Genomic DNA, 72,089 nt, shown 5'->3' on the forward strand with positions numbered 1-72,089 from the left:
CAGCTTGTGTCCATGATAACTCCAATTGACCCTCGTCACTGCAAATAATTACAACTTTACTTTCCTGAACTTGTCTTTCTGAAGTAAGTCAACATCTGACCTATTATTCTCTTTAGGTCTCTGTATTGCATATGATATCCAAGCTGTTCAATAGAGTACAATTTTCTAATTCTGAGCAGTTACTAGCTTTAAGGTTTTTCATTTTTTTATAATCTTTTACCTGATAATTAGCTGTTAGTGTACCAAGGCTACCAGTAGAGCTCGGCCATCATCAGCTTCACTTTCTGCAAATATGTTTAATTTGAATGCATTCTAACACAACCTTCAATCTTCCCTGGCAAGCTCAGTGGCTTTCTTTTACCTCTTATTGACTCCTCTAACTGAAGATGCTGATGTCCAAACCAAAAGTATAAATAACATTTTTTTAAATGTATTTCATCTGTCTATTGTAATTATGGGAGAATGAGAAAAATGCCAGTGCTTCACTTACATGCCTGTGGGGAATTTGTGTTTTGATATCTATAAAGCCCAGCAAGTACGTTAGGATGAGCTTAACAGGAGAAGTACTCTTTTTGAGCACACTCTTTTGGAATGTACGAGAAGAAAGAAAGCAGGACAGGAAGCTGAGCATCTAGTTTTCCATATACAAATATCTACATCTTTAAGACTTGGTACACTGCAGTACTGCCTCCACATGAGCAGTGTACTACTTATAGAACCTCATCATTTGCTACTGCAATGCCATGACCAACTTGCAATATAGACAGTGACACTCAGTCCTTTTCAGGCTTAACTTTTCTCCCTCCATTTCATTGGGAACTACCACAAATATGCCCATTAGTGTTTTAACCTTGAATAGAAAGCAGATAATTATTTGATTGTATGTCAATTGGTTCTGTAACTGATTATTCACCATCAGCAGAAATCCTTATCCTCATCTACAAACATCTCTAAGGTCTAAACATTGTAATCCTTCGCAATCTTATTCGGTTTGTATTTTCTGCAAATGGTTTTCCAACTCTGGTCTCAACATTCTCCTGTTCACTTTGGCTTAAACTCACTTGAAACATATTCAGGAATGTGCTTCCTCAATAGCCTGTGCCTGACTATTGCATTTCCCTCTTCAAAATTTTTCTCTATGATCTTGCATTTGGACACTAGCCTTCTAGGAACAGAAGAAACCATTCAGCCCCTCACACTTGTTCCACATTCAGTCAGATTATAGTTGATCTGTATTTCAACTCTATCTACCTGTGTTGGTATGCCTGTGATTCTATGCCTGCTAATATCCTTTCCCATCAATAATCTGGCAACCTGTTTCGAAATGTTTAAATTATCTAGTGTCAACAGCTTTTTGGGACAATTGATTATCTGTGAAGAAATACTCCTTAACTTCAACCCTATGCAGGATGGGTTGTGCCCCTTTCTCTTGATGACTCCACCAAAGGAAATTATTTTCCCTCCATCTATCTTAATCAGATCATAGAATGTAAGGAACAAAACAAAGAGTAGGCTATTTGGCCTCTTGCTTGCTAAGTCCTGGCTGATCTGTTTCCTCAGCCACCTACCTACCTACCTGCACTAACTTCCTAGCATTCAAAAATTTGTCAATCCTAGACTTCTATCTATATCTAATGCAATGACTAAGCCTCGACAGTTCTTTTGGATACAGCATTCCAAAGATTTACTATCCTCTGTGTAAAGAAATTTCATCATATCTGTCCTGAATGGCCAACTCTTTATCGTCTCTGGTGCTTAACACCCCAGTCATTTCTATATCCACCTTTTCAATAATTGTGTATGTTTCAATAAGATTTTCTCTCATTCCGTTAAACCCTGGAAGGTATAAGCCCAGTCTGTTTAATCCTCTTCATACCAGGAATCAATCTGGTAAACCTTCACAGGACTCCCCCTATTGCAAGTATATCCCTCCTTAGACAGGGAGACCAGACCTACAGTCTCACTGGGGCCTTCTATAATTGCAATAGGACATCTTCACTCTCATACTCAAATCTTCTTACAATAAAGGCCAATTCCTTGTTTGAATTCCTAATTGCTTGCCTACCTGCATGTTAATGTTCAGTGATTCATGTACTAAAATACCCAGGTGTCTTTGAACACCAACATCTTTTAATCTCTCACCATTTAAAATGTATTCCAATTTTCCATTTTTTCCATTTGCCATGTCCTTGTCCATTCACTTAGCCTTTCTATATCCCTTGAAGCCTCTCTGCATTCCCCTCAAATCCACATTAGCACCCAGATTCATATCATCAGTAAAGCTGGATATGTTAAAGTTGATCTCCTCAACCAAGTCAATGGTATGGATTGTGAACCTTTAGACTCCTACACTGTTCCTTGTGGCACCCATAGTCATTGCCTCCCAACTCAAAAATCACCCCCTTTATATTTCCTTTCTACTTTCTGTCTGTCAGTAAATCCTCAGGAAGGCAGAGTTGAATCAGATCAGCCATGTTCTTATTAAATGACAGAGTAGGGTTGAGGATCTGAGTAACCTACTTCTGCTCTTAATTCATATATTCAGTCCACAGCAGTTTCTTACCTTCAATTTCATATGCTCTAATTTTATTTAAAAGCTCTTGCATGGCACCTGATCAGACTTTTCGAAAGTTGAAATACACAACATCCACTGGTTCTCTATTGGTCAGAACCTCAAAAGACTCTTAACATATTTGTGAAACATGATTTTCCATTCTTAAATCCATGTTGACTCTACCCAATCCTAATATTACTTTCTAAATACCCTACTGCTAATTCCTTAATGATGATAGAATCTTAAAATGCTTGCAGAACAGGAGGTGGCCATTTAGCCTAACATGTCTGTGCAGGCTCGCTACCAGAACAACTCACTAATTCCACCCCTGGCACTTTGTCCATGGTCTGGAAATTCTTCCTCACCATATATTTATCTAGTTACCTCTTGAAGGTTACAGTGGAACCTTCCTCGACCACATCTTCAAACATTGTATTCCAGATTCCAATTACATTCTACTTTAAAGCATTTATCCCTGTATCACTCCTAATTCTTTTCTCCTTTAAAGTGTAATGGATATACTGCTACCTCTTTCTTGTTTTAAAGCAGCTTGTCTACTAGAACTACCAGCAAAGGTGGTTAGCTGGAAATGGTGTTAAAAGAAGAAATGAGAAGAAAAACACCAGAGAGGAAAGCCACCCAATGCAGATGCAGAGCCAGGGTTGAGACCATTTAGTTAGTAATAACATTCTTAACATCGTTTGAGGTGTTGAAGAGATATAATATGAAGAAAAAATTATTACAAAAATTAGAACACAAAAATATAAAATAACCAGATTGCAACTAATGCCTAAAATCAGTGTTTTTAAGACTCTAACATTTTCAATTAAAACTACTCAGGCACTGACTTTCCAAAAGGTTAAAACATCAAAGTCAGAGTTTTAAAAAAGTGTTGTGCTCTAGCAGGGTCACCTCCTTCATATGTATTCTCATTCTCATGTAATACCAGAACATCCATAGGTAGAGGCTCATGAATAACACTGCGAACTAAAAATCTTCCAGTTAAAATAAAGGCATCCTTGGCTGTTTGTGTTTCTGAGGTCGTAACCAGCCTAGATGGGTTTAACATGACTAGCCTACAGCTCCTGTATGATGGCAGGTCATTAGCATCTCTATGTAGTAGTGTTCCCAAGTACTTTTGCCAATCTCCAGTCATCTTCCTATACATTCTTGTACTTCTAGTTCTTGTAGCCATCTTGTGATTGGAAGAAAAGTTCTAGTTGGTCTACAAATGCCTCTGCATAGAGCTGCTCATTATCACTTGAGGAAGTCTGATATGGTCATATAAGAACCTTACTGATGATTTTATCTTCTCCAGCTGTTCTATCTTCACAGTGCCCTCTGCTATCCCATTACTCTGTGGGGAAAGTGAGGTGATGTTGTTTCGAGATCAAACTGCCAGTCCTTGTGGGATCTGTCTGTTGTGAACTGCAGCCCATTATCTCAGCACCACAGGGATGCCATAATTGGCAAATTGAGCTTGAAAATGACTGAAGATGATTTCTCCAACAAGGCTAAATCCCAACAGTTTGGAAAAATAATTAATTGTTACAAAATATATTTTCTATCAAGTTGAAACAGATTTGCCTGATGTTTGCCCACGGTCTGTCTGTGATCTGAGTGTGAAGCATTTGGATGGTTTCTTTCTAAGGATCTGCAGGTCTCCTTTTTCATCCCTGAATTCAACGGCAATTCAGGTGGCACGGTAGCATAATAATTAGCACAATGCTTTACAGCGCCAGCGACCCGGGTTCAAATCCAGCCACTGTCTGTAAGGAGTTTGTACATTCTTCCCGTGTCTGTGTGGGTTTCCTCCAGGTGCTCCGGTTTCCTCCCACATTCCAAAGACGTACAGGTTAGGAAGTTATGGGCATGCTATGTTGGTGCCAGAAGTGTGGCGACACTTGTGGGCTGCCCCCCAAAATCACTACGCAAAAGATGTATTTCGCTGTGTGTTTCAATGTACATGTGACTAATAAAGATCTTATCTTATTCCTTTGCATTCCTAATTTATTCATTCGCTTCCCCTGTGTTGCTATTTGCTCCCAGATGCAAGGAGTGAAAATGTTGTTCCTTAGAAGTTTGGAAACAATTGCCCTCTTGCCTCTGAAGATCAAATCACAATCAGTACCGTTCATTTCTCATGTGGAAATAATAGTCTGATAATAGCTTCAATGTCTGTGTCATTTTCCATCCTGTCTGAATCACTCGCATCAGGCATTGCACTGTTTCAACTTGTTGAGGAGTTTTCTCAGTCTCCTGCATCACTGGCAAAGGGATTGACATATGTCTTGCCATGTTGACCATCTCAGATTCATTCTTAACCTGACTTTGGATATCTCCATAGATTGGCATGTTTGTGTGCACTCACACATGTGGTCACCATTTATTTGGGTTTTTCAAATCTGTAGTTACCTGCTAACAATATTACTTCCACTAAGAAGGTTTAAAAGGATTCTCCTTGGTCCTGGTTGTGTGTAAAGAACTAGTAACTACTTTATTTGTTGTAAATGTGTTTGCAATGCATTTAATGCATTCTCCAGGTTCTCATTTGAGGGCTTTATGGTGTGGTACAATTCACTCTCTTGGTGGCCACAGATACAATAGCAATAAAGCAAAAATTTTCAGATGCTGGAAATCTGAAATGAAAACAAAATGCTGGATTCAGGCCAAGTAGCATCTGTGGGGAGAGAAACTTGCTTGTTTTCTCACTTCTCCCGAATCTGACAAAAGCTATCAAGTTTTAAGTTGCAGAGAGGGAACAGGTGGAGAGAACAAAGGGAATGTCTGACAGAATAGAGACTGAGACAACCAATTAACACAAAGGGTGTTGGTGTCGTCTGAGAAAGGGAGATGATGGTTTGTTGATCATCACTGAACTGTCCGGAGGAGGTATTAGTGGAGAGAACTGAACGAGAACAGAGGAGAAATAGTGCTGAAAACATGAGATAAGAAACAGAGCAGATGCTGGAAATACTTGGGGAAACAAAAGACTGCAGATGCTGGAATCTGGATGAAAAACACGATGATGCTGCAGGAACTCAGCAGGCCAGGCAGCATCTGTGGAGAAAAGCAGGCGGTCAATATTTCGGGTCAGGACTGAAGATAGGAAAAGAGGAGAGGTGGGGTGGGCACAAGGTGGTGATAGGTAGATGCAGGTAAGAGATAAGTGATAGGCAGGTGTGGGGGAGCACGGGAGAGCAGATCCACTGAGGGATGGGTCAAGGGTAAGGAGAGAGAGGAAAAAAAGTAGAAAAAAAAAGCAGGCTAGGAAAGGGAAGAAGAGAAAAAACATGGTGTGGGGAAGGGGAGTGGGGATTGCTTATGGTGGGAGAATTCAATGTTCATGCCGTTAGATCATCTTCCATCTGGAAGACCAAACGCAGACTAGGTGACTGTTTCGCAGAACATCTGCGATCTGTCTGTAACCGCAATCTGCATCTCCCCATTGCCAGTCACTTCAACTCCCCCTCTCACACGGTAACAGATATGTCAGTCCTTGACCACCTCCACTGCCAGGAGAATTCCAAGCGCAAACTGGAGGAACAGCATCTCATCTTCCATCTTGGAACCTTGCAGCCTAATGGCATGAATATTGAATTCTCCCACTTGAAGTAATCCCCCCACTGCCCCCCCCCCCCCCCAAACCATGCTGATTCTTGTATTCCCTTTCCTAACCTCTCTCCCTTTTTTTTCTACCCCTTTTTTTTTTCTCTCTTTACCTGGTAGATCCCCTGGTAGATCTGCTCTCCCCTCCTCCCCTGCACCTACCTATCACTGTCTCTTATCTGCATCTACCTATCACCATTCTGTGCCCACCCCGCCTTCCCTCTTTTGTCCACCTATCACTGGTCAGCTTTTCCCTCCTATATATTGGGCTTCCCCTTTTCCTAAATTCAGCCCTGAAGAAGGGTCCTGACCCAAAACATTGACCACCTACTTTTCTCCAGAGATGCTGCCTGGCCTGCTGAGCTCCTCCAGCATCAGTGTTTTTGCTGGAAATATTTAGCAGATCAGATAGCTGTGAAGAGAGAAAAAGTGAGTAAACATTACATGTTGGTAACCTTGTATCAGAACTGCCCAGAAATGTTGGTTATCTGAAAATGTTGAATTTAATATCGAGAGCTGCAACATTCTTCCTTTCATCTATCACATCCAACTCAATGTACAGTGTTAACTCTGCCTTCCACCATCTCTATTCTTTAGAGGTCTGGAAATCTAATGGTTTCAACTGCTTAACTTGTTCCTTCAAACATCCCCTCAATAGAATTACACAGTTCACTGTGTCTCATATTGGATATGAGACACAGTGAACTGTGTAATTCTATTGAGAGAAATAACTCATTTGGAGAGATCATGTCTGGTGTTTGTATTCTGACTCAGGCACGGCATCTGAACTTCATAGTCTCATCAACCAGCACTCCTCATACGAAGTTCCATTATCTCTAAGATAATGGATAATATCTGGTAACTCAAACTAATAGTGAGGGTACTTTATTAAATAAAAACTTAGGGTGTTCTTCTGGATACAGACAGCATCTATAATGTTCCATACTAAACAATGTGTAACACAAATGGAAGAACTGAATCAGTCAGATATGATATAATTCTTAAAACGATTACAAACAACATTACATGTGTCTCGTATGTTAGACACTGCACAATATAAATAAAAACTCAAATGCCTTGACATCATGCTGGTTGCAGGGCTGTGCTCTAGAAATATCTGCATTTAAAACAAAACATTCCAGTTACAAGACTGACATTGACCCAACAAGCTGGAAAATTGCCAATTACAGCTCCATCAGCCAACTCACAAGAAATAAAGGCAGGAAGCCATACGGCCAGCCTGTACTCTGACCTTCAGTAAGACCACAGCTGAACCATTTCCACTCTTCCCCACCCTCACCTGGCTCCACCTGCCAGCTCTTGCTCCACCCTTTCCCTCCATCTTTTTATACTGGCCATCTCCCCTCTCTTTCAGTCCAGATGAAGGGTTTTGACCCGCAATGTCGACTGTCCATTTCCCTCCATAGATGCTGCCTAATCTGCTGAGTTCTTCCAGTGTTTTGTGTGTTGCTCCATGTTCTAGCATCTGCAGTCTCTTGTGTCTCTATGCCTCATCTGCTTCCTGCCCAATCACTGATCCCTTCAGCATCCACTAATCTCTCAATCTCAGTCTTGACACACTCAACAACTGAGAATTCAGTCCTCTCAGACAGAATTGCAAAAATTTACAACCCATTGTGTGAAGAAATTACCTCTCATCACAACCTTAAATGACCAAACTGTGGCACAGCTAGAAGAGCCACTGCCCCATAGTGCCAGAGACCAGGGTTCAACCCTGACCTCCAGTGCTATCTGTGTGCAGTTTGTACATTCCCTCTGTGAATGTGTGGGTTTCCTCTGGGTACTCTGGTTTCCTTCCACATCCTACAGACATGCAGTTTGGTAGGTTAATTGGCCACTGTAAATTGCCCCGCTCGTGTAGGTGAGTGGTAGAATCTGGGGGGAGTTGATGGGAATCTCGGGAGAATCAGTTACAGGGAAACTTACTGGGGAAATGGGATTGCTCTGTTCACTAGTATAGGTTCAATGGGCTGAAATGGCATCTTCTATGTTACAAGGAAATATGGAAATTGTTGGAAAAGTGAGCTTGTGCTCTCTGGTAGGAAGAATAGAAAAAGAAAATATTATTGAGAATATAGGGAGAATAAAAAGTGGGATTAATGTAGGATGAGTGTAAGTGGGTGGTTATTGGTCAGCGTGGGCTCAGTGGGCCAAAGGGCCTGTTTCCGTGGTGTATATCTGTCATTCTCTATCCTATCCTGATGATCCACCTCAGTGATAGTCTCATGACTAAGAAGAAAACGCCTCTCAGCATCTACTCTGTTAATCTCTCCCTAAATTTTGTAAGTCCTAATGAGATCACCTTTCAGTTTTCTATATTCCACAGGCAATAGACCAAGCCTATTCTCCCCCACTAGGAGACCAAATCCACACACTGTGCTCCAAATGTGGTCTCAAAGATTTCCTTCCATTTGTTTCTAAGCTCCTTGCAGTAAAGGCAGCATTCTATTTGCCTTTCTAATTGCTTGCTACACATGCACTTACCTTAAGTAGCACTGCAGATCTTTCTGAGTGCAAACATGTACCAGTTTTTCAAGTTAATATTTTATTTTCCTATTCTTCCTACCAGAGAACAGAAGTGCGCATTTCCAAGTCTCCATTTTGACTTATGACATAGAAAAGGCAATTCAGCCCATTGAATCTATGCTTAGCTCACAGAGCAATCCCATTCCCCCACTAAGTTTCCCCTAACTGATTATCCCCATATTCTCATCAACTCATCCCAAATTTTACCGCTTACCTTCACACTCAGGGCAATTTACAGTGGCCAATTAAACTACCAACCTGCATGTCTTTAGGAAGTGGGAGGAAACCGGACCACCCAGAGGAAACCCACATGGTCACACAGGGAATGTTCAGCTTGTCACCGAGCACTCTAACAAACTTCTACAGATGGACTGTTGAAAGTATCCTGACTGGTCGCATTATGGTCTGGTACGGCAATTCGAATGTACAGGAATGTAAGAAGCTGCAAAGAGAAGTGGCCTCAGCCCAATACATCACAGGTACATCTCTCCCCACCATCGGTAGTATCTACAGGAGCTGCCGCCTCAAGAAGGCAACATCCATCATCAAAGATCCCCACCATCTGGACCATGCCATCTTTTCGCAGTTACAATTGGGCAGGAGGTACAGAAGTCCCACACCACCAGGTTCAAGACAGCTACTTCCCTTCAACCATTTGGTTCTTGAACCAACCGGCACTACTATAATCACTACAGTTTAGCAGAACTATGACTGCTTTGATCACTTTGAACTAAAATGGATTTCTTTTTTGTTCTGTGTTCTTGTAAATATCGTGTAGAGTTTGTTTTTCTTGTGAATGCTGCTTATATGCCTGTGATGCTACTGCAAGCAAGTTTTTCACTGCACCTATGCATACTTGTGCATATGACAATAAACTCGACTTTAACGTGTAAATGCCACACAGCCAGAACCAGACATCAGGATTGAACCTGGGTCTTTGGCGCTGTGAGGCAGCAGCTCCAGTTGCTGCATGACTACACCACCCACAATTATACTCCATCTGCCATTTTCTTATCCTGTCTGTGTCCTTTTGCAGTTTGTGTCCTCTTCACAACTTTACCTTCCTACCTTGCTATATCTGATCAAATGTATGTGCTCATTCTCACTGCTCCTCAGCCACTACCTCCTCATTAACTATTACCTAATATTAAAACCTGACAGCAAGTTCTAATGAGTAACAGTAAGCCCTGACCTTCTGTATGCTTTGGAAACATGGACAACCTACAGAAGGCATCTGAAAGTACTTGACAAAATACCACTGAAGAAGTCTTCTCCAAATTTTCTAAATCCATTGGCAGGATAAGTGAACCAATATCAAAGTCCTCTCCTTGTTGATATCCCCAGCACTGAGTCTCTAATTGCACACATTGACTCCAATATGTATGCCACAGTATCCGCATCTTGGGCACCAAATTCCTGAAATAGGCCCCACAGACTTTTGGAAGCTTTTGGCCCATGACTGATCAAAATGGAAAAGTAATATTTTGAGATGGCATTTCGAACCTCGAGTCTCTTTGTTGGGAGAATATTGGGAACGCACCAAAAAATGGTACAAGTGCATCTCTCACTTCCTTCAACCACTTCCTGCCCCTTCTGTGGGAGAGTCTGGAGATCTCACATAGGACTTTCCACAGATGTTGCTTGACTAGCTGAGCTCTTCCAGCATTTCTATTTTAGCTTCAGATCCCAGCACCTGCAGTTTTAATTATCTGACGTAGGACTCCTCAGCCATCAGAACTGACGTGGAAACACGCAAGCCGTAACCTCGAGGTTCGCTACAAAGAATAGTTTTTTTCCACCACCGTCTCACATGCCCTCCTCGCTGCCTTCCAGTGGTCGTACACCTGTTTACAACTGTTCAATCCCTGTTAATTCCGATGAGTCTACTTCCTCTCTCCTTATCTACTGCATGCTTCTAGCAATTTCAGATTTTTTTCTTGCAGACTTCGAACATCCGCTGTGCATGTTGCTCTGATCCCCCATTGCAGTCCCAGCTTTGCCCCAAGCCGCACTGCCCGCTCACCCCGCCGGCTGCCTCACTCTCTAGCGGAGGGTGCGGTGCTAACCTCATCTTGTCATCTCAGGAGTTTGTAGCAAACTCGTGTAACGTGCGGGGTACGTCGGGCTCTGATTGGCGCCGCGCCGGGATTCCTGCTCCACCATTGGTGGGAGTGGAAGAAAGGGCTCGGCCTGTGATTGGTGGCGGCGCTGCGGCTGCGGGAAGGTCGCGGGATCGGCTGCGCTGCGCTGCTCCGCTCCGCTCTCGTCTGGACCCTGCGCGCTGTGCTTCCCTCGCTCTTCCCCTGGGCGCAGCTTGTTCCTGATCTCTAGCGGCGTTCTGCACGGCGGTGACCTTCACTCTGATAGCCAGCATGATTCCTGACAAGACACCCGTTGGAGAAGACATCTATCATGGTGCTGCTGAAGTTGCTGAAGGAGCTCATGTGCCGAATTTTCAGAAGTACAAGGAACTTTACTTGCATTCCGTGCAGAATCCGGAAGGTATAATTTACATGTGTTGTGCACTCTTTGCACTTTTACACCGAATTATAAGCAATGTTTGCACAACCTTTTATTGTGTTTTGGGAGTGTTGAATTCCCTTTCCTAGGAGGCCTGTTTTCTCGGGCCTTTATGTGTTTTTGTCTGTAGAGCATTCATGTGAATAGTTTCTATGCAGTGGGTCTGTTAATTATCGTTTCCGGGTCTTTCTCGACTTGTGCATTGAGTCATGATGTTAACATCTGCTGCAGAAGTGAAGTCATGTTTCAAAGAAATCCATGTTCTGAAATAGCAAACTTTCCACATCTGAGAAGCTTGACATATCAACTCAAAAATGCAAGTTAGGAAAAAGAACTGTTTACAACATAAACACTTGTTCACTTTAGCGAGAAAGCTTGTCAAAATCCATGCTGCTTATATGTAAGAAACCTTGTTTTAATTCTATATGCAGAATTCTGGGGGAAAATTGCAAAAGAATTCTACTGGAAAACGCCCCAAACTGGCAGTTTCCTGGACTATAACTTTGATGTTACAAAAGGAAAAGTTTACATCAAATTGATGGAAGGTGCTACCACGAATATATGCTACAATCTCTTGGACAGAAACGTTTATGACAAAAAGCTGGGGGATAAAATTGCATTTTACTGGTAAGTAATGAGCTACAACAAGTTAAGAAATCGAAATAAACACAATTAGTGATCCAGTTAATGGTAGAATGGCTTACTTCTCCTAATTTTCTATGTTTCTATTTTAACTGTTATCTTCAACTAAAGAAGCTTACAGCACAGGAAGATCTATTGGCTCGTCTTGTATGTGGTGGCGCCCAAACAACTCAAAACTAATCCCACTGCCACTCTAACCCCATAAAATGTGTTTCCTCTGCTTCAAAGATTATTCTAATTTTTATTTAAGATATAATGTTGTCTGCAGTAAACAGTGTGAATATATTCCTCAAACATATCTCCATTCTATGTTAATTTTAAAGTAAGTTAGTGACAAGGGATCAACTACAGGTAGCATTTTTCTTCTACTCAACGTATCTGTTTTGAAAACCCCTGGTAGAGCTCTTAGTTTGTCTAATACTATATTTTCTCTTTCCTGATGTGCTTTTGCTGTAAGTTACTAAAACTCTGCAATATTTTTATTTTCAGTATAGCAAAATTCATGTATTAGCAAGAAGATTAAATTGAACAATAATGTGTTTAATATTTAGAAGTCAAAATTTAAACTTTGTGTCACATGCTGAATTAATTCTTGCTGAACGTAAACATATGGAGAGCATTCATTACGTCTGATCTAAATATAATGTTCTCAACTGGACTTGCTGCATTTTGTTTATATTGTTTACTAAAATGCTGTTGAGTTTTTACATTTGTGTTAGCTGTTAACAGGGAAGCTGCTTGTACTTGTGGATTTGTATATGTACAGAATGTAGACAGTGTGATGTAAGTTCAAAATGAATAAGCCATTTGATAATTTTGCATTAGGATTTTTAAAAGAAAATCAAGATTTAAAAAATAGAAAAAGGTATGGTTTTGAATGTGTAGGACACCAAATTGATTTCCTTGTTCCATCATGTCATGATTTTTTAAAATCATTTTTACACTCTGGAAAATCCCAGCAATTTGCTGAAATATATTATGATCACCTGATATCATGCTTAAGCTTTTGATTTTTAAACCTTGCACCAGTTTGCCATAGGAAGTAATATTTGATGCTTTATTTTAAACTCCTGCTCTGATTACTCAGTGGTTTCTTGCACCCTCTTGTTTTATTGAAGTACAGCCCTCATCTTTACCCCTTTTAAGTTGAAGGGTTGCAAATTTGAACAGATATGAAAGACTCAAATGAAAGTTTAAGATTTCCTGCTAGATCTGTCAAGGTTGCTTCCTGCTCCACGATGATCCTGGGATGCAGGTATGGTCCTGCAACTTCTCTCATCTGCAAACAATCTTCCACCATCTCCTACGGCCTTTGCCTCCAACAACTACAGGGACAATCAACTACATTGTAAGTAAAACTGAGACCAACAAAAATTGACATAATCTGGTCAGCTGCCTGTATTTCTTCCTTCCATTGAATAAACCACACACCCAACCAAGTTCTGCCTTTGCACCCTTTAGATTCTCTCATCTTTCCCAAGTTCATCTTGCCCAATAAATCCATGTACTGGTCCCTTGAAATATTTTCACTAAATTGCTGATATTGCACCTTCCCTTCCTGGCCATTACGTTAGTTATGAGTATGAGCAGGGAGAACAGTTGACACTTTCTCCCTTTCCTTCAATTCTGCCATCCACATACATCAGAGAGAATGTTGGATCCTTATGTGTTTGCAAATCATTGCCTCATCTGCAGCCTCCCTTCCCTCTTGAGTCTTTCACTGTGTTGCTGTTTCTTCAATTCACGGCCAACTATTCCAGAACAACTTGTTTGTATATCTCTAATCGTGCTTTCGTCCTACTGGCTTTTTTTCAAAGTTGCTAATGATGTATTGGGCTGATTACATCTGTTGCTGACCTTGACTTACAAAAGAAAATGATTTGCCCTTAACAGTCCTCTCTGGGAGTTTGTAGAGAAAACTGGAACAATTCTCAGTGCCTTAGGGTTTATGTTTCATTAGGAACATCACCTGGGGTGATCAAAACTGCCCTGCCCATAAAAGGAGTAAAAATTTAACAGTAAGATTGTTGCACCCAAGTCTTAGATGGAACTGCCAAAGGTTTAAAATTGTTTTTTTAGAAATAACTATTTAAACATCATTCCAAAATACCAATTTATAAAGAAAACCCAGATTTAAATTTGTTTTAAAAAAAACTTTTTATACGCATTTTCAACTCTAGGTTTCTTTAACACTATTTCAACACTTAAAGCTTTAAAACACTTTAGAATACTTTAAAATAAAATCATTCTTGAAAAGGTTTGCAGTTTTAATCTAATAGCTTCTGAAAGTCTTTAAATTACAAATTTAGAGTTGTCACGAACCAGCAACAAAAGAAACACACTGAGCATGATTCAGTGTTAAAACCTATTTTATTAATAACTACTTATGATAAGAAAAATAAAAGTAAAGATGTTAGAATGTTAGAAGTAAAAATGTTAAACCTTGAACATTAACCCCAAAAACTAAATTCTTCGTGTGTGTGTGGCAAAGTCCCAAACTCCAAGTCCAGGAATGGTTCTTAAAGTTCAGTTCAGCAAGCCATAAGGTGAAACATGAGCAAAGGCTTCTTCGACAACCACCGTTGTCTGAGGATAAGATGTAGATGTAGAGAACATAGAGAGAGTAATTACGAAATCCAAATGTTCCACGATGGAACCCAAACGACACCTCAGTGTTTACTCGGTAGTGACTTCCTCACCCCGAAAAGCATCTGAATCATGGCTGTCCACACAAATACCTGTTTCCCTCTGCAGGTTAACGACAAAGTGAACTCCACCAGATTACTTCCAATTTCCATATGTGGATTGTAGTAACAGACACAGTTATTGTTTCTCATCCATCGATAGAGAAACTAGCAGGCTGCTGTCTCTCTCTCCTTTCTCTCTCTCTCTCTCTCCTCTGACTGACTTCAGCTGACTTCTTCAACAACGTCATTATGTCCTTTATCTTTGGTTGACGTAAGCACGTCACACACACACACACACACACACACACACACACACACACACACACACACACACACACACACACACACACACAACTAACTTTATCTTAAAGGGACATTCACCAAGTCCGTAACAGAGTTCTCTAGCCAGTCATTCCCTTCTTTCGACATGTGAATGATCCTTGTGCATGTTCGGACCTGGTGCAAAATTCTCTGCTGCATTGGTACTGAGAGTGTTAGGCTCCCTTAATGAATGTGAGGACTTAAGTGTCGTAACACAGCCTGCTGCCTACCAGTGAGTCGCTCATTGCAGCTTCCAGATTTATGCATTCCTCACATATGTTCAAATAACTTAAAAATGCCATTAATTCATGGGGTACTGATGGTGAATGCTGGTGGTTTTGTTGTCATTGTCCCACAAGATCAGGACCAAGCTATGACTGTGACAATGATGGTCTATACCATCTTGACCTGCTTGTGTCCTTTCAGTTGTTGCTCACACTATCTTTCAATGTATCTTCACTGTTTAGCTGAATGGGAGTGGCAGCCAGGAGGCATCCCCACTCATTCCATTCCTATCTATCCAGTCTTGCCCATGGAATTAGCTGCTTCAAGAAATTCCCAAAGTTATGTTTGGTTATTGCATACTGAAGAGCTTGTAAAATTTATGCAGATGAAAATTTCTTCTCCCATGATCCTCGAAGAAATAGATGTGGATCACCTGCACAGTGAAATTTTAGCATTTGCTGTTGAGCAAGGTAGAATTTTTTAGCCCAGTGTCCAACATCTGCTCAGTCAGCTCCTGATCTATTAATTGTTTTTCCAAAATTAACAGACACAGGATCTGTGAGACACCTGCATTACCAGCGATACCACTGTGCTGCCCTATTATGTGTGGTGCTAGAACAAATTAAGTCCAAATCCAAAATCCTTGATGGCAAGTGCTGAATGCCATTTATTACTACTAGATTTCCCAGCACATTTGACATCCCCAGCAATTAACATCCAAGCCAAAAATATGCCTGCAATTGGAGAGCCACAAGGGAACATGCCAGATTGAAGAAAGGTCCTTGTGGGCTGGGTATTGGTTTATTATTGTCACTTGTACTGAGGTACAGTGGAAAAACTTGTCTTGCATACCGATCGTACAGGTCAGCTCATTACACAGTGCAGTTACATTGGGTTAGTACAGAGGGTAGAGGGGAAGATAGGACAGTACAGCACAGGAACAGGCTCTTCGGTCCACGATATCTGCATCAAATACGATGCTGAATTAAACTAAATCTCTTCTGACTGTACATGATCTATATCCCTCCATTCTCTGCATGTTCATGTGTCTATTAAATACCATTATTGCATCTAAAAGAGAAAGTTGCCTTGAACTCAAAAATGCCCTTTGGGTATCTTTTCTAAATTTATCCTGCCTGCCTTGGCCCTTTTATTTGCATCGTGTGGGCTAGCTCTCTTTTGCATTTAAAACACTGTCATAGTCTGTTATGAAGGAGATGCAGTGGCTTGGGGGTTTGTAATGGAACACCAGGCAAACATGACACCAGTTTTAATCAGTCAAAGTTGAGTTTATTGTCATATGTATGCACATTTGCAATGAAAAACTTAATTGCAGCAACATCATAGGCACATCGACACATGTAAGTGGCATTCACAAGAAAAACATAAACTCTACACAATTTTTACAAGAAAGAACACCATTAGAACAAAACAAAAAGTCCATTTTAGTGCAAAATGGTCATAGTGTTGCTAAACTGTAGTGATTAGGGTTGTGCTGGTTGGTTCAAGAACAAGTGGTTGAAGGGAAGTAGCTGTTCTTAGGAATCTATGCCGAGGTGTATGGGCTAAGCTATTGCCTTTCACTGGTTTTGCTTTTTCAAACAATCTTGTACAGCTGAATTATGTTGTTAGGAACTCTTTATGACATTCCGTCATAATTATTACTGAATAACCCCCGTCCTAAAGAATAATTCTCCATTTGTGGAATGTTATATTTCTACATTCCAGTTTTAAAAAAAATCACTGATTTTTTAAAAAATATATTTTTTAATTGAATGGTTTAAAGTCCAATCCTGTGTAAATGTCTTCACCAGGCTGTAGAGATTGCCTATAGGTGACACCAGATTGGAATCATTGTAGGTAGAAGTGAAATTGACACCACGTCAATTGCTGCATCTTTGTGGGCAGCTTTCTTCAGGACAGCAATAAGCTCTGTCACTTTGCCACTGAGTTCAAAATCCCTGTCTGCTATTGGAATCGTAGATTAGTTCCTACAGTCTACAAGTTTGTTGTGTCTAATTTTAGACACTGGCCCAATTTTGCACAGCCATAAGAAGATTAGAAAGTTTTCAGATGCAATGCATATTTTGTTTCCATAGTCAAGCAATTATGATTGCACTCTGAACTTTATTCCCGATTGCCAGCAATGCATGTCACAAACAATTTTCTCATGAAGGTTAGACTGCATTTGATTATTGAAGACCCACTCAAAAACTTGAGCAGTGTTCTAATCTTGTGCTTTAGTGTAAGAATACTGCAAGGTACCAGACTGATGGATCATATCCTAAACCAAGGCTCTGCAGCTTGTTCCAGTGAATGTTAAACACACTGTTTGAAGAACAACAGAATCCTGATATACGAGCCAGTGTTTCATCCTCAACCAATACCATGAAAGGAGGAGATAAACCGGGAATCCATCCTATTTTGTTTTCTGAGAACAAAATACATTTTGGACTTTCCACATATAATTGCAATAACTTTACAGAGTAACAATATTGATTTTGGGAATCTGGAGCATCTAGGAACTGTAATAAGGAAAGTTTATTAGTTATTTTCTAAGCTCTGTAACTCTCAAGTTGAATTGATGAACTTCTCTAGTAGGCTTATGGTTGTGTCGTGACTCTTCTACTCCCAGGGGCTAGTTTCAATTCTTGTAGATTTGAAGTATTGAGTATTAATTTAGATTTGTGCTTCAGTACTGTGCAGATGTGGGGCTGCATTGTTGGAGGTGCTGGCCTTTTGCTAAGATGTTCAACTGATAAAACTGAGATGAACAGAAATGCATGGGCCAGTCAGCACCGATTGTAAGAAGTTCAAGTAACAATTGGCTTCTCAAGCCTGCTCTGCTGTATAGTAAGATCAGTTGTGGAGAAAACCAGGATTATCTTAAAATTGGACCAGCAGTACCACCCCATTTTGAACCTCTTTCAAGCTGTTAACAGTTGATGCCAATTTTGTTCTTTTTTGCTGATTTATCAAAGAAATTTACCTTTGTATGATCCTGCAAAAATTATTACATTGTGCCTTGAGTAGTGAAACACTGGGGAATTAGCAGTCCGATATTGCATATTACAGTATAGATACTAACATTTCATAAGGAATAAAAAAAACAAAACTGTTGGAAACACTCACCAAGTCAGGCAGCATCCATAGAGAGAAACAGTTAACATTTCAATTTGAATCCCTTTGTCAGAACTAGAAAAGAGGGAAAAACAAGTTGTGGTGAGGGTGGAAGAAGAACAAAGAGGACAAAAGCAATATCTCGGTTATGGTGAAGTCAAGGTTGCCGTGGGATGAAGTGATGATGAAGTAATCTGGCTGATAAATTAATGAGGGCAGTTGAAAAGAGAGTGGGAAAGAGGGCATAAAGAATAGAATGTAAAAGCTGTGAAATGTAAATTATAGAGTTGTAGGAAATGCAGAGCAGGTCAGGTCAGGGAGTCATTATTACATATGGATGACCTACAACAGAACCAACCAGCTCTGATACAAACCAAGAAAGTGACTCATCTGAAATTGTTGAATTTGGAATGTTGCAACATGCCTGGATGGAAGATGAAGTGTTGTTTCTCAAGCTTGTGTTGAGCATCGCTCTAACAGTGGTATTGGTTTATTATTGTCACTTGTACTTAAGTACAGTGGAAAAACTTGTCTTGCATACTGTTTGTACAGGTCAATTCATTACACAGTGCATTGAGGTAGTACAGAGTGCATTGAGATAGTACAGGGTAAAAACAATAACAGAATACAAAGTAAAGTGTCACAGCTACAAGAAAGTGCATTGCCGGTAGACAATAAGATGCAAGGTCAAACAAGGTAGGTTGTGAGGTCAAGAGTCCATCTCATCGTATAATAGTCTTATTGCTGTGGGATATAAGCTGTCCTTGAGGTACGTGCCCTCAGGCTCCTATATCTTCTGTCGGATGGGATGGGAGGGGAGAGGAGAGAAGAGAGAATGACCTGGGTGGGTGGGGTCTTTGATTATGTTGCTGCCGCACCAAGGCAGCAAGAGGTATAGACAGAGTCCATAGAGGGGAGGCTGGTTTCCATGACATGCTGGGCTGTGTCCACAACTGTCTGCAGTTTCTTGCGGTTCTGGGCAGCTCAGTTGCCATACCAAGCCGTGATGCATCCAGATAGGATGCTTTCTATGGTGCATCGATAAAAGTTGGTGAGAGTCAAAGGGGACATGCCAAATTTCTTTAGCCTCCTGAGGAAGTAGAGGCGCTGGTGAGCTTTCTTGGCCGTGGCGCCTGTGGTTGGGCCTGGACTGGCTATTGGTGATGTTCACTCCTAGGGACTTGAAGCTCTTGACCTCAGCACCATTGATGTGGACAGGTGCATGTACACCACCCCCTTTCCTGAAGTCAGAGACCAGCTCTTTTGTTTTGCTGACATTGAGGGAAAAGTTGTTGTCATGACATCATGTCACTAAGCTCTCTATCTCCTTCCTGTACTCCAACTCATCATTATTTGAGATACGATCTACTACGGTGGTATCATCTGCAAACTTGTAGATGGAGTTAGAGCAGAGTCTGGCCACGCAGTCATGAGTATATAGGGAGTAGAGTAGAGGACTGAGGATGTAGTCTGTGGGGCACTAGTGTTGAGAATAATTGTGCTGGAGGTGTTGCTGCCTATCCTCACTGATTGCAGTTTGTTGGTCAGAAAGTCAAGAATCCAGTTGCAGAGAGAGGTATTGGAGGTCTCAGTTTCGTGATGAGTTTGCTTGGAATTATAGTATTGAAGGCGGAGCTGTAGTCAGTAAACAGTCGTCTAATGTAGGTGGTTTTACTGTCCAGATATTCCAGAGATGAGTTTAGGGCCAGGGAGATGGCGTCCACTGTAGACCTGTTTCGACGGTAGGTGAATTGCAGAGGGTCGAGGTTGTCTAGGAGGCTGGAGTTAATTTGTGCCATGATCAGCCTCTTGAAGCATTTCACGATGGTGGATGTCAGAGCCGCCGGTTGGTGGTCATTAAGGCACATTACCTTGTTACCAGTGCAGGAGGACACAGTTGTCAATTTGTGAGTGGGAAAGAGATTTAACGTGACAGGCAATTCGAAGATCAGGATGATTTCTGCTGATTGAACGTAGATGCTCCATTAAGCTACATTTGGTTTCTCTGCTGTAGAGAAGATCATGTCATGAGCACCAAATGTAATATGCTAGATCGGAAAAAGTGCAGGTGAATTGCTTCACCTGGAAAGACTGTCTGAGTCATTGGATGGTGAGAAGGGAAGAGTTTGAAAAGATAAGTGTTGTCCCTTCAATGGTTGCATGAAAAAATACCATGAGAAGGGAGTGGATGGTGGAGACCGTAGAGAGGACCAGGTGGTCACAAAAAGAACGGTCCTTCCAGAATGCTGATAGTGAAGGGAGGGAAGACATGCATGGTGGTGGAAATTGCAAAAACAACCCCTCACCTCACCTTATCAGAGAGATTTCCTTTGTCCTACCCAACCCAGCCCCACCCACCATCCTCTCTGCAACTTGAAAGTAACCTGTTTTCTCTCTTTCCCACTTCTGATGAAGGATCTTCAGCCTGAAATGTTAACTGTTTCAAGTTGCACAGATGCTGCCCGACCTGCTGAGTGTTTCCAGCCTCTTCTATTTTTATTTCAGATTTTCAGCATTGACAGATTTTTAATTGGGCGGCATGGTAGCGTAGCGGTTAGCGCGATGCTATTACAGCACCAGTGATTGGGGTTTGATTCCTGTCGCTCTCTGTAAGGAGTTTGTATGCTCTCCCGTGTCTGCGTGGGTTTCCTCCGGGTGCTCCGGTTTCCTCCCACATTGCAAAGACGTGCGGGTAGGTTAATTTGGGTTTAAACTGGGCGGCGCGGACTCATTGGGCTGGAAGGGCCTTTTACCACACTGTAAATAAAATTTAAAAAAATAAAATTAAAAAAAAAATAATTTCACAATTTCTGTCTTTTTTATATAACTGTTGTATCAGTTGAGTAACTTCTGTGCAGAAGAAAGAAGTGGTAGCAACAGGAAGTTCTATTTTTTGTAATCCTTCTGGTATAACTTAGAGCCTGATGTTGCTGATATTATTTGTAAGAAAGATTGAAAGAGTTTGCAAATACTTATTATAGATAGTTTGTCACAATGTGTATATCTTTGAAGTGTAGGTTCTGTTGTAATGTAGGAAATGCAGCAGCCAATTCTGTATACAGCAAGCTCCCAAAAAAAGCGATCATAACCATCTTTTTTGGTTTATCCTAGAATAACTTTTGGCTATGATGCTGAGGAAAATATCCCTGCTCTTAAGTGGTATGGTAGCATCTTGTCCCCACCTGTACAAGCATGTGACTTGATGATATAGTAACTCATTCAGTATTCCCTTGATGTGACAGTCTAGATATTTGTGCTCAAGTCTCTAGAGTGGGAATTCAATTCATAATCTTTTTAACTCTAAGGATGTAACAACTAACTAATATGTTATAAAAAATATAAGTTAAAGGGTCATACAGCACAGAAATGGCCCTTTGGCCTAATGAGACCGCACCAACCATCAAGCACCCATTTATACCAGTGCTACACTAATCCCACTTTTAATTTCTCCACATTCCTATAAACACTCCCCAGATTCTACCACCCACCTATACATTAGGGGAAATTTACAGTGGCCAACCAACCTGTACATTTTTAGGATGTGGGAGGAAACCAATGTGGTCAGGGAGAACAGGCAAACTCCACACAGACAGCACTTGAAGTCAGGATTGAACCTGGGCCACTGGAGCTGTGAGGCAGTAGCTTTATTAGCTATGTCACTGTGCTGTCTCTTTGAAAGGTACTGAACTGACTGTAACAGTGATCCAGAATCTGCTGACAAACCAGCAGTGGGTGAGGAATCCATAGATCATTAATGTACAAATTGGCCTAGAGATTGTAACAATTTTGAAATGTGTATTCTGAATTGCCACAAGTCATTAGCTGAATTTAGTTGCTCATTGTGGCAAGCTGTGTGGAAACAGAATTTTGTCCCCGCCTTCCCCATGATTTTCATGAACTTGCTGCATCTCCATGTTATTTGTCCATTAAATTCAACAGGAAGTTAAACCTTGCAACTTGAAAGCTAATTACATAGCTAGCTGTCATACTTTGCTTTAGAAGTGCCCATACTTTAAAAATAATATGCAGAGAGCATTGTGCTTCATTAGTTATGCTTGTAATATAATTTTATATTGCAATATCAAATCTTGAAGTAAAAGCTCACATTAGCCAAATTATATTGCTGTTTGGGTATTTTGAGTGCCCAGAAATCCCATTTTTCCTTTCTAAATAAGTTATTGAATTGCCTTTAAAACATGGGTATTATTGCTTTGGAAAAACTTTACTCAATGTTTAGAACCTCTAGTAGAATGTTTGTTTCTTAATAGATTTGTATTGTAAGCATGCAGATGGATGAATATAAAGACAAATTTCGAGACTGTCTCATGATTTATTTTGATACTGTAAAGGGGAAATTATCGTGTATCAACAAAAAAGTGTCAAAGTAATTGAAAAGCAGTATTTTTAAAAAGTGCTGCAGATTTGAAAGGAGAGATCTTTTTCCCCATTATCCTGGTACCATGAAAGGTACAATTAACTAAAATGCAGAAATTTGAGCATCTTGAACACAGCTATCCTGCAATAGTTTTACCTTCAGATGTTGGTTGGTAACAATACTGATGATGCTCCAAACTATTTTCATCAATTTGTTTGGTTAGTCTGTGTGACCAAGACTTTCAAAATTACCTGGAGTGGATTTTCAGTTTTGTACATATTTAGAACTGATATTTCTTGTAGCCCATCCTGAAACTTGTTCTTTCCTCTCCATCAACCATTTGCTTTCTCTCTTGGGTGATATACTGTACTCTGGTGCACGAGTGAATTAACGATCTCCCTTGAAGCTTTTCCCAATCCTGCTCATGAGTTAGGCAATGTGCCTCCGAAATCAGAGTCTCCTGAATTTTTCCTTTGCATGGGACAGTGATTCACACTACGCAAAGCTCCTATTTAAAGCTATTTGATGAAAGATTACATCAAGCTGTTGGTGGTGAAAGGATAGTTAAACTAAATAAGATTTTTTTTGTAAATTATAAGTGATTCCACTACCATGAATCCCTAATTTCTATAAAGCAGGTCTTTTTATACCTACTGTCCTTGGACTACATTTCTCCACAAGAGAATCCCATAATTTTTATGGTAGTGTCACCATTTGTGTTTAGACACTCTGCATGGTCTTGCTGGGTGTATGTTTAATTTTCATATTTGCTGTTGCTATGTGCAGCTGTGTTCTCTGATTGTCACTATTTTTCTCGTCTTCCTATAAATAGCATTGCTATTACAATAACATCTGTGATTTTTTTGCCACTTCATGGAATGAAGCAATACATGTTTTAAACAATGTGTAAAGATATTTCTAAAAATCTATATTAACCAGCTTATTTAGTAAAAGCTGCAATTATTTTCTGAATTTTTCTTTTGAAAGCATTTGTAACTATAGTTTAAAACTACAGAGGTACAGAACGGTTTCATTTCTGTGAAATGCAGAAGGGTTTTGTAGTTAGCACAGGTGGTTAAGTTCTTAAGTAGTGGTTAAATTTTGGGTATCCTCAATAATGAGCTATGTCTTTGACACTTTGTTGTGGAAGAACTTAAATTTTAACATGAAATAGCTTCCCAAGGCATCATTAGTGTAAATGGATTCAAAAAGCATTTTGAGCCAAAAAGGAAGTGTTGGGTTATGGTAAGGTAAGATTGAAGGAATGCCTTAAAGGGGAGTGTGCAGCTGGTATTATCACATGAGAACAGATTTATACTGATTTGAATTAAATGAGATTAATGATGTGTAGTAGCAAATCTTTGCTAGCTGTGGGAGGAAGAACATGTAATTGATTTATGCATGAGCTTGATTTATGACTTTTCCTCAACCTATTTTGTAAGGGATTTTATTGTCACTTATGAAAAGCATGAAGATTTGCTTTAGGTGGCCATGAAGTAGAGTTTGAGTAGTGGGAATCTACATGTGCATATAAGGGGGTTAACACCAAGAAAGTATCTACCGTTGACCTTTTGTGTTCTGAAGTTCTGAAATCATAGTCAGAAGTTTAATAATTTGCTTACAATGTTACAAGGCAATTGGTGTTTTTCATGTAACAGTACTCAATCCTTTATTGATGAAGAAAAGATTTTCAGATGCATTAAGTGTTCAGTCAGCTGTCTGAATCTCATCATGCTTTTTGTTTGAATGGCATCTGTTACATCATTTTGAGTTTAAAAGGCAGTTCTAATGAGGTTGAAATATGTTGCAAACCCAAACCTATTGGGAGGTGATTAGTACTTTGTTAATCCTTTTGACCCAGTTCTTGAGTGGGATTCCTAAACAAAAGGCTAAGGCATGGAAATACACTAACAGTCTTTTGGCTTTGGTTGGTGGGGTATTGTGGTGAGGTTTGCACTTAACCAGGCCTGTGAGTTATGTTCTGTAAGCACTGGAAATTAATCCAAAGAGGCTAATCTAAAGCAAAAATCTATCTAAAACTGAAGATGTATGCACTTAAGAAAATTCCTCTTGTTGATGTAAACTATAGACCTAATTTGTTCAATTCATCTATCGATCTCCCTTCCCCTCTCCCGCACCTCACAAATTTTCCCTGATGCTTGAAAGCCCTCTCTCCATACACGTGTTCACAACTCCACATTGTCTCATTCCCCTACTCCTCTCTGTCCTTGACCTCAGAGTTCCTTACAGCACTGTATTATTGCTGAAATACTTCTGAATTTGTTCACTCTTGTACGATAGGAAGCAGATAATGGACCAGAATAAAGCAAGATTAAGCTGCTGTTTGATCTCTGAAACAATTTTGGAAGCTTGAATGCTTTGAATAGTTTATGGCTCCAATTTTAGATTGGAGCCAAATTTTGTAAGTGAGGAGCTTTTCAGTAACTTCTGTGAATTATGTACTTTGAATTGCTGTGGTTAGAGTTCCCTCCTGACTTTTCTACAAGGTAGGTGTTCTTTCAGCTGGATTTCTCTGGATGATTTTTGATTAAAGCTCGTGATACATTTGAGTTTTCAAAGTAGAGAGTGAAAGTTTCCAAAATGCGATAATGCAGTCAGGAAAGAGGTTTCAGTGCAAACTGGATAGCTTGGTCTAATGAATGTACAACTGCCGTGTAAATTAGTAAGATAAGATAGGATAGGATTGTGACATTTAGAAGCATGGAACATAATAGCACTGAAAAGACAAAGTGGTCACTTGCACCTGTTATTGGTAGCTCTTCTACTGGCGTTGTCAATCTAATCCCATTTCCCTCCTGTTCTTTGGCCCACACACAGACACACACACCAAATGCTTATCTTGTCTGAGAGAGTCACTCTTGAGGAATTCCATGAGGGTCAGTATTTCTACCTGCTGCCTTGACATAATGCAGTCCTCTTGAATTATTTCTTATTACCTGTCAGCGCGTTCTTAAAACACTCGCAAATGAACTATACAACAGAGCACACTGGATTTTGAGGAGATGTACAAGCATGCGAATTGTACTGAAACATTTTATTAACTAGTTAATTTACATTGTCCATTTTCTTATGGATGGATTGATGGATGATTTTGTTTCATTCCACTGCAGGACTGACTAATATTTATTGTGCAGTGGAGGAGAAAAATTGTTGTACTGCATGTAGCTTGGGTTTTGTGGCTTAACAGTTCCAAAAATAATAAAAGTTAATCCTATTTGGAAGAAAACTTTATAGATCCCTGCAGACATGCATGCAGAATTTTTGCTCAACAATTAGAAATTTATATTCAGTGTATGGGAGAGATTAAGCACTGAATATTTAAATTAATGTCAGGTAGGTTTAAAATGGCTTTTTATAATTTAAAAAAGTACCTTACTGTAATTGTTCTATCAAACTACAGGATAATATGAATTTTTTGAAAGAGAACTTTCCATTTGAATTTGGTATTGAATTTTAGAAGGTGAATTTCTCTTGCATTTAAATCTTTCAACAGTGTATACATTTCCACTTTAAGGTCAGAAATAGTAGATACATGTGGTTACAATAAAAATGTATGTATCTGGGAGCGAAAATATCAAACTCTCAAAATCTCTTGGTCCTCCTCTTGGTAATATATTCCCTCTTAAAAGTAGGGAAAATATTACCCAATAAATTGATGTGTGTCTTTAAAAAGTTCACCAAACTCCAGGTGACACAATGCATTTGAAGGCCATTCTTAGTGCAGGATCTGTAAAGTTTCTTGACAGAAGAAAGAAAGAGTAATGAAGGTTTTCTAGTATGATTCACATAAGGTTAGTATGCAGATACAGCAAGTAATTAAGAGCGTTAACAAAATGTTTATCATTTATTGTGAGGGAAACTGAAAGCAAAAATGGGGAAGTCTTGTTTCAGTTATACAAGGCATGGGCAAGACCACATCTGAAGTTCTGTGTACAGTATTGGCCCCCTTATTAAAAGAAGGATGATAATGCATTGGAAGCAGTTTAAAGAAGGATTGCCTAATAATGGGTGGGTTGACTTAGGAAAAGGGGTTTGGCAGGCTGGGCTTGTATTTGCAAGAATTTAGAAGAGTGGGAGGTATTTGATTGAAACATACAAGATTTGGAAAGGTTTTAACTTGTTGCTTGTGAGAAGATGTTAGAATTAGATGTCCCTGTTTGAAAATAAGGGATTGCTTATTTACTTCAGAGATTAGGAGAAAATTTTTTCTCAGAGGGTTGTGAATCTTTGGATTTCTTCCTCAAAGGGTTGTGGAGGGAGAGCATTATAATATTTTTAAGGCAGAGGTAAATAGATTATTTAGAAGCAAAGGGGTGAATGGTGCTGTGGGCAGAGGGGCATGCTGAGTTGAAGTTGCATTTGGATTAGCCATGATTTTATTAAATAGCATAGCAAGATTGAGGCTGAATGGCCTACTCTTGCTCTGAGTTTGTATGTAAAGAACCTGTATTTATATACTGCCATTTATGACCTTCAGGAGGTTCCAGTACTGCTTGCAGCCAGTAAAGTATTTAGAATTGTAGTATGACACCAATTTGTACACACCAATGTGATAATGGCCAGAAAACTTGCTTTACTAATCTTGATAAGATGATAAATATTGGTGGAGATATTGCGAATAAACACCCCTCTTTTGAAAAGTATCATGGGATCTTTCATGTCTTCTCGAGTGAGCAAGCAAAACCTTGGTTCATAGTGTCCATAAAAAGTGCTCAGAATTTCTGTTATGTGTCAGTCAGCATTTTTTTTTCTGTTCAAGTCTCGAGTGGAATTTGAACATGCAATCTTCTGACTCAAGTGAGCTATGAGCTGAATTATGACTGAGACTTGAATTTCTTGGCATATCATAAACTTTTGTTTTTGTGTAAGTGGTTGGAGGTTGAAATTAATTTTTTGTCTATAGGGTAATTAGGGTGGAGTTAATGGGTATGTAAGTGGGTATAGGTTTCAGGAAGATGTGAGGAATGAAACTGATGGGAATGCATTGAGAGCTGGGATAAACTTGATAGGTTCAGTGATCTTCTAATATTGTGAGCAATTTTGGGCCTTGTATCTCAGGAAAGATGTGGTGGCCCTAGAGGTTCACAAGAATGATCCCAGGATGGAAGGCTTAACTTGTGAGGAGCATTTGATGTCTCTGGGCCTGTATGCAATGGAGTTCAGAAGGATGGGGGGGGGATTCTTATTATAACCTACTGGATACTGAAAGGCCTGGATAGAGTGGACGTGGAGAAAATGTTTTCATTAGTAGGAGAGCCTAGGATTTGAGGGTACAGCCTCAGAATAGAGGGACATCCCTTTAAAACTGAGATGAGGAGAAATTTCTTCAGTCAGGGAGTGGCGAATCTGGAATTCATTGTCATAGAGAGCTGTGGAGACTATATCACTGGTTATACTTAAGGGAGAGATTGATAAGTTCTTGATTGGTAAGGGAGTTGAGGTTTACAGAGTGAAGGCAGGAGAATGGCATTTGGAAGAAAATCAGACATTGAATGAATGGCAGAGAAGACTCAATGGGCTGAATGGCCTGATTCTGCTCCTATATCTTATGGTCTTGTGTTGTATGAAAATATGAGAAATATTTCTGTGTTGGCCTGACTTAACATGATGCACAGTGTTCATTTTCACAAAGATTATGGAGGTGTATGTCTTGTTTCTGTTGTTCCATTGCAGGGAAGGGAATGAACCTGGGGACTCTATAGAAGTAACTTACAAGGGTCTCTTACAGCAAGTCTGCAAATTTGCCAATGTTCTACGAGCTCAGGGTAAGGTGCTCAACTTCATTCTTTAAATTTAGCTTTACTGTTTTGTAAAAGCAAGTTGTTAAACCTCATGCAAGATCTTTGATACTTCTGTCTATTGCTGTTTAAATTGACACACAGATTAGTTTTATTAGTAGTCAACATTGCTGAAAAAGGCAATGATTTACACAACACTCTTTTCTGATGTTGGCCCAATGAAGAGCAAGATAATGCTTCATTTTGTTGATGAGTTAAATGAAAACCAAAAGTATTGTCAAACGGTGCAAAACATTTGACAGCCCAGTTATAAATAACACCTTTCTATACGATGGAATGTCAAGTTATTTTGTGCATGCAAAGCAAATTGACCTTGATAATGCAGGTAAAAACAATTTTTATCAATATATTGTAAACTGTCCTGGTATACACTTGTAGTTATATTTTAAGTAAAACTTGATGGAGAAAATGTTTATTATTTAATCCTTTGGAAGAAATTGAACAATTTTTAATTCATCCAAAGTGTATTTTTAAGAGCACTAGATATCATCAGAGTCGAATTGAAAATTTAAAACTCGTCTGATTTTTTTTTTCATAGTGACTTCTGTATGCTTATGCGTTGATGGATCTGATTTGTCAGTTTTGGAATTCTATACTGATTCCATAATAGTTGCCTTATAGTTTGTCCTTGACCAGTTTACAGATGTAACACATTCTTTTTACAAACCTAAAATTTGATCTTTCAGGTAAAATAATGATATCGTAGGTGTATCAGCACTTTTCAAAACAAAAGGAGGATGAGGTAACCGTGGCTGACAAGGGAAGTCAAAGACAGCATAAAAACAAAAGAGAGGGCAGATAATATTGCAAAAATTAGTGGGAAGTTGAAGGATTGGGAAGCTTTTAACAACCAACAGAAAACAACTATAACAGCAATAAGGGGTGAAAAGATGAAATATGAAGGTAAGCTAGCTAATAATATAGAAGAGGATACCAAAAGTTTTGTCAGATATATAAAGAGTAAAAGAGAGGCAAGAGTGGACACCGGACTGCTGGAAAATGACACTGGAGAGATAGTAATGGGGAACAAAGAAATGGCGGGCAAACTGAATAAGTATTTTGCATCAGTCTTCGCTCTGGAAGATATCAATAACAGGCCAAAAATTTGAGAGAATTAGGGAGCAGTAGTTCCTATTACTAAAGAGAAGGTACTTGGGGAAACTGAAAGGTCTGAAGGCAGATAAGTCACCTGGACTGGATGGAATACATGCCAGGGTTGTGAAAGAGGTAGTTGAAGAGATTGTGGAGGCATTAGTAGTGATCTTTCAAGAATCATGAGAGTCAGGAATGGTTCCAGAGAACTGGAAAATTGCAAATGTCAATCCACTCTTTAAGAAAGGAGGGAGGCAAAAGACAGGAAATTACAGGCCAGTTAGCCTGACTTCAGTGGTTGGTAAGATGTGAGAGTCCATTATTAAGGATGAGGTTTCAGGTACTTGGAAGTTCATGATAAAATAGGCCAAAGTCAGCATGGTTTCCTGAAGGGGAGATCTTGCCGGACAAACCTGTTGGAATTCTTTGAGGAAGTAACAAGCGGGATAGACAAGAGAGTCAGTAGATGTTGTTTACGTGGATTTTCAGAAGGTCTTTAATAAGGTACCGCACATGGGGCTGCTAAACAAGATAGGAGCCCAGGGTATTACAGGAAAGGTACTAGCATGCATAGAAGATTGGCTGACTGGCAGAAGGCAAAGAATGGGAATAAAGGGGGCCTTTTTTGGTTGGCTGCTGGTGACTCATGGTGTTCCGCAGGGTTCGGTGTTGGGTCCACTACTTTTCATGTTATATATTAATGATCTGGAAGGTGGAATTGAGGGCTTTGTAGCCAAGTTTGCAGATGATACAAAGATAGGTGGAGGGACAGATAGTATTGAGGAAGCAGGGAGCCTGCGGAAGGACTTGGACAGGATGGGAGAATGAGCAAAGAAGTGGTAGATGAAATACAGCATAGGGAACTGTACAGTCATGCACTTTGGTAGAAGGAATAAAGGTGTAGACTATTTTCTAAATGGGGAGTGAATTCAGAAATCAGAGGTGCAAAGGGACTTGGGAGTCCCAGTGCAGGATTCCCTAAAGGTTAATTGCAGGTTGAGTCGGTAGTAAGGAAGGCAAATGCAATGTTAGCATTCATTTTGAGAGGACTAGGATATAAAAGCAAGGACGTAATGCTGAGGCTTTATAAGGCGTTGGTCAGACCACATTTAGAGTATTGTGAGCAGTTTAGAGGTCTGCCCTGATCTTATTGAATGGCACAGGAGGCTTGGGGGTGAGGGAGAGAGGTGTGGGTGTGTATGGTTTGCTACTGTTTCTACTTTTATGTTCTTCCATTTTGTCACAATATAATACCCTTTTATTTATATCCATAGGAGTGAAGAAAGGAGACAGAATTTCAATATACATGCCAATGATTATAGAATTGGTTGTTGCCATGTTAGCTTGTGCCAGAATAGGGGCAATCCATTCCATTGTGGTAAGTAAAATTTTCATAGAATACATACCATAGAAATAGGCCATTCCACCCAACCAATCTACATTGGTGTTTTATGTTTACCTCAAGCCTTGTTCCATCTTTTTTCATCAAATCTATTCATAAAAACCCTCTGTTCCCTTCTCCCTTGTATGCTCATCTGGCCTCTCCTGAATACATCTTTATTATTTACTTCCACCACTCTACAGTAATGAGTTCCACATTTTCACCACATTCTGGGTAAAGAGGTTTCTTCTATATTCTCCATTTGACTTCTCAGTGCTTGCCTTATATCAAAGGCTTGTAGTTTTGTTCTTCTCCACAAGTGTAAACACTACCCCACTATCGAAACCTTTCATAATTTTAAAGATCCTTATTAAAAGTTAGTCTAGCCTCCTTAACCTTCTCTGATGTATTGGCTTGCATTTCTGCACCATTTTCAGAAGTTTTTTTTCTCTCTTGGGTTTCTTTTATCCTTCAGTAAGTCACCAGAATTATTAACTGCTCTCAAATGAGTTCTAATCAACTTTCTCAATCATTTTCTTTTGTACTCGGATACAAAACTCTTCAGTTTTGACAATCCCACTGCATCCTTCTCAATTTTATCATCCACAAATTTAGAAATTCTACTACTGATTCTGAAGTCTAAATTGTAATACAAATCGTGAACAACATTTTCCACCTGCCTACCTAACTGGATCAGCTAGGTATTAATTCTGTTATTTGTCATCCACATGTTCTGATCTTATTCATTAATTTATTTATTACAGGTCTTTACAAAATCTAAATATTTTACATCCATTGTATTACGTTTATCTGCCTGACTGCTTTATCATCTCCATAACCCCTTTCCCATCATCTTACTGCTCTCCCACCCCCAACTATCTTCCTAATTTCATGCCTTCACTGTGTTCCTGAACCCCCCTCCCCACATGATCATCTCCCTAACTGACCTCTTCCTTCCATGTTATCTGCATAGTTAAAGAATCTAACTGTCTGGAGGATGTCTCTGGCTCTCAAGCATTAGCCCAGGAAGGGTGTAGCCTTTAACCTAACACCGAAGTAGACCTGGACTGTCCAGTTAAGAGCTATTTCAGTGTTCTCTGTGGGCCTTGTAATATGAACATAGAATTTTGTGTAACTGGCATTAAACAAGGCTTGTGCGTTACTCAGTGACACTGTGCATGCCCATGGGCTTCCTTATGCTGGTGTATCATGCACGTGGAAGAGCTAATATCAATTTGAGTTCATGATCTTCTATTTCAACCTGAAGTCCAAATGTATTTTGTTCTCCTGGGGCTGGAGTTTTTAAATTTTTAAATCTTATTTACAGCGTGGTAACAGGCCCTTCCGGCCCAACGGGTCCGCGCCGCCCATTTTAAACCCAAATTAACCTACCCGTACGTCTTTGCAATGTGGGAGGAAACCGGAGCACCTGGAGGAAACCCATGTAGACACGGGAGGACGTACAAACTCCTTACAGACAGCGACGGGAATTGAACCCCGATCGCTGGCGCTGTAATAGCATTGCGCTAACCGCTACGCTACCATGCCGCCCAACATTTCTAGGGCATGTTGCTTAACCGACATGCCCTAGAAATGTCATCCTTGCCTGTGGTTGAATTGTGAAATAATTATAACCTTAATATTCAGTTTGCAGGATTTTCTTCAGAATCTGTGTGTGAAAGAATTCTGGATTCTCACTGCACTTTTCTAGTTACAGCAGGTGAGTAAACATCCATTTCCCAGACCTGCTTTTGCATAAACTTTTCTGATTGTTGTAGCATTCATTCAGTACTTCCCTTGTGGGCATAATATACATACGTGGTAAATAGAGATGTTGATTACCAATTTTTTAAAGTGCAGAACAGACAAAAATCAATGATTCTATTCCAAATTAATTTTACAAATAAATAAATTCCTACCCATGGTTTCCTTGCTGCCACTCCAGCCCACTGGTCAGGTGGTGTATCTGGCTGTGTGTCAGCCAAGACTTGAGGATATTTTATTTCTGATGTCTCCTTCCAAGTTGCCTGTTAGCAGACCTGTACATCACACCCCCACCCTAGCATTCCTTATGAATTTAAGGCATTTCTCAGCATCTGTAAAGGTAATGCAGTGTATTGGGTATAGACCTGCTTTGGAAGAGATTATGTTAAATGTACTGTAATAACAAGCAGTATGTAGACTGATATCTCAATTACAACACAGTTTACGCAGCATTTTACAATGTGTACAGTAATAGGATGGTTATTCTGCAGGTGCTGGACTTGGCAGGTATCAGTAATGAAGAATGGACTCCCTCTCCATGGGTCTGGTCACCACCTCTATGTTGGCTTGGGCATTGCCCCTTTGTCAGCCTGGAGATTCCCTTAGTTATTGAAGTGTATTGGTTTGCAAAATTGTGGCAATAGAATTGTAACAATGTATATGCAATGGGTCTAAAAAGGATAGCTGTAAGTGCTTTCTATCTGGTGAAGCTGTGATGGTCCAGAGACTTGGTTGTCCATGCTTAAAGATCACTTAAATGTAATGGACAGATACAAAAATAACTCTATTGCTAATGGAATTGGATAACAAGACATTAGAAATGAATTTGCATGTGTGCTTCATGTGTGATCTGGTTACATCACATATGGAATACTTTGTCCAATCTTGAGCACCACACCTTAGCTGGATGTATTGGCCTTGGGGAAAGATTAGATCTGTTAGATCAATCACAGAACTCTCATTGGGCATCCTCGGTAGGTTTCATTTCTGATCAATTTACATTTGGTTACTAATCCAGTGAAAATGCTATATTCAAGTCTAAATATTTAACATGCATAACTCTTAATTTTAGATGGATTCTACAGAGGAAATAAACTCATAAACCTGAAGCAGGTAGTGGATGAAGCACTTAGGAAGTGCAGAGAGAGGTATGTACTATGCTGCTTTCAGATGTTACAACACCTGAAATATTGCATTCAAATCTGTTTTCCCTACCCTCAGATATTCTACTGATAGAGCAACTGAAGATGCTGGAAATTTGAAATAAAAACAGGAAATGATCCAAATGTTCAACAGGTCAAGGAGCATTTGATCTGATGAATGATCTTTGACCTGAAATGTTAACTCTGTTTCTCTTTCCACAGATGCTGTCTGATTGGCTGAGTGTTTCCAGCATTTTCTACTTAATTTATTCCAACAGAATGAGAGCAATGGAGGTTCATCAGATTGATTCCTGAGATTGGGGTTGGGGTGATGGGCGATTGTCCTGTGAGGAGGGGTCAACAAGGGTGGGCCTATACTTAAGTTTTGAAGAATGAAATGACTCATTGCAACAATCACAATGTGGGTAGATGCAGGGATGATGTTTGCCCTGGCTGAGGTGCCCAGAACCAGGGGTCACAATCACAAAATAAAGGACCAAGTGATGAAAAAAGTTCCTTAGTCAGAGGATAGTGAATCTTTATAATTCTCACTGGGTATATTCAAGGCAGAAATCAATAGATTTTTCTGCATTTTAAGGTAATCAAAGGAAATGGGATTAGTGCAGGAAAGGGATGTTTGAGGTAAATGCCCTTATTGAATGATGGAGCAGATATGATGGGCTGAATGATCTCTTTGTAAACAAGGTAAGAACACTGGAAATATAGTGTGAAAAGATACTGCTGAGATCTTCTGGTGTCTGTTCTGTATTGGTTTGAGTTTATTCCCAACATTTTCTACTAACCTTTTCAAAAAAATATATTGCTCTGGCCTCTAAAACTTTTCTAACTTTGAAGGAACTTCCATGTTCGCAAATGCATTGTTGTGAAGCACCTTGGAGTGTCAGAAGAAGCTTGCGCAGCTGAGACTTCAACTAGTCCACAGTCACCTCCTGCGAAACGACCCTGTCAGGTGAGGTATTGCAGAAATATTTTAACATGCACTGCAAAATAGGATACAGTTCGGTTTTTGAAGAAGATTTATTTGCCACTTTGGAATTGCTTGGTTCACAATTAACAGATACTTGTGCTGCAGATACCTGCTTGTATACAGCAGTACGTTGCTCTCATCTCAGTTCTCTCTTCTTCAGCATTGATTATTTGACTTGATGACAGCTGTGGTGATTTATTTTGATTTATGAAAGCTGGAGCTGTAAACCTGAGATTCTTTTTTAAAAAAAATAAATTACTGGGAAGAACATAAGTTTATTTGTATTACTGATATCAAAAGTGAAAATCAATAATTAACTTCCTGCTTAGACTTACTTTGGAATTTATGTGCAATGGTGTTGGATGGGAGAGGTTTCTGAGTGTCTGCTTTAGTATAAAAGTAGTTTTAAGTTTTCAAAAGGGAAACCTGTATTTACCAAAACTGTTGCATCTTTCATCTATGAACTTTCTACAGGATAAGGACAATGAAAAAACAAAGAATACTCATCATAAAATACAGGTATTTTAGTTTTAATGTAGCTGCCAACTTTGAAATCTGCATCTTAGCTTTGCTACATGCTTCTCTTCTTGCCCATCCCATTTTCTCAATTTATTAATATTATCTTGTGGAACAGGCTAGCAACCTAAGCTGCCTTTTACTTTTTGTACTGAATGCCCCTATATTGGATCTACATCAGTGTGCTTTTTGGATCAACCTATCATATGTTCCATGCGAAATATCGACCCTATCAAAAGTTTCTTCAAATAAATGAGCACGTCAATCAGGTGTCCAGCAGAATGTCAACATTTGTTCTTTATTTTGTCCAGATTTCAATTAAAAAAAAAAATCAAAGTCCAGCAAGGATAGTCTTCAAACTATTCCCTTTCATTCATGCAGCTAATAGAGCTGCTACCTCACAGCTCCAGTGACCTGGGTTCAATCCTGACTTCTGGTGCTGACTCTAGAGTTTGCATTTTCTCCCAGTGACCACGTGGATTTCCTCTGGGTGCTCCAGTTTCCTCCCACATCTCAAAGGCATGCAGACTGTTAGGATAACTAGCCACTATAAATTCTTTGAGTGGTAAGATCCCGGGGTGAGTTACTAGGAATGTGGGGAGAATAAAGTGGGATTATTCTGGGATTGTAAATGCATGTATGGCGGTCAGCATGGACTTGGTGGGTTGAAGGGCCTGTTCTGTGCTGTATGACTGATTATTGCATGAATGACTTGGTGGCTGAGAAACCGAAATGCATCCTATCACTTAATCATGGTTGATACAGCAGCTGGGAACAAGATAAGTGAGGAGCTTTGAATTATTTGTTTTTTTAAGTCATAGGATTGTGATCAATATTCTTAATAGTTCAGAGATTTTACTTGTGCATATCAAGGGATAAATTATATGGAGTTGTTTACTATTTAAGATCTTTTATGCGGTTGTTTCAGTGTCATTTCTACCATTCAGTTTCAACCACTATTAAAGGGAAGTTTTTGTTTTGCTCTTCAGTTTTCTCTTCCCTTTGGCAACTGTTGTTCATTGGTGTTCTGCCATTTGCAATTATTCCTGCATGAATTTGTTTAAGCAAAATATCTGCAGCTCTCATTTCTCAGAATTTAACTTTTATTTAATGAAAACATTTTGTGTCTATAACTCCAATTTGGAATACTGAGCATTTCTCACATTTTATTTTGTAAGCTGTGATCAAGGTGAGGTTTTAAAGTGGTCTGTTTTGTATGTTGTGTTTTGGGTCATCATCCAGAAACTAGATTTCAATGTAGTTTGGTTGTCATTTGTTGTATTTGTGAAAAGTGTGAACCTCATTTCAGTTACTCCAGAAGAGATTGAAATGCTCGGATGTGACCTGTGAAGATGTTTTCTCATTACACCAGCTCCACAGGCATGCAATTTGAATCTGAAGTATTCTGTCTTAGTTAATTTGACATTAAACATGTTGTTAAAAAAAATAATGATACTGTAAATTACATTTTACATGGTTATCTTTCTCTGAACTTTATCCATGCTCTAGGTAACTGCTGACTTGTACTTTACTCATTCTCAATGTGGATGTTGTTCTATGTGTAAATATGGGTCCTGATACCTGCACAGTTGAAGGACAGGCTTGCATTTTTGTAATGTCTCTCCTGTCTCTTCCAGGATACCTGAAAGCAACGGGTGAAGAAACATCAAAAGCAAAGTGTACAGTTTTCTTTTCAGGATGGATATAATAGAGGGCCTGATTAGATGTTTTTGACTCTGATTCTTGGCTGCAGCTGATCAGATTGAGAGGCTGGCTGACTGACAAGTTGGGTTACAGAAAGGAGAGAGTGATTGGGAAGGCTAGGATGAGGAGAGGGAAATCTGAGAGTCAGAAGAGGGGAATGGATGGGGTGATAGGAGAAAGTGTAGCTCCTGTTCTTCCACGCCCACACAATAACATTTAAAATAGAGAAAAATTATGAGGAATCTAGCTCATTAAAGTTTGAGTGATATAACTCCTGGGAAGGGCTTAGTTGGCTACTCTTGGTCCAGCATTCGTTAAACCCAAAATGAGTGGGTCTGAGGTGATTTGAGTTGGCAATTCTTAAATTTTTAAAATCCCACCTGATCCAAACCCAACCAGTATGTATTGCCACCTCCATTTACCCTTGGGTGGTGGTGAACTGCTGCAATCTCTCTGGGGAAGGTATTCCAGGATTTAGAACCATCTACAATGAAGGATCAATAATGTATTTCCAAGTTGCTGGTATTTCCATGTGTCTGGACTTTCAACCTTCGAGCTAATGGAGGTTGGAAGGTGCTGTGATGTAATGGCAGTGCATTTTATAGAGGATACACACGGCAATGAATGTCCGTTGATGGTGGGGCAAGTGAATATATAGTGTTCTGACAAAGGGTCTTCCACCTTTGTTCTGTTTCTCTTCCCACAGTTGCAGCCTGACCTTCTGAGTATTTTCTGTTTTCATTCTGAATATTAAGTATAGTAAATTGTGTGCCACTCAAGTATTGCTATGTTGTCATGGAGATTGTATTGGATCTTGATTACGGCTGGAACTGCACTCTTTCTGGTAAATGGAGAATATTGCAACCTTCTCTCCTGTACTGATATAGATGGTGGAAAGGCTTTGGGGAATCAGGAGGTGAGCTACTTGCTGTAGGGGTATCCAGCTCTTCTGACTAGCTCTTGTAATTGTAGTATGTGGTGAGGTGGATTAAAATCTCACCCCACTGATGCACCTTAACGCATGGAAAGGCAAGCTGACTATCCCCAGTGCAAACAAACTCTCTGGCTTGTATGGACAAGGGATTGTCGAGAGCTTCTTGGTTCCAGGAAGCCATGATAGAGCAGTGCTCTTAAAGCAAAAAAAAAAGTCTGAATGAAATCTTTTGGGTCTTTTCTATAGTATGTGAAACTTGAATTTAAGGAATTGGGAGATCAAACAATTAAATGTGCTCTGGATGATGGAAATTATGCAAACATCCTTAGCTTTTGAACACTACACAATTTGTAATTTGATTTCTATATTTTGATATTTGAGTATTTGAAACAGCACTCACTTTGTGATACATTGAGCATGAGGGGAAAATGTTTTAATAGAATAGTAGTGTAGTCCTACAGGCATTCCACCTTGTCTGACAGACACACCTGTGTATTCTGCTTCCATTTATCTGCAATGGGTTTTGAAAAAAGGTGGTTTTCGCCATACTTTGTGGCTGTTCAAGTTTTAGGGCTTCAATCCACTCTACAAATGGAAGTGATTCATCTTGATCAAATGCTGGAGAAAACTAAATATCTGTTATGTTACACTGTCCAAGAAGAAATAACTTATTTTAAATAAGTAATCATGCTGAACTTCTGTGCATTGACTGCATGGCTTCAATTCACAACTGTACACTATTACTGCTTGATCTTAAGAGCTGCATGCCATATTCATTTTTATTAATGAGAATTCTGCAACCTTTTACGATGACTTTGCTGCAAAGTTCTATCAGCATTTGTTTATAACATTTATTGTATGCATAGGCCATTTGTGTACTTTTGAGATTTTGGGTAATCACCATCTGTTCAGTCTATTAATATACCGAAAGTTGTTTTCTTTTTCCATTGCCTATTTTATTCTTCACCCTCCGTAAGCTTGGCTCAATTGAAAACACTCTTGCTTCAGAAGGTTGTACGTTTGTCTAGCAGGTTTTGAGCACAGACTCTAAGAGTTTGCACGTTCTTCCTTTGACTCTGTGGGTCTTCTCCAGCTGCTCTGGTTCCTTTCCACATCCCAAAGACTTGCAGGTGTATAGGTTAATTGGGCACAGTAAATTGCCCATTGTGTGTAGGTGAGTGGTAAAATCTGGCGGGGGGGGGCAACCTTATGGAAATGTTTAAAATTATGAGCGGCATTGATAAGGTGGACGGTAACAGTCATTTCCCCACGGTAGAGGAGTCCAAACTAGGGGCATAGATTTAGGGTGAGAAGGGAGAGATGTAAAAGGGACCTGTGGGACAACTTTTTCACACAGGGTGATGAGTATATGGAACGAGCTGCCGGAGGAAGTGGTTGAGGCAGGTACAATAGTGTTATTTAAGAAGCACTTGGATAGGTACATGGATGGGTGGGGCTTAGAGGGATATGAGCCGAACACAGCAAGTTAGCACTTGCTGGGTCGGCACCGTGGTCGGCATGGACTGGTTGGGCCGAAGGGCCTGTATCTATGCTGTATTGCTCTGAGTCTGATTCTAAATCAGAAAGTGGGGAGAATATAAAAATTGGGATTAATGTAGCATTGGTGTAAATGGGTGGTTCAGAATCAAGTTTATTATCACTGACGTATGTCGTGAAATTTGTTGTTTTGCCGCAGCAGCACAGTGTAAGACATAAAAGTTACAGTAAGTTACAAAATAAATAGTGCAAAAGAGGATTAACGAGGTAGTGTTTATGGGTTCATGGACCGTTCAGAAATCTGATGGCAGAGGGGAAGAAGCTGTTCCTGAAACGTTGAGTGTGGGTCTTCAGGCTCCTGTACCTCCTGTAGTAATGTGAAGAGGGCACGTCCTGGGTGGTGAGGGTCCTTGATGATGGATGTTGCCTTCTTGAGGCACACCACCTCTTGAAGATCTCCTCGATGGTGGGGAGGGTTGTTCCCGTGATGGAGCTGGCTGAGTCTACAACACTCTGCAGCCTCTTTCAGTTGATAGTTGCTGTGGACTCAGTGGGCTGAAGTTCTTTTTGTGTTGTATCTCTGTGACTCTGGACAGCCTTCCTTTCTGCTCTGATAGTTCAGATGGGTCTTGAAGATCTCATGACACAATTCTAATAGCAGGAAGTTCTGTCATTGTCTCATTAGACTTTTTGTTCAGCAAGTGTCACCAATGTTAGCAATGAAGGGTCTCGACCCAAAATGCCAACTATTATTTTACCTCCATAGATGCTGCCTGACCTGTTGAGTTCCTCCAGCATTTTGTGTGTGTTGAATGTTAGCAATTGATTGGGTTACTGTTGGTTTGGATATTTCTGAATCAAATTTATTTGCCTTCTGTACAATCACTATAGCTTTTTTATCTCGTGTACAAGGATAAATACTAATTATGCAATACTTCTGTTATCCAGCAAAAAGTTCTGAAGATACATACATCTAGCATTCTAAAGGGGCGACGCAAATTTATCTGTATATACCTGTTTCACCGTACCTTAAACACTAACTCTCTTTTTAATGTAGATTTAGACTGATCTGCATTATTTCAGCACTTCTTAGTTCAGATTTCTGGCATTTATTTGGCATTATACTGCTCTTGTATTGTGCTGCAGTTTGTCCCATTGTTGGGGAATGAAAACTTGTAAATATTAATGATAATTGTTTAATGCTTGTTTAACTTTGGTTTCATTGAACATATGTTTTAATTTCAAAGCAGACTATGAATTCATGACAAAATAAGTTGCATATTATTTTACATCAGTGTATTTTAATAATTGCAATTACTTGGTTTTATTATTTGCAATTTTAATGCATTTCAGATACCGTGGAACGCAGATGTTGATGTATGGTGGCATGAGCTAGTGAAGGAAGCCAGTGATGAATGTGAACCTGAATGGTGTGACACTGAAGATCCTCTCTTTATCCTTTACACTAGTGGATCAACTGGGAAACCAAAGGTAATGATGTTACTCCAGTTATGAGCATGTGAACTTGATGGCCAATAAAAGATTAATTCATTGAGCTTGCTCCCATTCAGTGATCTTAGAGCATCATCTCAAGGCACCTCCTACCCCCAAAGAGTTGTGTAATTTCTCAGGAGAGGCATTTAAAAAAAAAAGATGAATAAAACAGGACAGGGCAGAAGGAATATAATGTGGAAATGTGAGGTTATCCACTTAGAAGCAGGGAATATTCTTTTAAGTGACGAGAGATTGAAAAGTGTTGGTGTTTGGAGGGACCTTGGTGTCTTTGGATCAAAGACCTTAATGTGCACTAAGCAATTAGGAAGCCTTTATTGCAAGAGGATTGGAGTTACAAGAGTAGGGCTGTCTTTCTGCAATAATAGAATGCTCTGCTGGGATCACATCCAGAATATATTGCTGAATTCTGGAGTCCTTGCCTAAAGAAGCATATACTTGTCATCGAGGGAGTGCATCCACCATTTGTCAGATTGATTTCTGGGATGGCAAGTTTATCATGTAAAGAGGGATTAAGCAAACAGCCTTCATCTCAATAGTTTCAAACAATGAGAATGATCTCATTGAAACATATATCATTCTTATGGGGCTGGACCTGAAAGATGCAGGAAAGGGGTTTCCCCTGGCTGTCTAGAAGTAGGAAGTTAGTCTTAAAATAAAGGATTGGTGAATCTTTGGTGTTCAGAAGTCAAATATATTGATGACCTAGATCAATAGAACTCTCTCCCATTTTAAAGAACAATTTCAGCTCTCATTTGAAGATGAGCAGTGAGTCATGAGCCACCAGTTTTACGGCACAGATCCACTTCATTCCCAGAAATGAATACCTTGGCTCTTCCTACACTTACAAGGTTAATGACATGAGCCCTAATTCTCCCCAGTCTGTCAAATTGAAAGAAAATCTATCTGTAGTTTACAATCTTAACTGTCATTACAACTGCCTCCGCTGCATCACTCCTCAGTCTGCACTGTCCTAAACTAAACGGAGCCAGGTCTTTAAACCTTTCTGAGAAGCAGTTCTTTAAACTGGGAAAAAATTCAGCCAGTTGTTTTACTACACTGGATAGTTTACTGTTGGACCATTTAATGTTAAACTAAAATATTCCCCCATGATGCAGAATAATCCCAGATTATATGCAGGAGCAATTTCCTTGACTGGGGGGGAAAAACTTGCCCTGGTATCCGAAACTATTGATATGAAATACACGTGGGGAGTTATCCTCCTCCTGCATATTGTTGGAAAAAGTTTAAATATTAACTGAAGTGACAGATTGTGCCACACTTTATACAAGTTGTTTCAAAGGCAGCTGTGCCCTGAGACCAGTTTGTTTGATCTAATCAATAACGTAATTGCGAATTTGGCACACTGCTACTACACAAAAATAATTCTGATGTGTGGCTTGAATAGCTGACTTCTGATTTTAAGGCTTTGCCAACCCTACCTCCCCCTTTCACTGACATAATTTTGGACTTTTCCAGCAGAAGTAGTTGTTCTGTCCACCTATATTAGCAATCCACAAAATGTATAAATCAAAGCATTCTTTAAATTCAATACACAAGGACATACCAGCTTATTCTCTGCAACTTGTTTTCATATTTTAACTCCCATTTAGCCCCAGTACCATTCAAGTGGATCTGTTCTGCCCCTGCTTCAAGACCAGTGCATGAAATGTGCTATAGTAAACTCTGCATCTCGGCTGACTGCCTGAGCCTCGGATAACTGTAACATGACCTTCATCCTTTTGCATTCCAGTCCAGGTCTGATGAAAACCAACACTACATTTGTGTTTTTGTTTAACCTGTCCCTCAGCTTTTGGCGGTTTCTGTACTTGGACCTCGGAATCTCAATCTCTCAATTCCTGCATTTCCTATTTCTTACCATGTAGTAAATGGTCCATTGCTTTTTCCCTTGTTCTGAGTATCATGTGCTCATTTACAATATTATTTCCAATAATTCTTTCATTAGTAGATCAGAACTTGCTGCCACTGAGCAAAAGTTACCTTTTGTAGCTTTGACAATGTAATCTTGCTTGTAAATGCCATCCTAATCTTTGTGTATAAACGTGAGACAATATGGAGGGGGAATTGAGTGAGGGGTGGATGGGGGAAGAATAAGTTGCATTCACAAAGCAGCTGAGAAAAAAGCTGTTGACAGCTGAAATTTTTTTAACAGCAGGCCAACCCAACTGTCAAAAATTATATGTTTCTGAATATCAGAGATAATCAAAAAACTATTTAAATATCAATTTTTAAAATGTATATGAAAATGTTTCCAAAAAAAAAAGCAAAAGCTAAAACACCAATGGTCATTTAAAAACATTCCTAAACAACTATAAGCATTTTAACTGAACTCAATCACAGTTTCAGTGGCCTGAGCCTGCCCATTATTGGTGTTGGTGAATTGCTGCAAGTTTGCACTCTGCTGCTGAATTCCACAAGGAATATGTCATTGGAGTGCAGTTGGAAAATCAGTGGCAATGAGTGGCCAACAGGTTTGGGACCTCCACGTTCCCACATGAATCTCAGCACTGACACAGACCTGCCAGCGAGTTCCTACTGTGTCCTTGTTTGATTCTTGCAACAGCATCATTAGATGTTCAATTTAACTACAGGTTGAAACTCTCTAATCCAATACACTTGGGACCTGATTGGTGCCGGACCACAGAAATTGCCCCTGATTAGCTTTCTCTGAACCGGACATTCCCTGGGTCAATTAAGAGCTCTGAGAAATGTCCGTAACCCAAAGCTTCCGCAAGTCAGAAATACTTTCAGCTGAGATCACTGTTGGTTTAGATCGCAAAAGTTGCACTGATCGGTTAATTAGCTACAAATTAGTACAGATTTTAGTTAATTTTAGACCTTAGTTAGATTTTAGTTAGAATTAGTTAATTAATATAGATCTGTACTACAGATTCAAAACATGCCAGACCACAGGATTTGATGGACCACAGAATGCCTGACTAGAGAGTTTCAACCTGTGTAACTAAAGTATATATTATTGACATGCTACAGACAGAACTTTCTCCCCTACACATTTTGTTTAATAAAAGGTCCATAACAATTTGTAATCAAATCTTTTTGTTCTCTTAAAGGGTGTGCAGCACACTGTTGGAGGCTATCTTCTTTACACTGCTACAACCTTTAAATATGTATTTAACTACCAACCTGATGATATCTATTGGTGTACAGCTGATATTGGATGGATTACAGGACATTCATACATCACTTATGGACCTCTGGCCAATGGTGCAACAAGTGTCATGGTTAGTATTGGAATATCAAGATTGATCAGTTGGACAGCCAGGTTCCAAATGAAAGTTTTCTTGCAGGTTGCTCTTTAGATAGAATGATCCAAAAGAAAATACTGACAACAAGTCTTCTGCCTTTCCCTCAGTGCGCTCAAAAATTAAATGCATCCATGCAATCATGCAACCAACCACCTTTGTTCATTTATCACAGTTGTAATCATTGCACTGAGTCTGTGGGTGAAATCTGTAATCATCTTGATTATTCTGAAACCGGTGTAACTGCACTGATAGAAAATTCAGCTTTGTTTCTGTCAAGATCAATAGTGCCAACTCTGAATTAATAATAAAACCATTTTATTGAATAGAAGCTGTTGAAACAAAGTAAAACAACACCAAGATTTCATAAACAATTTGAGCCAGTATTACCAGTGGTTTCAGCCTTTATTTAACTAATGTTTTGTAAAAAAACTATGTTCCAGTTTGAAGGTTTACCGACTTATCCAGATTCAAGTCGATTCTGGGAGATTATTGATAAATACAAAGTGACAACATTTTACACTGCACCCACGGCTATTCGATTGTTAATGAAATATGGAGATGGTCCAGTTAAAAAGTGAGAACTTTTAAAAATTTTCTCATTGTTCTGATCTCTAAAATAGAAATTTGTCCAGTGCACTTTCTCTGTAACTAACGCTATATTCTGCATTCTGTTGCTGCTTTTCCGCTGTACTACCTCGACGTACTAATATGATGAAATGATCTGTATGGATGGCATGCAAAACAAAGTCTTTCACTGTACCTTGGTACATGTGACAATAATAAACCAATTTATTGGTACAGGTAACAAGCCACATAGGAATATAGTTCTGCTGAAGTTCAATTGCATTCAAATCAGTGAAGTGAATTTTGGAAGCATAACATAACATAACCATGACACTTGCTACATACAGGTATTACTGGTTAAGGACAAGTTCTACCCTGCTGTTTCCTTTAGTGTCTTCTCAGAGGTATTGTAAATTTAGATGCATGGTTAGTATATTTTTACAGAAACAAAACTGAAAGTGTCCAGCAATTTGAAATGACTAGATGTTCAGGGCTGAGAAATGTTTGACGTTTGGAAGAATTCCAATCTAGCAAATGGCTTCCCAGTCGCCCATATTGGCCATGGTACATAAAGCACAGTCCCTGGGCCACATCCAGCTCGCAGGATGGTCTGTCTTACTTTTGTCTTGTATGGCGAAAGCAGACAGTAAGTGCTCTTGGACAGGACCCATGCTTTGGTCTCGGGCTTGCCAGTAGTTCCCAGGCCAATCACAAGGGTTCTAAGGGAGCAACCCATAATGTCGTCAGACAGAAGTGTGTGGAGACTGGGAGAAAGGCTCTAGAAGTTGGTGCTGCAGACCAGTAGTAGGACTTGGGGGTGGGGGGGGGGGGGAGGGGGCGTGCCCATCCAGAGCCAGGTCTGGGTCCCTGAGCACCAGGTACCTGGTGGTGGGATTGGAGACCAGCTACCTGTCTGGTCTCAGATGAGCTACCCAGAGACCAGGTGAGGCCTGGCCTGATCTCCTGGGGCTGAGCCCAGATCTAATCCGTTATCTAGCTCTAGATGTAGGTATACAGTACTGGTGGTAAGAAGTCTGTCACCCTGCAACAGTACATTACTGGTCAGTATGAGTCTTCCATTGGCTTGAATTGCAATTTCAAAGAGCCCTTTTTAAAAAGCTGGTACAGGCACAAAGGGTTGTCACATTCTTTGAATTACCATCCCAGTCATGTCCTCCTTCCCAGATTTTACATCTGGGAGAGGCGTGTGTGCATGAACTTTATGCACAGTCGCACAGTGAATATTGAGGATGGACAGGGAGGAATTGTCTGTCTTCCTGATATAGGAGAGTGGGAAATGTTTGCCCTCAGAGGGGAAGGTGTGAACAGTTTGATTCTTGGGGAAAAAAACACTTGTGTATTTTGCTGAATAGTTCAGACAAAACCAAACATGCTTCTTGGGGCAGTCCACTGAAATGTTTTGAGTTTTATTTGTTGCTCTTTTATTTAAAAAAAAAGTTGTGCATCACTATTATAGCAAAGTCAAGGTCTCTTGTCCTGGGGCAGACAGTCTCCCAGTTGCCATTTTGCATGATTTCTCATCACAAATATTTCAGACCTTGTCTTCAGCTGCACTTATCACTTGATGTAACTGCAGAACATGATAATTCTTGTATTAGGTTGGGCTGGAAATAAGAATGAAGACATGGCTGTTGGAGGGCGGTGGTGAGGGAAGGATCGATAGCGATGGTGTGTTTTATTTGGGCTCATAAGTTTGAATAGTGGAGTGTGAGGAATGCAGTTAAATAATCTTGAGTTTTTTCTTCATTTGTGAAGCAAGGAATATTTATACAAAGTATTTCCTCAGGAACTTAACTAGATGAAGGAATGGATTGTATGTGGGCTGTAAAAGAAGCAGGCTTGATAGCTAGTAATCTGTGCTCACTTAAAGTATATTCCTCCTGTATGTAACAAATTCTCTTAAAATAGTAATAGGCATTAAATGACTAACTTATTCAGCATGCGTTAATAGTTATAAATTAAGTTGCGCAGGTGTATATTTAAGTCTTTATTGAACTTGGTTGAAGAAGATAAAATCCTTGCAATCACTTTTTTTAAAAGCTTTATTACATTTACTTCCCATCTTTTCAATGATATTACTGGGAACAAAATTATGCTCTTTGTTAATTGGATGTGTGCCATTTTTGTGTTTGAAGATCCAAAACTAGATTTTTATTTGTGGATTTTTGTCCCATTTAGGTTTAGTAGGCAGTCTTTGAAAATCCTTGGTACAGTGGGAGAACCAATAAACCCAGAGGCCTGGCATTGGTACTATACAGTAATTGGTAATGGGAAATGTCCAATTATGGATACTTTCTGGCAGACTGAGACTGTAAGTTTTCTCAAAACTGTGCACATAATTTAAGAGAAAGTTATAAAACATGCATTATTATTGCACATTGTAAATTCTTATTTGCTAGCTGAATGATTTATCTCTGCTGAATGTTATTCTTTTCAGTTTTTGTAAGTCCTTTTTATAAATTGTCTGGTGAATGTTGATGTTATAGCCTTTGACCAGCTACTCTTCAACATTGTGATTTTTGTTTTGCTTCATTTCTGTAATGAAGCAAATCTCTTTTGCTATTTGCTCATTATTTACATTGCAATTTGTGTTGCAGAGGAAAATTTGGCAATTGAATTATTTGGATTGAGCTGTAAATTTCCTTTTGGTTTGGAAAAAATGACAGACTGAAGGAAAATTGCATTACATCATCAAAGCTATGGAGTTTTAAAAACAACCCAGATATAATAATCCATTAACAGGGTAGCATCTAATAATTTTCATGTTACTGACTTTCCAAGCAAATGTACTTCGTTTGCTCATTTTCAGCTGTGATAGTTGGCTGTTTGCCTACGAAATAGATAATATGTTTCTTTGTTCCCAGGGTGGTCACATGATAACTCCTCTTCCAGCTGTCATCCCGCAGAAACCAGGATCAGCTGTGAGTGAAATGTCAATTATCAACTTGGACATAAAATGCTGCTTGTATTTGTGTGTAATCAATTCGTATTCAACAATTTTGTACTTGTGGCCTTCACATGTACAGGAAGTTTGGCAATTCATTTCTTCCCATGTCACAACCTGAAGCAACTGCTTATGACATCAGAGCTTAATAATACTTCATCTGATTTGAACTAAACAGCAATCCCTTATCAGATGCAGTGTTCTCTTCCAATAACTACCAGGAGTTCTGATGATGAGGTCTGCAGTAGTTTACTCATCATGTTTTATTATTGAAGTAATATGGCCTGCCATTTAATTCAAAGTCTGATCCCCTGTACCCAATGTTAATATGTTCACTTAAAGTAGATGATCAATTTTCTTCCTCCAATGTATGGGTGTTAAGAAGTTGTTCTACAGTTGCCCTGGTTGAGGCTTGGTATAAAATGCAAACTTGTTGATTTATTTTGAATGACCTATAAATATGTATGGAAAAGTTTCATTATAACATTTATCTTAATGATTAATCCCATAAGTAAATTGTAATCTCTAATAATGTAGATAATCAATTCTTTTTCAGACTTTTCCCTTTTTTGGTGTGGTTCCTGCCATTCTTAATGAATCTGGAGAAGAATTGGAAGGAGAGGCTGAAGGTTATCTGGTATGAAGGACCATAGGTTTTTGCTGCATTGAAGTTTCATCTTTAATCCTTTCTCTTGCCCAGTCCCTTGGGGCTGAGGATGACTTCCACTGCAGTTTGGTTGGTCCTGGGGTGGCTGATGAGACCATTTTGAGACCCAGAGACTGCCACGGGTGGGTGAGTAGGTTGGCAGGAAGGGCCATTTTTGATGGGCTTCTGTGTACTTCCGACAAGTGGACTCAGTTTTCAGTGATGGAATGTTTGTTCTCTATTTTGTGTGGTCAAGGGCCAGGGAGTAAACACAAAATCCTCGTTTACCAAGTATGGCGTGAAGGATTTTTCATTTGCATCCTGCTGTTCTACTTTCAAGTTGATGTATATTGGTGCTTGGTGATACAAGTTGGGAATCTGGTTGGCAGTGTAACTCCCAAATACACAGCAGCCAAATGCAGTGAGACCACCACAAATGTGCAATATCACTTGGTGTTCACAACCTAGGATACAAACATGGTCATGGATTGATTTGGCACCTTTTGAGCAAGATTTATATCATGATGTATCATATGCACCTGCCTTCTGTTTCTTGTATTAAAAATTGGCTTTTAGTAGAAGCCTATGTATTTTTCCATGGATGTGTTAAGGTCTCTGCTGTTTCTTAATCAGTTTTCAGCCTTTGACAGAATTGATCTCCTTGTCTGCCTAAAGAGCCCTATTTGTCTTGTCATTACCAGCGGATCACTAGCAAGAGCTTCTGTACCTATGCCCATGTCATCATCACTGGTGTTCCCCAAGCCCATCTCCTGTTTCGCATTTTACTAATATACCTTTCCACTGGCATACAGATGACATCCTAGATTTATTTCACAACAACCTCTCTTGACCTCTCCCATCCCTGCTATGATCTCTGCCTTGTCAAACTATTTGCTCGATATCCAAGACTAGATGATGAGAAACTTCCTCAATAAGAGTGGGGAGACAGATGTCATTGTCTTTTATTCCCCTTGGGTAACCCTTATCCCAACCCACTGACAACATCCCGGTCCCTGGCAATGGTCTGAAGCTGAACCAGACTGTATCTGCGGTCATATTTGCCTGTACTGATTGTCGGACTTTGTTTCCATGTCATCTCTAAGACCATCTATTTTAATCTCCATAACTCTGCCTTGCTTCATCTCATCTGCAGAAATCTTCATCCATGCCTTTTGCTACCTGATTCTTTCTTCGCACTCCTGCGTGGCCTCCTCCTTTCTACTTTCCGTAGACACAAGCTAATGATTTGCATCCTGTGAATGAATGAGCTAGAGTAACTCCAATTAAGTGTTGCCAGTGAAATGCTTGTGTTCTGACCAACTTCAGAAGCTAACTTTGTATGTGATTCTGAGAAACTGTACCTCGGTACATGTGACAATAAACCAATTTACCAATTAAAGATTGTGGGCCTAAAATGTTAACTACACATGCTGCCTTATATCCTGAGTATGTTTATTTTTGTTTTTGATTAATCATGGTTACCTTGTTGGATAGTCTGATTAATTTTGAAAAATTTATTTGCAATGATATTTATGGGAGACCTCGGCAGGGTGAATATGAAAATCTCATTTCTATTTGCGGAACGATCAATTACACAGGCATAGCTTTAAGGCAGGAAATACTTCTCTCAAGAATTCATGGGCACCCAGGACTCACTACCTGAAAAGCTGAAGTAGGCAGAAACTTTCATCAAATTGAAAGAAAATGCATGGGTGAACACATGATAAGCCATAATATATACAGCTATTGACTGGCAGGTGGAAAGTGGAATTAGTCTTAGCAGCTCTTGTCTGGCGTGGAAATAATGTGGTGAATTGCATCCTTTATGCTTTTGTTAAATTTGCTATATAAATCTGGAGAACTTGACCTAATACCTACTTGAAGCAGGCTGAAACTGGCATGGAATGGAAATCCAAATGAATAAAAAGTAGTCTCTTGGAGCATAGACTTTTCCTAAGCTGACCAGCTATGCAGATGTGACTTCGCTGCACATATTTAAGTTTATAAAACTTAACTGTTGGAGAGGAGAGTAAAATGATATATCCACAAAGTTCTTGTGAACCACAACTGTTTTTTCCCCAAAGTCAACCTCAAATATTCCAGGAGAAGTCCAGGTGAATGCAAGGCAAAAACCAGAATGTACTACTTGGCTGAACTAGAACTGTAACAACTACTAGTCTAATACTGCTAAACATACCCAGTGCAACCATATTTTATATTTCTTGAAGAAAACACTGTACTGGACCTTGCATAGAGCTGAGGAAAGACAGCACAGAAACGGGGCCTACGATCCATCAAGTCTGTGTGACCATTTGACTACCAATTTTTATGCTCTTTCCACCCTAACACGGTTGTTTTTATTCTCCCCCCTCAATTCCCATCAACCATGCCCGGATTCAACCACTCAACTACGCAGTGGCCAACTAACATACCAGTACCTGCTTCTTTGGGCAGTGGGAAGAAGCTGGAGTATTCAGAGAAACCCACTCAGTTACAGGGAGAGTGTGCAAACTAGTGTCTGGTGTTGTGAGGCAGCAGCTCTACCAGTGTGTCACTGTGCCGCTCCTTATTATGTTCAATGACTATGTTAATTTTGCTTTGCAAAACTTTTTTCGTCATTCCTTTAGAAGAGAGGATGCAAAGCCTGTCATTGATGCTTGGAATGTATACAGTTGATGTCAAAGCTCTGCTGGCCATTCCTTCCATTAGGGGGCATTCCTGTCACATATATATCTGAGAGCATTTGTTTACCGGCAAATTTCATTCATCCTTAATCCAGCATCAGTTCAATTTTAATTAAATGGTTGCCAATTACTATTGCAGAGTTGTAGATCAAGGTTTACCTACAGATAAGATTGCCAGTAGTCCTAGTCTGGACAGGATGCCCCATATTTAATTCTGAAATTAGCTGTCAGGCGTCCTACTTTCCATGTAACTTTCTTATCTCAAGTTACACTGATCGAGTGTTGGGACGGTCCCAATTTAAATGACTCCTCGGCAATACTTACACTGAAATCACTGGACTAACTAATCACAAATGCACAGCCTGGTGCTTTATTACAATAAAATTTAAATTTGATAGCGGTAGCTTGATTTCACATACTGAACTATCATTGAACCTCAAATTATAAACTCTGCAGAGTAATCTGACCTGTAAACTCCTGGTATAATTAACGTATGTACTGCTTATTTTTTAGGTCAAAATGCATTGCTTAAGATATTTCTACATATTTCTTCACTTGAATTATTATTTAAACTTCTTCCTGCACAGGTATTCAAAAAACCTTGGCCATCTGTAATGCGTACAGTTTATGGCAATCATGAACGTTTTGAAGCTACCTATTTTAAAAGGTTTCCTGGCTATTTTGTTACTGGAGATGGTAAGTTGCTTAAACTGGACTTGTGATGAATATTTGAATAGGGCTATGTGTGTTTAAAAATGTAATTGGTCATTCATCTCATTGCTGTTAGTGGAATCTTGCTGTGGTAAAGAGCTGCCATACTTCCCTATGCTATGAAAATGACTGCTTCAAAATTACACTTATAAGGTTAGACTGGAGAAGATGGGGGTTTCCTTCTTGAAGTAAGAGAAAGTCAGGAGGAGATTTGATGTATATGCACAAGATCATGATTAGTTTAGAGAGGATAAATTGGTTCAAAGATTGGAAGTACAGCTTTAAATTTTGGCTAAAAGTTTAGAAAGGGAGTGAGGATTTTTACTCAGTGTAGTTGTAATCTGGAATTTGCTACCTATGAACAGAATTAATTACAGTGCCATGAGGAAAGAGTAGGTGAATGGGAAGGATGGGATTGACGTACTGGGAGTGGGCACAAATTTCATGGGTCAATTGGCTTCCTGTGCCAATGCAATTCTATGATTCATTTTCCTTGTATATTTCTTGAGACCATAAGTGGATTCTTTGACTGAACAAAACAGTTTTTGAAGGTCTGAAATTTTAGTGAAGCATGATATTTAAAAAAATATATATATAAGATACCAATATGTTTATTTAATATGTATTCTGATTCAATTTTTAACCTTGTATATAAAATTTAAACATTGAGCTTTAAATTACTGTACCTTGACTGACAGGTTGCAAGAGAGATAGAGATGGTTATTACTGGATCACAGGAAGGATTGATGACATGGTGAATGTATCTGGTAAGACCTGTAGTTTAAATTTCTTCTTCATAGGCAGTCCTTTGGTATTGAGGATGATTTGCTTCCATTTCTGAGATGGTTGATGAGGCCAATGTAGGAATCGAAGACCCTGCCATAGGAGGTGCTTGATGAGGCAGATCTGGGTAATTTGGGATGGGCTGTGCAACTTCTACCATTACACTGGGCTTCTGTTTGTCCCTGATCAATGGACTCGGACTCGAGGTTCTCAATGCACTTTGAGCATTTTGGGGGGTGGGGGGGTGCAAAGATTCCCAGGATCAGAGCAGCTGTTACACCTTTTCAAGGAAACTTTGAGAGCATCCTTAATTTGTTTCCTCTGTTCACCAGATACGCTTGCCTATCTGGAGATTGGTTTGAATATGTTAGGGGAAATCGAATGATCAAAGAAACACTTGAAATGGGTCCATTCTGATTTGTCAAGATTTATTGTTTTGCACCAGTAGGGAGAAAGCTGTTGAATGTCTTGAGCAAAATCTCCACTGAACAAAGGAAGTCATATAATTTTTATATTTTCTGTCAGCCCATCATGGCTAACCACAGACCTATCATAGCATCAATTGATTACATACATGAAATACATATCAACACAATTAACAATGAAGCATCATGTGGTTACTTGATCAGTTGATGGACAGTTCTAAACCATCCCAGGATATTTTCCAGACACCTTACCAACTGTCCCTGGGCCTGTACAATAGGTTCCAGTGTTCAGGATCCCTCTGTGCTGATAAGGGGGGCCCTGTCGAGCAGCAGGCTTCTGCAGTAACCACAGGAATGCGGATAGGTCTCACAATGCCTTGCGTTCAGTCCACAGTTCTCCATTTTGTAACATAATATGTGATTATGATGATATATAGTTATGTGTAGCTGCCTGTGCTGCAGCTTACTTTAACAGGAAGGAAGACATGATCACTTACCAATAACTCCATATCTGGGGTGTATATTAAGAATGAAGAACCAAACTATTTTGTAAATGAAATGGTGCAAAACTACTTTAGACAGTCTAACTCGTTGCTTTATTGGGTTAGGACTGATGCCGGTTGCAGGATGTGTTTACCCAGACTGTAAAGCTGATCTGCACTGCACAGACTGCAGTGTTCGAAGTAATGTGGAAAATTTCAACACAGAAGGCAGCTATGCAACCCATTTCCTGGAAATTCCTCAAGGGGTTCTCCTGACCTGGCAGCCATATCTGGTGTAAATCCTCTTTATGCTGTATAGTAAGCTTTCTACCAATCTCCACTGACAAGAGGTAACAGCTCAGGAGAACTCCAAGAAAATTCCTGGTCATTGTCCCATTAAGTTAGAAAAGCTGCAGAAATTATGCTTTAATTCATTAGAATATGTGCCACTGGACTGCCCAAATATTTGAACTCTGATACTAATATTTTTTCGGAGCTTTTTTCTGAAAGTATGATAGAAACTTCATTTCCCTGGTCTTTTTCATTACTTGGGCTGGATCTAGCAATGTTTGTGTTCTGTACACTTGCTAATAAACTGGCTCTGGAACAAAATTGCCTTTATCTCAAATCACACTCTCTTCAATCAATAAATCGATGATTAAATCTGCCACAACTACAATTTGTTACCTCATCTCTGTCTTTGACTTAAAATTTCCTTTCTTATGTCAACATTTGAGACTTATTTGGACAGACAAACTGGAGACCTTCAATACAATACAATCAGTGTAACAAGCCAAATTTAATATTTGAGTTTCAGCTACATTGATTCCAGTTTCCAAATAACTGCATCAAATCATTCTGTATTTATATATAATTTTACCAATATTGCTGCTCCACCTCCTCTCTATTTCCCAAATAAGTATTATATACTTCTATTCTTAGATCTAGATCTGCCTATAAGTGCATTGTTTACCCCCATTTTTTTCTCAGACTTGTCAAGTAGTGATGAAATATTTCTTAATCTTGCTTTGCCTTTATTTATCTCATTTTCTTGTCTTGCTTTATATATTTCCTTCAGATTTCCTCATTTACACTCATCTATTTAAATATTTCTTTACAACATTTCTCTACGTTAAATCGTTGTCCTCATGAATATTATCCAATGTCAGCTGTGGCATAATTGATAGTTATCTTGTCTTTGAGCTGAAGGTAGGTTCACATTCCACTCCAGAATCCTGACACTTAGCTCAGTATTGAGAGTGTTCAATGTTGTTAGAGATGCTTTCTTTCTGATAAGACAACACCTGATGACTTGGATTCACTGGAATATTTTGAAGAACGGAGTTATCTCCCTTTTGTCCCAACCAATCTCTAAATCAACATGACCAAATCAAAGTTTAAATGGTCTTTATCACATTGCTGTTTGTGGGTGCTTGTTGTGGACAACTTACCTGTTTACTACAGGTCAGTAGTGTGTGGTTGAAATGTCCAGAACTCCTCGAAGGCTCACTATTCATGCATTTCTTTTTTTTTCCCCTATTCACCTAGTCGTGTTAACTTCAGTTGGTTTGATTTTCTTTTCTCAGTTTTCACTTTAAATACCAAGTCACTGGAAAATGTGTTACTATGCAGTAACAATTACCTGTTATAAATTCACTCAAAACAAAAATGTTTTAAAACTGTGCATTGCTCATATGAAGTTCAAATAATTGTATTCTTGCTGCTTTGCAATACTCTGCCTAAGTGAAGGAAGTATTAACTGTTTATCTTGCATTCAGGGCATCTTTTGAGTACTGCTGAAGTGGAGTCTGCATTAATTGAACATGCTGCCATAGCAGAAGCTGCTGTTGTTAGCTATCCCCATCTTGTGAAGGGAGAAAGCCTCTACTGCTTTGTCACTCTAAAGGATGGACATGAATTTACCAAAATGCTTGTCACTGAACTAAAAAATCAAGGTAATTAAAGTCAATGGAACTAAATTACAGAATAGGATACAAGCTCATACATGCTCCTTTTCTATCCCCAGGTAATTTAAAAATCCCAGACATTAATATGTAAATTTGGGGTAATAATCTCAAATCTAGAGGTTTACACTTCATTTAAAATAGCAGCCTCAGAATTTTAGATAAACAATTCAGTGTTTGTGCACTTATTTCCACAGTGTAATTTCAAAGTGTATTAGCATTAAAAAGGATCAGTAAATGCAAGTCCCTGAATGTCACTTCTCTATTTTGCCACAGTTTTTAAGACATTTATTTTGATAAACCCAACAGAATAAATCTGAAGCACAGTGATTTTAGTACGTCACCAAACATTGTGTGAGACTGATTGAAGCTTATGGGGCACAACAGTTTTAAACTTTAGTAATTCTAATAATTCAAGTAGTACAAGACCACGACATTTGAGAGAGAGAAGGGCAGCAGTGATTATGTTTATCTGATTAAACCTGGGAAAGCAGGACTTACTTATGTAAACTAATCAAAGTGCTATCTATTCAGCAACCTCACTGCCAATGGAACTTCAGTTGAACAGTAGTCACAGGATCCTGATCAGTGTTAGAAAGGAAATCCAGTGGGTTATTTTCAATATTGTGCATAAAAAATAGTCTCACATTGGCTGCAATTAAATGAAAATGTTATACAGCATTAATTCTTAAATTTTGATACCCTCCTGTGTGTAAGTATTTTATTTTAATCTTTTTTTTGTGTGCAGATATTGGCATGATCCTAAGCATTGGTATCCATAATTTTTGAGGCAGCATCAGTTGCTCAAAGTTGACATAAGATTGGCGCAAATGCAGAAAAGTTAAGACAGTACACTTTGCCAGCATCTGAAATTCATATGTAAACTCTCTAGGATCCAAGAAACCCAATTTGAAAATCCTATCTTCTACATTCCCAGTAACAATGGTGGTCTTGAATATCTCTATGGCACAGTGAAGATACGGAGAATAATTAATCTGCATTGCATTGAACTAATTTGAACAAGATTTCCTAAATTTTGGGAAGATCCCATTGGATTGGAAAACTTCAAATGCCCCTTTAGACAGATAGTAGGAAGCTATAGGTCATCTAGCCTGACAGCTATCATTGAGAAAATGTTGGAATCCATTATTAAGAGAATAGTAACAGGGCTATTTAGAAAATTTATAATACAATCAAATAGATTCAACAGGGTATAATGAAATGGAAATTTTGTTTAACAAATTTAGTAGAATTCTTTGAGAATTTAATGAGCAGGGTTAATAAAGGAAAACCACTAGATGTAGCATATTTGGATTTTCATAAGGCATTTTATAAGGTGCCATATAAAAGGTTATTTTACAAGGCTAAGAGCTCATTCTGCTGTGGTAATATATTAGCATTCATAGAGGATTGTATAATTAACAGAAAACAGTTGACGTAAAGATCATTTTCAGGTTGGCAGGCTTTAATGAGTGGGTTGATGAAGGATTCAGTGCCAGGGTCTCAACTATTAACAATCTATATTAATGGCTTAATGAAAAGGACTGAATATATCTTAGCCAGATTTATTGATTATATATAGATAGGCGGGAAAGCAAGTCATGAGAATGACAGTTTCTGTAAAGGGATATAAATAAGTTAAGTGGGTCAGGAAAATTTGGCAGATGGTACACAATGTAAGGAAATGTGAAGTTATCCACTTTGTAGAAAGATAAAGTAATATTGTTGAAATGGAGATAGACTACAGAATGTTGTAGAGGGATATGAGTATTCTTTTACATGAAAGATGGACTGTACAGGTACAGCAAGTAATTAGGAAGGCAAATGATGGGTTTTATTGTGAAGGAGCTAAAATTTAAAGTGAAATCTTTTTACAGTGATACATTGGGTTGGTGAGACCACACTTGGAGTACTGTGTACATTTTAAAGTCCTCTTAAGGAGGGATAAACTTGAATTGGAGGTAGTTCAAAGAAGGTTCACTAGATTGATCCGTGGAATGAAGGGTCTGTCCAAAGAAATGTTGAGCCTATACTCATTGGAGTCTATAAGAATGAGGGGTAATTTTATTTAAATATATTGGGTCTTGAGAGGGATTGACAGGGAGACGCTGAGAGAAAATTTCCCGTCATGAAGGAATTAGAATTGGGAGGCATCGTTTCAGAATGAGGGTCTGTCCATTTATGATGGAGGGTTTTTTTTTCTGAGGGTCACAAATCTTCAGAATTCTGTGCTGCAGAGAGACAAGAAGGTTGAATTATTGAATATATTCAAGATTAAGATGTATTTTTGGTCTACAAGGGAGATTAGAATTGTGGGGAAGGGGTAGGGAGCCAAGGCCAAGATCAGATCAGGCTTGACCTTATTGATTGACGGAGCAAGCTGAAGGGAGCATGACTTACTACTGCTCCTATTTCTTATGTTCTAAAATACTTGATCAAAATCTTCCATCCTGTACAAATGTTTGGAATTTTGATTTTTCATGTACAATGTGTAGTGTATTACATTTGAACATGGTATATAAAGCATCAAACCACTAAAGGTTTTGAGTGATTACTGCACTAGGAAAGTGGTTGACATGTTAATTTTAAACAAATCAATTTTCATTAACAGTTTTATTTTGAATATTGCAGTTCGTGAAAAAATAAGTCCTATTGCTACTCCTGATTACATACAAAATGCACCTGGATTGCCCAAAACCCGTTCTGGTATGGTATATATTTATATATATGATAAATCATTTATTCATTAATAAATGTATTAAAACTTGTATTAAATTTTTAATCTTTGTCTTTAAAGGTAAAATTATGAGGCGCATTCTGAGGAAAATTGCCCGAAATGAGAAGGATCTTGGAGATGTATCAACTCTTGCAGATGAATCAGTTATAGATGAACTCTTCAGCAACAGATGCAAAACCACTTAAAACAGATTTACGCATATTCAACATGCATTGAAATGCATCACTTGTAATTTAATAAATATACAGTATATGCGTGCTTGGGGAAGAACAAACCAGATCTATAGAAAACCTGTGTCTAAAATATCAAAAGCAGTAATTGTATAGATCATGGTGATAAATTTGATTTGTGGGATATTGTTTTGTTACTTGTTTTTATGGGGAATTAATTTCATTATAAGTAATGCATTTGCAGTAATTTTGATTAACTTCCAGCAACATTTTAAAGAATGCAATATTTTAAAGATTTTTTGTTTTATTTGCTTTGTGTTGTCTGTATTTTATAAAAGTTTGCTTTGAGTGCAGTATAACAACCAAACATTCCAAACTATTTTAAACAAAAGTTTTTATGAAGTTATCTTTCTGTTCTAATAGTAAAACAGATGAGAATAAGTATTTTACCTTTTGAGTGTAGCAAAAACAAAAGGTCTCAGGCTGTATTGTGTAATTATTTACCTTCACTGTCCCAGAGTTAAGTTACGATTAATTCTTTTTATTGGAATGTTGACCATTTAGGGAAGACCATTTAAAATGTTTTTCTAAGAAGGTGTGACTTTAGACATGTATATTGGTGGGGAGGGTATAAAATTGGATTATTTCTTTAACACCAGCAATTTGTTCTGGCACTACTTGTGGTAATTATGGAACTCCTGTTTTCTTACTGGATGAGAATTTTAAACAGAAATTTTGGTTATGTGGATCTATTAGACCTGCGGAAAATTAACCATACACCATACTTTTTATTGAAAAAGTGTGTATATTTGCAAATTATATTGTACCTTGCACTAGATTCTGGCACTGCTTTAACTGATGAATGTGATAGTAATATGTATGCTCCAATTAAAGCTTTTTGTTTTATACATATCAAGTATACTGTTTTCTCACACAGGATGTAAGCGAAGGAATACAAAGTCAGCATTTAACAGCTGTCTCTAATTGTCCATGTAAAAGGTGGTGGAGAGCTTTCAGAGAAGTCTTTTGAGTTCTTGCAGTGCATTTTGTGGGTGATACACAGCTTGGTGGTGATGGCGGGATGGAATATTTATGGTGATGCATAGGGGATCAATCAAGCAGGCTACTTTGTGCTGGATGACATCAGCTTTGAGATTTGTTGGAGCTGCACTAATCCAGCCGAGTGAGGAATATTCCATCAAATTCCTCGGGTGTTTTATAGATGGGCAAGACCAGAGATGGGTTGCTCATGGAAATCCTAGCCTCCAATAGACTTGTCCAGTCACAGTATTTGTGACTAGTTTAGTTAAGTTTCTAGGCAACACTATATTTGTGAATGGGAAGGTTATTGAATACTGAGGTTAGACTCTGAGATGGTTGTTATTTTGCCTGTGGAACTGAATATAATCGTCAAGAAACATTCCCACATCTTGCATCATTATGGAGGGCGGGCATTAATGAAGCAGCTAATATATCGCCTTGAGTGAGACTTGCATTGATGTCCTGGGATTGAGACAATTATCTCTCAGCAACCACAATTACCTTTTCCTTGCTAATTCTGGTCACTCTGAGGAGTTTGTATGTTCTTCCTGTGTCTGCGTGGGTTTCCTCTGGGTGCTCCAGTTTCCTCCCACATTCTAAAGACGTACGGTTTAGGAAGTTGTGGGTATGCTATGTTGGTGCTGGAAGCATGGCAACACTTGTGGGCTGCCCCCAGAACACTCTACACAAAAAGATGCATTTCACTGTGTGTTTCGATGTACATGTGACTAATACACATATCTTAGATACAACCACAGCGAATGGTGAATTTTTACCCCAGACTGGTAGATTGTTGACAACAAGGTCAAATAGTTTCCTCCCTTGTTTTGGTTCTCTGGCCATTTGTAGGTCAAGTCAGACAACTGTATCCTTCAGGACTCGGCCAGTCAGTGATGGTGAAGCTGAACTTTTCTTTGAAAAAGACTGGTGAAGTCCTCCACCAAACATATATTCTTCGTCTTTGTTTCTCCTCAGCACATCTTACAGGAAGTCTTTTGCATGATTTATTTTTGTAACTTAATAGTAATTTTTATGTCTTTATAGAACATAGAACACTACAGCACAGTACAGGCCTTTCAGCCCACAATGTTTTGCTGACATTTTATCCTGCTCTAAGATCTATTTAACCCTTCCCACCCAATTAACCCCTCCATTTCTCTATCATTCATGTGTTTAAGAGTCTCTTAAATGCCTCTAATGTATCTGCCACTGTACTGCTGCCACAAAAGAAATTTCATGACATATGTCTGTGATAATAAACCTGATTCTGATCTTCTGATTCTGGAACATAAAGGAGTGCTAGTTCCATCAGTTAAGGAGGACATTAAGTGATGATCTAATTTCCTTACAGTTTGAGATTTCAGTGGTCTAGAGTCAAAGTTAAGGATTTTCAGGGCCACTCTGGTCCAAATGTCTACCGTTGCTGATATCTCTGGTGGATCTGGGCCTCTGTTACAAGAAGACAGTATCCAAGGCTAATGGAGGAGTCTGGGAATTTTGCCAAAAGGCCTGAGAATATGACTATGACTAGTCTGTGGGAGAATTTAGGCATATTTCCCCAGGTATTTGTGAGCACTTTGCAAGGTCAATTGGGCTGTATGTGCCTTTTGTCATGTCCAGTGCTGGTGCCCTCCCTGATACCAGGTGCTCTGCCTGGTTTTATGAAGTAAATGAACTGTAACAGTGTGAGTTAAATACAGTCATCACAATATCAGCTGGAAATTCTGATCTAATTAGGAGATTCCATGGTTTGTTCCTGTTACATAGGAAGCTTTACAATCATCTTCCCTAAAAACATTTTAGTTAATTAGACTAAAGCTTGATTAAAGTTAATTGTGAATGGGTCTTGATCCCACTCAGAACTTGTTTATTTTAAACACTGATCCACAACTAGTTTGTTGTTAATTCCTCTTGGGATTCTGGTCTCCCTAAAACGTTTGCCATCAAATGCCTAATTTCAATGCAAGGCTGAGCTAGAAAAGAGCTATAATAATGCAGATGAGAGGATGAAACAGAAACTGTGGTGGTGGTGGTGGTGGGGGGGATGGGGGATCTGGCCTGTGACAATGACCACATCTAATTAAATACTGCAGGTCACTTTGAGATTATATAATTCATCACCCAACGCGTACCACCTAAAAATATGAACTGTAGTGTTAATGGTGTAACTATGTAAAACATTTGGTTAGGCCACAATTGGGATATTGTGTACATTTCTGGTTGCTGCACTATAGTAAGGATGTGATTGCATAGAAGACTGCAGAGGGGATTCACTGGGATGGAGATTTGAGTTGAGGAGAGTGTGCACAGCTGGGTTTGTTTTCCTTAGAACGGAGGAGGTGGAGGGGGGATCTGACAGGTATACGACATTATGAGTGGCATCAATAGGGGAGATGGTAGGAAATTTTTCCCAATAAATTGTTTTCTCGACCGTTTCTGGCTGAGGAGAGACCGGACAGAAGTTTATAAAATTATGAGAGGCATAGGTAGGGTAGATGGCCAGAATCTTTTTCCCAAGGTAGAAATGTTGAATACTCGAGGGCATAGCTTTAAGGTGAGAGGGGGTAAGCTTAAAGGGGATGTGCAAGAGTGGTAGGTGGCTGGATCACGCTGCCAGGGACGATAGTGGTGTTCAAGAGACTTTTAGATAGACACATGAATATGGAGGCAAATGGATCATGTGCAGGCAATGGGATTAGTTTAATTTTGCATCATGCTCAGTACAGACATCATGGGCTGAAGGGCCTGTTCCTGTGCTGTACTGTTCTATAGCACAGTCAACTAAAAATACAGGGTAGAGGTTTAAGAGGGATCTGAGGAAGAAGTTTTTCACCCAGAGAGTGGTTAGAATCTGGAATGCACTGCTTAAATGCGTGATGTAGGCAGGTATTCTCAAAACATTTATGTCTGGATGAGCACTTGAATGGCCAGTGCAAGGAATACTATGAACCAAGTGCTGGTTTACGGGATTATGAACCTGATGGTCAGCATAGACATGGTGGGCTAAAGGACCTATTTTTGTGCTACACCACTTTATAACATGCCATATCCCTGCTGCACCATCCCACATTAACTCCCACCCAAAGGCAAAGAAGAAAGAACCAGACAAATGCAAGGAAATGAGGGGGTAAGTGCATGAGAGATGGGTAGAACTACACTGAACAAAACCCACCATCTGCTGCCTGTGGTCCATCTACATCCAAGCATGCATGGTGACAGCTGACTGGCAGTGTGAAAATTAACAGAAAACACCAAAACCACTTAGATCTCAGTTCCTGCACTAGGTCTGACCTGGTGAAGGATCTGAGCGGCCATTTCTACAGTAGACTGCTGGGGAATCCTATCAAGATTTTGGTAATCCCTTTAACTTCCATGTTTCAAAATGCATATACAGAAGTCAAGAACTTAATGTCATTGAAACAGCTGAAAAGATTAGCACTGGAAAAACAATGGCATGATCCAGCCTCGTATGTTCTACTGCAGGCAATGGAAAGGGAATAACAAGTTGCTGGTGATTATAAAATCGATGTGTGAATAAATTAAGTTGCCCATTTGTCCAGAGCATTTGATCATATATCCCAATTGCTTCACCAGACTTAGTGCACTCTGGATCATTAAAAAAAATACATGTTCATATTTTAAGTTTGTATCTTACTTCATGCACTACACAGCCAAGAGTTCTGTCGTCAGGATGGCATAACCATACAGCAGTATCTCCACTTCTGATCAGTTAGTTCTTGTAGTTTGTAACATTGTACCTTTACTGTATGAGAACCCTTTCCTTCAACACTACTATGTTTCATCTAACCAAGTTTATCACTGCACCAAAAGACTCTGCTAGACCAATGTTTAAAATTCTGCATTAGTGCAGCAATCCTTTTATCTGAATCAAAAGCAACTTCCTTCAATTCTACTGTAAATCAAAGTGGATACCCAATAAATATACAATGGTTGAAGTCTGCATGTTGGTTCAGATAGGTGGGTTCCTGCCTTAATGAGACTTTATGAATGTTACAATGATTGAATAATGCAGTTCATTACAATGGGACTGATATCCACCAATTTTGCTGCTTATTGATTTCATTTATTTTAAGTTCAGCCACTGAAATTAAACTGTAAACTAGAATGACTATATATTAATGATTTCTTGACACTTTATCCTACATCTTAAGCACCTAGGATGTTGAAAAATCAACATCTAAACTAGTTCACCTGAAATGTTTTTTCTTAAAAGTTTGCAATGTGCTAACAGTTGAGTCCAATTATCTATTCAACTGGCATTTTGGTTCCTTAAGGTCACTCTGGGTGCACACAGCATATAGAAAGAAATCACAAATTTTGACACGCAAACTGCAGTAGTATCTCCTACACTGAAGAAGCAGTTGTTAAACTCGTCTTTGCATTTTCTGGCAAACATTCTTTATACCCAACTAAAGCTAAAGTTTCTCGGAAGAGTAACTTGTGAAATCAAACCAAAATGCAAGGCAGTTGCAGATTATTTCAGACAGATGAAACCAGCACCAGCGATTGATCAACATTTATCATCGATGTTACACAGTACAGACGATGTTAACAATACTAACAGTGTGCAATGTCATATTTCTGAAACGTGTACACATGTTGTAAATCATCTGCTTTCCTCTCCTCTCTTACACCCATCCCTAATATACAACACCAATTATTGTTATGACCACTCAAGAAGAAAGAATACTCTGGCTCAGCTGTACTCTGCAGTTCAACGTCTTGAAATGTCCATTCCTCACAATGGAACCTTTATAAGGACTCAAAGTTGAACCACTCGCTACTGTACATAAATTAAATTGCATTGCCTTTATTATATATGAAAGACATTTTCCAATATTATATAGTACAATAAAAATATTAGATACTTTCCCAAGGTTTGGGCTTCCTTGCCATTTGTGAAATTGTAGGCATACTATTGGTTGACATAATGTTTAATTTTTGAATGCCAGGGATTTCTTGTCCATTTTGCACAAGATGGAGAACTTGAGGGAAAGACAGATTGCAGCTTTCCCCTATCATTGGTGTGGTCACAGCAGAAGGATTGGCAAGATAACTAACTGCTTTATTTTCATGGGGCCATTCTTCTTTTTGACTGCTTTCAGTCGGTTTGTAAGAAACTTTACCTTTTATTTCTTTACTAATTTGAAAATGCATTCCTGCATCTTCCATGTTTGTTTGCTGACCTATGCATGGTTTGTGACTGCTTTTAGTGGTCTCCACTGTAGTTGAATACTCATTTTTCTCTGAAAAATTCGTAGTTTGTCTGAGCAGCTTCTCAAAAGCATTTGTCATATCTTCTTCTACTGCCAAGTTACTCTGATTCTCTGGATCAGTAACTTGTGAGGAAAGCCATCTTTTGTAGTCTTCAAGGTCAATGGGTTTGATAAACCTAGAACAAAGTGAGGAAAATCATTTTTATAAATGCCAAGCATAATTACCATTTTTGTTTTAATAGATTGTTGTCTAAATATACCGAAGCAATGGTTGAAAGTATCATATCCCAAATAAGAGCAGAAGCAGCAAATTAAACTTGAAAGGGTCAACAAACAATCAGCTGGATGAACTCATGTGGCTGAGCAGCATCTGTGGGAAGAAAGGAATTGGCAACGCTTTGGGTCGAAACCCTGCATCAAGACTAGAAATGATGTTGCATTTCTATTTTTCTAACATACAATTGGCTCTGGACAAAATTGCAGGGCAGTAAATTTTAGGATTTGAATAACAAAAGTAATCTCCCCCTTCCATCACACACTTTGCATGTGTCAGTGATTTCTAAGGTAGCAATGTGATTGAAAATAAAACACCCAAGTCCTGAATTAAACCTAGCTTCTGTGACAGCCTTATTAATCTCATAACTAAGTCAAATAGTCCCATAATAGTTCACTACTGCCCTGAAGAGAAAGACCTACTACTTGAATGGGGCTCCCATTAGCTTTGGCTAATTGTGTGGGTCAAAGGCCAAAGATGGGCAAGTACAGGTAACACCAAGGACATGTTCTGGTCAATTACAGTTATAGTTAATTAAATTTCAACATCAGTTAGTAACAAACCAGTGGCACCCTAAGCTTTATCTTGGCTAATCCATACCCAAACACCATACCCAAATCCTACAAGTAAGTGTAGGTTTCTCAGTACAGTAAATCTCCAATAATCCAGCACGATTGGGAAGTTGGTGATGCTAGACTGGCAGATTTTTCACACCACTGGATATTAATCCTACTAATAATACAAAACAATGTTAATTAGTTTTTTAAGAAGTTAAACAATATAATAATAAATTCTCCAGTGAACCTGGTAAATTTCAAATGCATACGAAAACAGGAGCCTCGATGAGTTTTGGGGAGGTGCGGAAACATCACCTGGTGAGCCAGATACCAAAGCATCGAGATTTCCGATTAGTCAGATAGTGGACCATTCCTGATAAATAATTGTACTAGGCAGAACACAACTAACCAAATGAATTATAAATAAAATATAAAATAAAATGCAGCTTCTGATATCCAGTTCCTCCTGCTATTTGTTTTCTTGCTACCTGTCTCACAAGTGAACTCTTATTTCCCCTTTCTTATTGTGGGTCTTCTGATTTTAATATGAAATCAAGAACAGTATTAGAGCAGTACAAACACATAGGAACAGGACTGTGCATTCAACATCGTTACAAAAGAACCACCTTAATCCAACGATAAATTTGCAGACTTACAATTTAAAAGATTTTCTGATACTGCCCATTTTGTGCAGGTGGGTGCAGCTAACAATGGAATTAACACAAATGAAATATTGACTAGCATGTTCGACATTTTAATTCACTATCTTACTGCCTTTTCTAATTTGCATTCTTCCTTACTATGAAGAACCAGGAATGAACAAAGTTCGAGAACTGAAAGTGACCCACATGGAAATATTTTAGTTTATGTTCACTAAATTGTTGCACAATTCTACGTTTGTGAGTTCAGATACACAACCCCCTTTTATTTTACTCAACGTTGCATTTGGCAGAGAAAGAAATACGAGAGACTGAGGTGGGGGGGGGGGGAAGGTGAGGAAGAATTCAACCTTTCTATCACCCACCGAGTGGAAAAAAGAACTGAACAAAGGACAAAAGCACCAGAGAGCTATGGAAGCAGCTGGATGGAAGTACAAGCAGAGGAGGGGAGGGAAGGGGGTTGCCCCTTGTGAATGATTAAGTATAAGGTTACAACCAGCGAAGGAAGCCGGAGTGCAGCGCAGGGCAGTGCAATGGTGTAACTGGACCCTGCTGTGTCAGCCCAGGAGTGCAGCCCAGGGCGCATGCGCGGGAAGGGCGCCGCCCGCCGTTGCTGAGCTTCTACCTGGAGTAGTAGCGTATTTTAGTCTCCAGCAGCCACCCCTCCTCCGATCCCCATGTCTTCTCTCCGCGCTGCATTAGGCTGCGCTGAAACACCTGATCAGCCGCGAAATCATAGGAATGGAACCGCCTGCACTCGGCCTCCATTTCTCTCCGGGCCGGCGAACCACCCTCCGCAAACGGCCGCTTCAGCCGAGGCCGGACCGCAGCGACAGCGCCCTCCTGCGGCGCGGAGGGCCGCCCGCACTTCAGCACGACCACTGTCTCCTCATTGCCAGGAGAAGGGACTTGCGTTGTCTATTGCGTCCCTTGGTGCTGGGACACTCCAAGTTCTTTTAAGCCAAAGAAGTTCTTTTAATCGTGTAGAATTTTTTAAGAAGTCGTTTTCTGGATGTGTGAGTTTGCTGGCGCGGCTAGCATTTAATATCCATGTGTAATTGCCCCTGGGAAGGTGATGGTGCGTTGCCTTTTTAAGTAACCGCAGATATTGTGGTGAAGTTGCTGTTGGATAGGAAGTTCCTGTATAAGCCCAGTGAGAGGTAGAAATGGTGATTTCTCTCCCAAGGAATGGTGATATCTCTCCCATATGTGATTTGGAGGGGAACTTGCAGGTGCTGGTCTCCACGTGTCTAAAGCTCTTATCCTTGGTGGCAGTAATTTGGGTTTTGCTTGTGGAGCAAACTAGATGAAACTGCAGTATATTTTGTTAGCTATTGTGTCAGTGGTGGAGGGGTTGGATGTATGGTGTGGTGGATGGCTGCCAGTCAAGTGAGCTGCTTTGTAATTATAGTAAAAAAATTGATAATCTGCTATCTGATTATTTAGAAATACCATGGTTCAGCACCTGGCTGAGAGAGTGATAGAGTTGTACAGCACAGAAACAGGCCCTTCTGTCCACCATGTCCATGCCAACCTTTTTGCCCACCTACACTAATCCCATTTGCCCTCATTAGGTCTGTATGCCATGCCCATTTAAGCACTTGTCTAAGTGTCTCTTAAATATATTGATCGTATCTGATTGCACCACCTCTTGCAGCGAGTTCCACAGATATCAACTACTCTCTGTGTAAAAACAAAACAACCTTTCCCTCAATTCCCCTTTAAAACTCCTTCTTCACACCTTAAAAAAAAATAAACCTGCCTCTTGACACCTCCCCTGAACTTTCCTCCATGCATCTTAAATGGGTGACCTCTGGTATTGGCCAAAGCCACCCTGGAAAAAAGATGCTGGCTGTCCACTCTGTCTATGCCTCTCACAATCTTATATACCTCTATCAAATCTCCTCTCATCCTCTGTCACCCCAAAGAGAAAAGCCCTAACTCTCTCAACCTCTCCTCAGAAGACATGTTCTCCAACCCAGGTAGCATCCTTGTAAACCTCCCTTGCACCCTCTCCAAAGCTTCCACATCCTTCCTATAATGTGACCAGAACTGAACACAATATTCCAAATATGGTCTAACCAGAGTCTTATGGAGCTGCAGCATTACCTCTCGGCACTTGAACTTATCCGCCGGCTAATGAAGGCCAGCACACCATACGCCTTCTTAACCGCCCTATTCACTTGTGTGGGAACTTTGAGGGATCTATGTACTTGGACCCCAAGATCTCTCTGTTCTTCCACACAGCTAAGAATCCTGCCATTAACCATGTACTCTGCCTTCAAGTTCGTTCTTCCAAAGTGTATCACTTCACACTTCTCTGGATTGAACTCCATTTGCCACTTCTCCACCCAGCTCTGCATCCTGTCTAAATCCTGTTGCAACCTACGACAACCTTCTTTACTATCTACTACACCACCAACCTTCATGTCATCTGCAAATTTAACAACCCATCCTTCCACTTCCTCATCTAAGTCATTTATAAAAATCACAAAGAGCAGGGATCCCAGAACAGATCCCTGTGGAACACCACTAATCACCGACCTCCAGGTTGAGTACTTCCCTTCTACAACCACACACTGCCTTCTGTGGGCAAGCCAATTTCAAATCCACACAGCCAATTCTCCATGGATCCCATACCTCATGGCTTTCCAGATGAGCCTACTATGGGTAACCTTGTCAAATGCCTTGCTAAAATCCATATATACCACATCCACCGCACTACCTTCATCAATTTGTCTTGTCACCTCAAAAAGCTCTATTAGGTTCATGAGGCACAACCTGCCCTTCACAAAACCATGTTGACTATCCCTAATAAGACTATGCTTCTCCAAATGCTCATAAGTCCTGTCCCTAAGAGTCCTCTCCAGTAGTTTGCCTACCATTGATGTAAGACTCACTGGTCTATAATTCCCAGGATTATCCCTTTTACCATTTTTGAACAATGGAACAACGCTTGCAATCCTCTGGTACCATTCCTGTGGCCAGGGAGGACTCAAGGATCATCACTAATGCTCCAACAATCTCTTCTCTCACTTCCCATAGTAACCTGGGTTATATCCTGTCTAACTGTATACTTCTATCTGGTCACCCCTCAGCCTCCTTAGCTCCAGGGAAAACAAACTCACCCTATTCAATCTTTCCCCATACCTAGCCCTCCAATCCAGGCAACATAATGATGAATCTCCTCTTACTCTCTCCAGTGCAACCACATCCTTCCTACAGTGTTGCAACCAGAACTGCACATAATACACCAAGTGTGGTCTTACCTGTGTTTTGTGAAGTTGCAACATAACATCCCAACTTTTACTTTCTGTGCCCCGACCTGTGTTTCCACTTTCAGGGAACTATGGACTTGAACCCCAAGGTCCCTCTGTTCATCAACATTCCTTAGTGCCCAACCATTTACTGTATGTGTCCTACCCCTATTTGACTACTTCGCACTGTAGGGATTAAATTCCGTCTGCCAATCTTCTGCCAAACTTTGCGCCTGATTTATATCCTGCTGCATCCTTTGACAACCTTCCCCACTCTCCGCAACACTAGCAACTTTCATGTCATCTGCAAGCTTGTTAATCATACATCCTACATTCACACCCCTCACTGAATGCCCTTGTCCCTGTGCCCCCTTTAACGTAACAGGGCCCCGGTCCCCACTCTCCCTTTAACACACCGGGGCCCTGGTTCCCTCACTCCCATTAACACACTGGTGTCAACTGTCTCGACTATTGTTGGAGCTGCATTCATCCGGGAAGGTCGAGGTTATCCTATCACACTCTTGACTTGTGTCTTGTAAATGGAGGAAAGGCTCTTGGGTGTCAGGATGCAAGTTACTTGCCACAAGATACCAGCCTCTGAACTGCGCTTTTATGAAGTTGATCTGGGGATAAGTATTGGCCAGGATTACTCTTCTGTTCTTCTTTGTCTTATTTTAACATCTCAGACAAAAAAGACATTTTGTTTAATTTCTCTGTCTTTTAACCACATGTTACCTATATCATAACTTGTTTTCACATATAATTGACGGTATATAAACTGGGATAATGAAGCGATCATTTTACTGAGCCATGGAATAATAATTCTAAGGAGGGCTGAATTTAAATTCTGCCATTACAAATTTGACAATTTAAAAGGGTATCACTAAAAAATAACCCGAAAGCTCCAGATTGTTGCAAGTTACCTGTCTAGCCCATAAGTGAATCTAATCTTTTCCACAGATCCTCATTCCCTTTGCTACATTCTCTTTCCCTCCTGAGCTCCATTCTCCAATCTTCCCAAATCTTCCTTTCTCAACTCATTTTGTTTCAATAGTTTTTAGTTTGTGAACACTGCTTTAATTAATTTATGAGATGTGTGCATTGCTGGCAAGGTCAGCAGTATGCCCTTCTGTAATTGTCTGTGGGAAGGTGGTGGTAATTGGTTGAACCACTTCATTCCTTCTGCTGAATGTGCTGCCATATACTGTTGGGCAGGGAATTCCAGGATTTAGATCCAGTGACATTGAAAGAGTGGTGGTATATTTCCATGTCAGTGCATGTCTACTGCCTTGTCTCTACCAGTTGGTAAAGTTATGCAGATTATTTTCTATACCTAATGAAAATAGAATCTGAAGATTCCCTGTCAAAGATGTATTTAGTTTAACTAATGAGTAAGCTAATGACTAGTTGTATCATGCAGCCTAAGAAGGCCTGGTTCAACATGCAATCTGTACTGAATTATTTAATTCTGATGGGGTCACAGCAATTAGCCTCATTGTCCTTGGGTAGGAAGGGAAAAATACTGATTGCAATCAAATGAAGGTTCCTGGAGATCTATGTGTAACAAATTGGACAAGGACACAATCAGACTTATACTTCACCTATTTCTGGGTAATTTTTCTGACATTAACTGTCAAGTTCTCATGTGAAAAACAGGATATTTCGACTAACTTGCCTTGTCATTAAAATATTCGCATTAGAAAGTCAGATGTTATAACTGGTGAAACACGTTTCAAATTCTTGCAATTAAAGAGGTTTAAATCTCAATAATCAGCAACTGCTATAAATGTCATCAGAATACTAAGTACAGTAAAATTCTGATAATTCACTATCTGATTGTTTGAAATCCCATTGGTTTGGCATCTGGCACACCAGGGTGCCAGTTCCCACACTCCCTTTAAACTTACGGGGTTCACTAGAAAATTTATTCTACTGTGTAATATCTCAAAAAAAAGTGAATAAAGGTATATTGGAGGATTTATATGAATAACTATAGTGGCACAGTTAGTAGAACTGCCTCACAACGCCAGACATCCGGGTTCAATTCTGACCTTGGGTACTGACTGTGTAGAGTTTACACATTCTCCCTATGACTACATGGGTTTTCTCTGGGTGCTCTTGTTTCCTTCCACATACCAAAGATGTGTAAGTTGATAGATCAATTGACTATCGTAAATTGTCCTAGCATGTAGATAAGTTGAAGAATTTAGTGGGGTGGGGGTGCAGTGGGTGGGAAGAATAGATAAGAATGTGGGTAGAATAAAATGGGATGATGTAGGATCTTTGTAAATGGGTGGTTGCTGATCAGATTCGGTGGGGTCAAGGGCATCTTTCCATATCTCTCCATATGTTCTGCCAGCCCAGTACCACCAAAGTTCCCAGCCTGCCGGATTTTACAGTCCCAAGACTTTATGAGTAAGTTTAAAATCATATTTGCCCAGATATTTTTGTCTGTGGTGAGATAATGCAACTTCTCACTGTCCATAATAAAACCTCACTCCAAACCTTCTGTGGTTGTTTGGCACAGGTTTCTCTTTTCCTGGCATAATAAGAGGGACATGCATGTAATATATATGTATTACTGTAGAATACCATAAATATTTTAAAAAATCCAATTAATTTTGAAAAATTATTCCAAGTGAATGACATTTCACATGTATAAAATTAGTTTTCAGGACCAGAGGTGTTATTCAGCGG

General features: G+C 39.4%; 2 protein-coding genes across 3 annotated transcripts; one reads left to right on the forward strand and one right to left on the reverse strand.

The window, feature by feature from the left end:
- The first annotated feature begins 10,904 nt into the window (after positions 1 to 10,904).
- On the forward strand, positions 10,905 to 59,277 carry acss2 (acyl-CoA synthetase short chain family member 2). Of its 2 annotated transcripts, XM_052031442.1 has the most exons (19): positions 10,918 to 11,212; positions 11,662 to 11,857; positions 28,295 to 28,386; positions 30,786 to 30,889; positions 32,540 to 32,612; positions 33,729 to 33,804; positions 34,654 to 34,768; positions 35,261 to 35,305; positions 40,791 to 40,928; positions 44,042 to 44,212; positions 44,677 to 44,810; positions 47,000 to 47,132; positions 47,686 to 47,742; positions 48,322 to 48,402; positions 51,683 to 51,791; positions 52,505 to 52,573; positions 55,275 to 55,451; positions 58,092 to 58,166; positions 58,258 to 59,277. In XM_052031442.1, exons 1-19 carry the CDS (start codon positions 11,083 to 11,085, stop codon positions 58,380 to 58,382), a joined length of 2,100 nt encoding a protein of 699 aa, XP_051887402.1. In that variant the 5' UTR covers positions 10,918 to 11,082; the 3' UTR covers positions 58,383 to 59,277. The 2 variants fall into 2 exon arrangements, with proteins under 2 accessions (XP_051887403.1, XP_051887402.1); XM_052031443.1 differs by lacking the exon at positions 35,261 to 35,305 and having other exon boundaries at positions 10,905 to 11,212.
- A 4,656-nt stretch (positions 59,278 to 63,933) lies between these two features.
- On the reverse strand, positions 63,934 to 66,975 carry LOC127578901 (uncharacterized). Its single transcript, XM_052031453.1, has 2 exons — positions 66,761 to 66,975; positions 63,934 to 64,821 (listed from the first exon to the last, which is right to left on the reverse strand). Exons 1-2 carry the CDS (start codon positions 66,901 to 66,903, stop codon positions 64,290 to 64,292), a joined length of 675 nt encoding a protein of 224 aa, XP_051887413.1. The 5' UTR covers positions 66,904 to 66,975; the 3' UTR covers positions 63,934 to 64,289.
- Positions 66,976 to 72,089: the final 5,114 nt, after the last annotated feature.

This window comes from Pristis pectinata, chromosome 16 (assembly GCF_009764475.1).
Source record: "Pristis pectinata isolate sPriPec2 chromosome 16, sPriPec2.1.pri, whole genome shotgun sequence".
NCBI classification, from domain to species: domain Eukaryota; kingdom Metazoa; phylum Chordata; class Chondrichthyes; order Rhinopristiformes; family Pristidae; genus Pristis; species Pristis pectinata.

Coding starts and splice junctions, on each gene's coding strand:
- LOC127578901 (XM_052031453.1), bottom strand. CDS start 66,903: ATGGAGGCCGAGTGCAGGCGGTTCCATTCCTATGATTTCGCGGCTGAT. Junction 64,822..66,760: donor AAAATACGCTACTACTCCAG/GTAGAAGCTCAG, acceptor ACTTTGTTCTAG/GTTTATCAAACCCATTGACC.
- acss2 (XM_052031442.1), top strand. CDS start 11,083: ATGATTCCTGACAAGACACCCGTTGGAGAAGACATCTATCATGGTGCT. Junction 30,890..32,539: donor GGGCAATCCATTCCATTGTG/GTAAGTAAAATT, acceptor CTTAATATTCAG/TTTGCAGGATTTTCTTCAGA. Junction 44,811..46,999: donor GGAGATGGTCCAGTTAAAAA/GTGAGAACTTTT, acceptor TGTCCCATTTAG/GTTTAGTAGGCAGTCTTTGA.